The sequence below is a fragment of the Zea mays genome, chromosome 5, assembly GCF_902167145.1.
Source record: "Zea mays cultivar B73 chromosome 5, Zm-B73-REFERENCE-NAM-5.0, whole genome shotgun sequence".
Classification (NCBI taxonomy): domain Eukaryota; kingdom Viridiplantae; phylum Streptophyta; class Magnoliopsida; order Poales; family Poaceae; genus Zea; species Zea mays.
In genome coordinates, this window is record NC_050100.1 from 14,221,651 (window position 1) to 14,292,379 (window position 70,729).

The 70,729-nt window shown below is 49.9% G+C and overlaps 5 protein-coding genes across 5 annotated transcripts; 3 read left to right on the forward strand and 2 right to left on the reverse strand.

Annotated features, from left to right (window-relative positions):
• The first annotated feature begins 25,402 nt into the window (after positions 1–25,402).
• On the forward strand, positions 25,403–27,440 carry LOC100193211 (uncharacterized). Its single transcript, NM_001138364.1, has 2 exons — positions 25,403–25,506; positions 26,520–27,440. The coding sequence occupies exon 2, from the start codon at positions 26,540–26,542 to the stop codon at positions 27,242–27,244; it is 705 nt and encodes a 234-aa protein (NP_001131836.1). The 5' UTR covers positions 25,403–25,506; positions 26,520–26,539; the 3' UTR covers positions 27,245–27,440.
• Positions 27,441–28,809: 1,369 nt separating this feature from the next.
• Positions 28,810–29,826, forward strand: LOC103625990 (protein pygopus). The gene has a single exon (XM_008646383.4). The coding sequence runs from the start codon at positions 29,116–29,118 to the stop codon at positions 29,479–29,481; it is 366 nt and encodes a 121-aa protein (XP_008644605.1). The 5' UTR covers positions 28,810–29,115; the 3' UTR covers positions 29,482–29,826.
• A 2,016-nt stretch (positions 29,827–31,842) lies between these two features.
• LOC100283363 (cold shock protein-1) lies at positions 31,843–32,830 on the reverse strand. The gene has a single exon (NM_001174219.3). It carries the CDS (start codon positions 32,699–32,701, stop codon positions 32,204–32,206), a length of 498 nt encoding a protein of 165 aa, NP_001167690.2. The 5' UTR covers positions 32,702–32,830; the 3' UTR covers positions 31,843–32,203.
• A 1,941-nt stretch (positions 32,831–34,771) lies between these two features.
• Positions 34,772–37,660, reverse strand: LOC100502302 (uncharacterized). The gene is made up of 2 exons (NM_001354929.1): positions 37,447–37,660; positions 34,772–35,120 (listed from the first exon to the last, which is right to left on the reverse strand). Exons 1-2 carry the CDS (start codon positions 37,624–37,626, stop codon positions 34,956–34,958), a joined length of 345 nt encoding a protein of 114 aa, NP_001341858.1. The 5' UTR covers positions 37,627–37,660; the 3' UTR covers positions 34,772–34,955.
• A 1,343-nt stretch (positions 37,661–39,003) lies between these two features.
• On the forward strand, positions 39,004–39,810 carry LOC103625991 (uncharacterized). The gene has a single exon (XM_008646384.4). The coding sequence runs from the start codon at positions 39,070–39,072 to the stop codon at positions 39,493–39,495; it is 426 nt and encodes a 141-aa protein (XP_008644606.1). The 5' UTR covers positions 39,004–39,069; the 3' UTR covers positions 39,496–39,810.
• The last annotated feature ends 30,919 nt before the right edge of the window (positions 39,811–70,729 follow it).

A 70,729-nucleotide genomic window follows, 5' to 3' on the forward strand; every position in this document is an offset into this window, starting at 1 on the left:
ACGACAATTTAAGATAATTGCACTTAAGAATATAAATGTTACCATCCTTTGATTTTCCTCCATGTTGTAGGCTTTGATATTCCGCACATGATGATTCTTTATTTCCTACAACATTAATATCTTCCCGAGATGATATGAGTTTTGAATACAATAAATTGAAGTAACCTTGGGTCAATCTTGAATATGTAGATCATTTGAAGATTGATAGCTTGAGTTGATAAGAATTGAATTAACTCCCTCAAGCACCCCAAAGGTTCATACCATCTCCTTCTCCTACAAAGCTTGTCAAGCACATTTTGGTACCCATCGCTTGATGGGTCCGTTAAGGTTAGTGAACAAAGATCTAGGAACCCAAGTGTCCTTTGTGCTAGCGCTTGGTAAACTTGTTACCTTTCTAGCACAAGTTGCAATCTTGGGTTGCCTAGTTATATATGAATCTAATGACAAGTTAGGAGTGGGAATTTTACCAATGGGACAATCTTTGCATTGATGTCCCTTCTTTCGGCATGTGTAGCATAGGCGTTTTCCAAGTTTTGAAGATTTCTTCTTTCCTTGTTTGTTGCCTGCTACATGGTTAGTAAAAACCTTCTTTTCTAACCCTATGCCTTTTTGTTTTAAATGGGGACAAGATCTAAGCATGTGTCCCTTCTTGGAACATTTAAAACAAAGCCTATCATCCTTGTTAATAATCAAGCCATTTTTAATGTAAGGACATGACCTAATCAAGTGCCCCTCTTCAAAGCATTCACTACACCTCTTAATGTGAAGTGTGGCTTGATCATTACCTTGGATGTTACCTTTTGTGGAGGCGTGGTTGAGGCTTTTGGAGGAGGTGTTGAATTTCTTCTTTTGTTTATTCCTCTTGGCAGTCCTCAAATCCTTGACATTTTCTTCAAGGGATGTAGTGCATGCCACGGTTGTTTCCGTCTCAAGCTTCTTCACCATGTGATCACGGTTATCTTGAGAAGGTTGGGCAATGCATTTCCCTTTAAGTTGTGTCAAGCTCTTCTTTAGCCTCTCATTTTCTTCTTTGAGCTTTTGATATGAATCATCATTTTTTCCTGCAAATTTTAGCTCAAAGGAAGATTTGCTTGTCGACGAACAACAAGCATTAGCACATGGTAATATAGTATCAATTTGAATACATGTGCATGAGTGAGGTTGTTGGGATTTTAAATTTTCTATCACAACCTCATGAGCAATGTTTAATATGATATGATCATCTATAAGATTTTCATGAGAACATAGAAGCATATCATATTTATTTTGAAAAGCTAGATTTTCAATTTTTAGCTTTTCTATTTGGTCCTTAAGCAAGGTATTCCTATTTACTAATTGAGCGATACAATGTAAAGCGTTATCTTGCTCAATTGAAATAGTTTCATACCTTTGGACCAAATCAACATGAGAGCACTTTAGCTCCTCATGTTCTTTAGTCAACTCGTCAAAGTGTTGCATCTTTATGGAGAGAATATCTTCTAGCCTTTGACGAGCTTCGCTTTGTTCTCTCGCTCTTTCTAGAAGTTTGCGCATGACCGCCTTATCTTCTTGGCTTAGGCGAGCGTAGAGATGCACAAAGCTTCTTTCTTCCTCCTCATCCTCATTGGTGCTTCCGCTATCATTTTCATTCGCCACACAGCACATGTGGGAATCAAAATGGGAAGACAAACCTTTTGGAGAGGTGGATTCATCGTTTGGTCTCCATCGTTCATTTTCTCCTTCTTCCTTGCAAGGGTTAGTATCACAAAAACTAAAGGAAGTAGAGGCATCAAATGAATTATTATGTTTGGACTCATCAAACTTGATTTTAATTCTAGTCCAAATATCATGCGCATCGGGAATGGATTCGTCATAGTTTGATATGAAGGCACGATAATCTTCTTTGCTAAGAGATTTGTTTAAGATGTCAAAAGCTAGGTAGTTTAAGCGATAACATCTTTGATCCTCCTCGGAATTAATTTTTCCATTAAAACTAGAGGGAAAAATACTCTTGTCAATAATTTGTTCTAATTGAGGATGTATGGTTCTAAAGGCATTTATTACACTAGTAGACCATGAATCATAATTAGAACAATCATCAAGTAATATCTCAAGAGTTACCTCCTTTTGAGTTGCGTTCGTTGGAGGAGTCTTCTTGTTCTTTTGGGATCTTCTACGAGCCATCACTTCGAGTTGTTAGACTCAAGATGAAGAACCTGGCTCCGATACCAATTGAAAGTCGCCTAGAGGGGGGGGGTGGATAGGCGAAACCTGAAAATTAAAACTTTATCCCCCAACTAGATCCTTTGATTAGTGGTTAGAACAAGATGAACAATTATCGGAGTATAAAAACTAAGTTCTTGCTAGTAAAGAGTATAGCTTTCAAATAATGCGGAAGTGATAAATCAATACAACTAATAGTTCTATGATAACAAAGCAAGAAAGCTTAGATAAAAAAGAGCACTAACTCAAGTTCTTTTCTTGCGGAGTGTTGCTTCACTTAAATGAGATTTTAACTTGAAGCAACACCAAATGATATGAGCAAAGAATAGCGCAAGAGAACTTAGAGTAAGGGAAAGCAAACAAATCACAAGCAGAAGCACAATGAACACGGGTGATTTGTTTTACCGAGGTTCGGCCCTCGAAGGCCTAGTCCCCGTTGAGGAGTCCACTTAAGGACGGGTCTTTTTTAACCCTTTCCCTCTCTCCCGATCACACAAGGATCGGCGAGCTCTTCTTCTTCTCAAGGATCACTCTCGATCCCACAAGGACCACCACAATCTTTGGTGTCTCTTGCTAGCTTTTACAAGCCTCCAACACTTTGGAGGAAGTTCGAATGGGAGTCAAAAACTCCACGCGCAAATGAACACAAAGATGTAGAACACACTATCTCTCAATGAATCTCACAAGGCGCTAGGGCTAAACTCAATTGAGTAGCTCTTAATTGCTTGCTCTCTCTTTTGTGGCACTTGTGTTGGTTGTAGTGGACTAAATCTTGTGTATAGGATGGATCAATGAATATAGGTGGTTGGGAGGGCTTGAGTATGTCAACTAGATGACTTGGAATGTTGCTTGGACTCCCACACCTTGAAGTGGCCGGTTGGGGTGGTATTTATAGCCACCATCCAAAAACTAGCCGTTGATGAAGTGTGCTGGCGATGGGCGCACCGGACAGTCCGGTGCACACCGGACATGTCCGGTGCCCCAGCCACGTCATCCTATCCGTTGGGGTTGGAGCTGGTCGACCGTTGGAGGCTTTTGTCCTCATGTGGCACCGGACAGTCCGGTGCACACCGGACAGTCCGGTGCCTCTCTGATCCTCTGCTCTGACTTCTGCCGTGTGTACTGTTCTGCACTGTATACCGTCAGAGTCGACCGTTGGCGCGAAGATGACCGTTGCTCCGCTAGCACACCGGACAGTCCGGTGCACACCGGACAGTCCGGTGAATTTTAGCGGAGCAGCCTTCGTGAAATCCCGAGGCTGCCGAGTTCCTGAGGCCGCGTTCCGTTGGAGCACCGGACACTGTCCGGTGTACACCGGACAGTCCGGTGAATTATAGCGCGCCGGCTTCCGAGAATTCCCGAGAATGAAGAGTTGGAGTCAGCGTTCCCTGGTGCACCGGACAGGTACTGTTCACTGTCCGGTGGCACACCGGACAGTCCGGTGCGCCAGACTAGGGGTGCCCTCGGTTGCCCCTTTGCTCCTCTATTTTGACTCTTGTCTTGTTCTTTTTATTGGTTTTATGTTGAATCTTTGGCACCTGTAGAACATATAATCTAGAGCAAACTAATTAGTCCAATTGTTTGTGTTGGACATTCAATCACCAAAATCATTTAGGAAAAGGTTTAAAGCCTATTTCCCTTTCAGTGATACATAGAAATTTTTCTTCACGAAGCATGAAAAGAAGGGAAGGTGTTTTTTCGCCAAAGACTCAAAAAAGGTATGTATGAAAAGTTTCATGCATCGTAAAGAATTGAACCATAAAGAGAAATAAAACAAATATGTTACATACAGGATTACAAGATATTACACATGTTACATTTAAAATGTTTTTACAATAGCATCTAGTCTTCCCTAAGTACCACTTCTGCAGCTTCGTTCAACAGTCGATCGACAACTTCATCCATAATAGCTTCAGCCATCTTTTTAATCTCATCGTCACCCTTAGGCCGTGCACCCGGAGATACTTCAGTAGGATCTGAGGAAGGACAGGACACGGCTGCTTTGCTGTTACAAGTTGCAAACAAATCTTAAAGCCTAAGATTACAACACGATAAAAACTATTATTTAATACCTAATTGACCTTCGGCCTCTGCCCTCTTTTCAGCAGCCTCAGCTACTTCTCTAGCATCATGAATGCCCTTTTCACTTCTTCGAATAATTTCTCCGGCCATTTCCCGGCCACCATTATCCCAGATATCGGTAAAAAACTTTCCACCAATTATGCTAGCTTCGGCCGAGGGATCTCTTGTATCTTCATAGGACAAGGCAGCTTCGGACTGTGCTAAAATTTTTACATGTTCGCAGCCCTTCTTCTCTAAGATGGTGGCAATCCCTCTGGCGCCAGAGAAGGCACATATATCTCCTCGGCTATTTAAAATTTCTTCGAAGGCTTCAGCTTCATGGTCAATCCATTCAATGACACCTTCGGGATTGCCTCTCGAAAAGTTTTCTTCACTTGAGAATGCGCCGACCTTGGCGAAGCTAGCCTTCAATTTTTTAACACAATCTATAGATTTATTGTAGCATCTCTTTTTGGATGAACGAAGCTCTTCAACAGTCACTTCTAGGTGATCTGCCCATTGATCGCTGAGTTCACGCTTTGTTTCTTCAAGTATACGTTCTTCTTTGGCTCTGGCCAGTTGTTTCCGAAGGTTTTCAATTTCGCGTTTCTGAGCTTCAGCTTGACTTTTAAAAGCAGCTTCGCCCTCCTTTATTTTATCTATTAATGAGTATAATATTTTGTCTTTTTCGAGACCTTCGTTCCTCAGTTCAATTACTTCGGAACGAAGGTTGCTCAGGGCTATAGTACAACCTTCGTCTTCAGCATCTTTCTGTGCCCTGAGGGCATTGCTGAGCATCAGGCCCTGCAAACAGGAGCATGTCTGTGTCAATAGTTTTAAACAAACGAAAAATTTTGAACTCGACAAAAAATACAAGAATTCCATTTGTCGCACCTTTAAACTGTTGTAAGCTAGACTGTCAGCCAGATCGTTTTTTGACAGCACCGAAAGTCCGTCTTCTAAAGTTGGGAATCCGAAGCTTCTGCTCATCTCCCGACAGACAGAAATTTCTTTGCTGTCGGGGAGACAATACAAGAAATCTTCTTCTCCACTGCCATTAAATATCAACGCCCCCTTTGGATATTTCAACTTTTGGGCATAGTGTTGGGCCTCTTGTTCTTCTTTTTCTGATAATTTTTTCCCCGAAGCATGACGAAAAATATAATCACGAATTTTGGAGGATGCTTCAGGGGTAACAACACCAGTTTCTTCAGCAAAGGTTGGCTTTGTTATTTTTTCTGCCTCACTTTCCAAGGTTTTTGCCTTTGCGGACTCTGAGGGCCCAGCTTCGGCTTCAATTTCTTGCCCTGGAGCTGTAGAACCAGAAATTTCAGCTGTTGTTTCAGGAGTAACAACAGCCTTCTTCGGAGGTGTGCTTGAAGTCTTAATTGTTTCTAGTACATCTAGCACATTCGCCATTCTTCTTCTTTTTGGAGTCACTGCTGGCGCTTTTTGATTTTTTGTTGTCTCAACATTTGCTGCAGGACTCACAATTTCTGGTACTTTTTCTTCAGTTGGTTTTTCCACTTCTGCAATTTTTTCTGTGGATAGCGCTTCGTCCATTTCTTTGGTTTCTGGCAGCGAAACCTTCGGTTCTTCTAGTTCTATCTTTTTCGCCGTTTCGGTTATCCCTGTAGCTGCAGGTGGCATGACTGGTCTAGTTGGCTTTTCAGCCTCGGTAACCGAAGAAGATTTCTCGGTAAACTCCGGCACCGAAGCTGGTTCGATATAACGCGGCCGGTGAGTGAGGACTTTTATTTTCTTTCTTTCAGGCTCTGGCTCGCTAGGAGCAGTTGCAGCTTCTTTTGCAGAAGTTATGTTCTTCCTTTTCTGCCTTCGGACGGGGTAGCAATAGTCAGGGTAAACAAACCCAATTGCATCAAATACCCGATTCAGCCTCTTCTTTTTTCGGCCTCCGAAGGCTGCTGACATCGCCGTATCTTCGGCCTTCGAATAAGCACCAAGCAATTCGTCACTTAAATTTTCAATACTCTTTAGCCAGTCGTCATCTGGCTCAGTAAATTTATCTCCAAACTTGAAGGTGTACTTCAGTCTCACAAGCCCACCTTCGTCGGTCTCTTTTATAGTTTCTTGAGGCATTTCCCATTTCTCCGCAAGCGGCCACACCCGGAAGGCAATATGTTCTTGTACTAAATCTCTTGTTCCAATAAAAGAGCAGATGACGCCGAAGGCCCTCTGGCATTCTTCGGCAGCTTCATTCATTTCCACCTTCGGCCTCCGAAGGCCGAAGCTTTGCCAAATAGGACGCATGATTATACCTTTGATGTCTTCTCGTGCTGATAGGTCATTCTTCACATAAAACCATTCTGTCATCCAATCCCCGGGCCATCTCTTCCGAAAGGTTGGTACGGGACAGCTTGCCCCGGACCGAGAGACGAAACTGTAGCAGCCAAAGTTATTGTGGTACTGTTCTTTGCCCCAAGGCTTTGTTTCATATAATAATTCATGTATATTGCAGAAGCTTCTTGCGTCAGGCTTCAGACCTTGGCTTCTCGTGGCCCACACGAAGATATTTAGCCTTATAATCGCCTCTGGAGTAAGTTGATGAAGATAGACTTCGAAGATTTTCAACACCTCCACAACGAAGCTGCTCAAGGGGAATCGCAATCCAGCTTTCAAAAAGCTTCGGTACACCACAACTTCATTTTCTTCAGGGTGTGGACAAGTCTTTTCCCCTTCGTCAGCCCTCACAATGGACAGATCCCGGAAATACCTTCCCCTCAAATTGGCAAGATGGTTTTCTTTGATAGCTGATTTGCCGAAAACCGCATGACTTGGTCGCCAGGGGCGATCTTCGGAGTCTTCACCGCCACTATCTACATCAAAACTGTCACTGTCACCAGTATCTTTAGACAAGCCTTCCAGAATTTCCTTGGTGATTTTTTCCGTGTTTGTCTTCGACATCGCTATAAGAAACCCCAGGTTTTTTTCCTCATCAAGAGAAAGTTTCGCCTCAGTAACAGCTTTCTTGTCTCCAGACATCTTCGGAAACACTAAAAAACTATTTTCAATGCCGAAGCTTTAAAACTAAAGACACAGGGAATCTTAGCGCGCAAAAGCTAAAAATCGAGCGAGCGAGAGAAAGTGGCAAGAAAGCGTACCAAATGAGCTCGCGGTATGCTCTTATTTATATGCTTGATGCGGTAAAAATTGAAGGGTCCCGCCTGTCAGTGAATGTTGCTATTCTAGCAAAGGGAAGGTGTTTTTTCGGACCTTCGGCTTAAAGCCTTCGTCCATGTCGCAATCTAAATTTATTAACAAATTAATATTGCGAGGGGCTACTGTTGGGGGCCTTCGGCTTCCGAAGGTCCTCAAAAACATGATTTAACAATGTTTCTGGAGTATAATGTGTGAACAGGTATCTTCGGACTTGTATCAGAAAGGGAGAAGCTTAAAAGATATGAAGGTTGATACAGTGCCGAAGCTGTGAAGCAGGAAAGCTTCGGCATGTTCGCAGAAAAGGGAACCGACTTAAAGATGAAAAGGCCATTTGGACCTCGATAGAATGCTATAGAATTATCACCAAATGTAAAGGGCATGTATGTAATTTTGTATGGGTTGTACCCCGTGCCTATAAATAGGTGAACAGTACCCCCGTACTGTTCACGCTGACCTGGCATTTTGCTTTTGCGTCACACTTGTATTTTCATCTCCTTCCAAGCCGAAGGTACATTTATAATTCGATATTGTTTCTATTTCTTTATGATGATATAATAAAGTTAAATGAATAATGTTATATGATTATTCATGCTATCTTTTATGTTTCATATGCTTCGTTTTTCATTAATGTACACTGTGATGATGAAGGTTCGTCCTTCATGGCCTTCGTTCGAAGATCGTTATATCCTAAGGGGAATAATGCTTCGAAGGACGAAGGACTTTATCGTTTAACATTCTCTGTGTTGCCTTGTTCTTAACTTATAGCATTTGAGAACAAGCCCCCAACAGCACCTTCATTAGCCAAACGAAGTACACTCAAGACATTCTAACCAAGTTTGGGATGAAGGATGCCAAACCCATCAAGACACCTATGGGAACTAATGGGCATCTCGACCTCGACACGGGAGGTAAGTCCGTGGATCAAAAGGTATACCGGTCGATGATTGGTTCATTGCTTTATTTATGTGCATCTCGACCGGACATTATGCTTTCCGTATGCATGTGTGCAAGATTCCAATCCGACCCTAAGGAATCCCACCTTACGGCCGTAAAACGAATCTTGAGATATTTGGCTTACACACCTAAGTTTGGGCTTTGGTACCCTCGGGGATCCACGTTTGATTTGATTGGTTATTCGGATGCCGATTGGGCGGGGTGCAAAATTAATAGGAAGAGCACATCGGGGACTTGCCAGTTCTTGGGAAGATCCCTGGTGTCTTGGGCTTCAAAGAAGCAAAATTCGGTCGCTCTTTCCACCGCCGAAGCCGAGTACATTGCCGCAGGTCATTGTTGCGCGCAATTGCTTTGGATGAGGCAAACCCTGCGGGACTACGGTTACAAATTAACCAAAGTCCCTTTGCTATGTGATAATGAGAGTGCAATCAAAATGGCCGACAATCCCGTCGAGCATAGCCGCACTAAGCACATAGCCATTCGGTATCATTTTCTTAGGGATCACCAACAAAAGGGGGATATCGAGATTTCTTACATTAACACTAAAGATCAATTAGCCGATATCTTTACCAAGCCTCTTGATGAACAATCGTTTACCAGACTTAGGCATGAGCTCAATATTCTTGATTCTAGAAATTTCTTTTGCTAGCTTGCACACATAAGCTCATTTGAATACCTTTGATCATATCTCTTTTATATATGCTATGACTAATGCGTTTTCAAGTCTATTTCAAACCAAGTCACAGGTATATTGAAAGGGATTTGGAGTCTTCGGCGAAGACAAAGGCTTCCACTCCGTAACTCATCCTTCGCCATCGCTCCAAGAAAAGGACCTTGTCTTTGGGGGAGAAAGTAAAAGCCCAAAGCAAAAGGACCGGATTTCGTCTTTGGTATAATCTTAACTCATTTACTTATGACCAAAGGGGAAGAAATTACTTCGAGGGCTCTAATGATTCTGTTTTTGGCGATTCATGCCAAAAAGGGGGAGAAATGAGCCCAAAGCAAAAGGACCGCACCACCACCACCAAATTCAAAAACTTAGTGCTTTCCAAAAGTATTTATCATTTGGTATCCTATTGTGTTCAAAAGGGGGAGAAAGTAGTATTTCAAAAATGGTATATCAAAACCCTCTTGAACACTAAGAGGTGGATCTTTTTTAGGGGGAGTTTTGTTAAGTCAAAAGAAAAGCATTTGAAACAGGGGGAGAAAATTTCAAATCTTGAAAATGCTTTACAAACTCTTATTCATTTACCTTTGACTATTTGCAAAAGATCTTTGAAATGGATTTACAAAAAGAATTTGCAAAAACAAAACATGTGGTGCAAACGTGGTCCAAAATGTTACATAAGAAAGAAACATTCCATGCATATCTTGTAAGTAGTTATATTGGCTCAATTCCAAGCAACCTTTACACTTACATTATGCAAACTAGTTCAATTATGCACATCTATGTTTGCTTTGGTTTGTGTTGGCATCAATCACCAAAAAGGGGGAGATTGAAAGGGAATTAGGCTTACACCTAGTTCCTAAATAATTTTGGTGGTTGAATTGCCCAACACAAATAATTGGACTAACTAGTTTGCCCAAGTGTGTAGATTATACAGGTGTAAAAGGTTCACCCTCAGCCAATAAAAAGACCAAGTTTTGGATTCAATAAAGGAGCAAAGGGGCAACCGAAGGCACCCCTGGTCTGGCGCACCGGACTGTCCGGTGTGCCACCGGACAGTGAACAGTACCTGTCCGGTGCACCAGGGGACTCAGACTCAAACTCTTCACTCTCGGGATTTCTCGGAAGCCGGCGCGCTATAATTCACCGGACTGTCCGGTGTGCACCGGACATGTCCGGTGCTCCAAGGAAGCGCGGTCTCCGGAACTCGCCAGCCTCGGGTTCGCGTGGCAGCCGCTCCGCTAAAATTCACCGGACTGTCCGGTGTGCACCGGACTGTCCGGTGTACCAGCGGAGCAACGGCTCTTTTCGGCGCCAACGGCTCCCTGCGGTGCATTTAATGCGCGCACAGCGCGCAGACGTCAGACATGCCCATACCGGTGCACCGGACATCAAACAGTACATGTCCGGTGTGCACCGGACACCCAGGCGGGCCCACAAGTCAGAAGCTCCAACGGTCAGAATCCAACGGCAGTGATGACGTGGCAGGGGCACCGGACTGTCCGGTGTGCACCGGACTGTCCGGTGCGCCATCGGGCAGACGCCTCCAGCCAACGGTCATGTTTGGTGGTTGGGGCTATAAATACCCCAACCACCCCACCATTCATTGCATCCAAGTTTTCCACTTCTCGACTACTACAAGAGCTCTAGCATTCAATTCTAGACACACTAAAGAGATCAAATCCTCTCCAATTCCACACAAAGCCCTAGTGACTAGTGAGAGTGATTTGCCGTGTTCATTTGAGCTCTTGCGCTTGGATTGCTTCTTTTCTTTCTCACTTGTTCTTGAGATCACAACTCCATTGTAATCAAGGCAAGAGGCACCAATTGTGTGGTGGCCCTTGCGGGGAAGTTTTGTTCCCGGCTTTGATTTGAGAAGAGAAGCTCACTCGGTCCGGGGGACCGTTTGAGAGAGGGAAGGGTTGAAAGAGACCCGGCCTTTGTGGCCTCCTCAACGGGGAGTAGGTTTGCAAGAACCGAACCTCGGTAAAACAAATCTCCGTGTCTCACTTGCTTATTCGCTTGGGATTTGTTTTGCGCCCTCTCTCTCGGACTCGTTTATATTTCTAACGCTAACCCGGCTTGTAGTTGTGTTTATATTTGTAAATTTCAGTTTCGCCCTATTCACCCCCCTCTAGGCGACTATCACCAACCTTCTCTAAGAAGGCCCTGGTCCTTCCTTTTATAGTCGCAAGGAGAGGATCCAGGTGTACAATGGGGGGTAGCAGAGTGCTACGTGTCTAGCGGAGAGAGAGAGAGCTAGCGCCCTGGGTACATGCCAATGTGGCAGCCGGAGAGGTCTTGGCACCTTGCTGGCGTGATGTCGTGGCTGTCGGAGGAGCGACGGAGCCTGGCGGAGGGACAGCTGTTGGAGCGGTCGAGTCCTTGCTGACGTCGCTCTGCTGCCGTAAGAGAGCTAAGAGCCGCCGTCGTCACAGAGCTTGGGGGGCGCCATCATTGCCCATCCGGTGGAGCTGGCCAGATGGGACGCCGGTCTTGTCCTTCGTGTCCCAAGTCGGCTCGGGGTAGGTTGGTGATGGCGCTTCCTGTTGACGTGGCGGACCTGTGCCCTAGGCAGGGCGACGTGGGGGCTCCTCCGAAGTCAAGGTCGAGTCTGCCTTCCGTTGCCAAGGCCGAGCCCGAGCCATGGGGTCGGGCGAGGCGGAAGTCGTTCGGCCGAGGCCAGGGCGGAGTCCGAGCCCTGGGGTCGGGCGAGGCGGAGTTTCGTCGTCTTCCGGGTCTTAGCCCGAGTCCGAGCCCTGGGGTCGGGCGGAGCGGAGTTCGCCGTCTTCCGGGTCTTAGCCCGAGTCCGAGCCCTGGGGTCGGGCGGAGCGGAGTTCGCCGTCTTCCGGGTCTTAGCCCGAGTCCGAGCCCTGGGGTCGGGCGGAGCGGAGTTCGCCGTCTTCCGGATCTTAGCCCAAGTCCGAGCCCTGGGGTCGGGCGGAGCGGAGTTCGCCGTCTTCCGGGTCTTAGCCCGAGTCCGAGCCCTGGGGTCGGGTGGAGCGGAGTTCGCCGTCTTCCGGGTCTTAGCCCGAGTCCGAGCCCTGGGGTCGGGCGGAGCGGAGTTTCCCACGGCGCCTTTGGCAGGGCCCGACTGCCTGTCAGACTCACTCTGTCGAGTGGCACTGCAGTCGGAGTGGCGCAGGCGGCGCTGTCCTTCTGTCAGACTGGTCAGTGGAGCGGTGGAGTGACGGCGGTCACTTCGGCTCTGCCGGGGGGGGCGCGTGTCAGGATAAAGGTGTCAGGCCACCTTTGCGTTAAATGCTCCTGCAACTTGGTCAGTCGGTGTGGCGATTTAGTCAGGGTTACTTCTGAGCGAAGCCAAGGCCTTGGGCGAGCCGGTGATGTGTCCGCCGTAAAAAGGGGGGCCTCGGGCGAGACGGAAGTCTCTCGAGGTCGGCTGCCCTTTGCCGAGGCTAGGCTCGGGTGAAGCGTGATCGAGTCACTCGTGTGGACCGATCCCTGACTTAATCGTACCCATCAGGCCTTTGCAGTTTTATGCTGATGGGGGTTACTAGCTGAGAATTAGGCGTCTTGAGGGTACCCCTAATTATGGTCCCCGACAGTAGCCCCCGAGCCTCGAAGGGAGTGTTAGCACTCGCTTGGAGGCTTTCGTCGCACTTTTTTGCAAGGGGACCAGCCTTTCTCGGTTGCATTTCGTTCCGGTGGGTGCGCGCGAGCGCACCCGCCGGGTGTAGCCCCCGAGGCCTCGGAGGAGTGGTTACACTCCTTCGAGGTCTTAATACCTTGCGTAATGCTTCGGCTGGTCTGGTCGTTCCCTCATGCGAACTGGCCGTAGCCCGGGTGCACGGTCGGGGCCCAAGCTCTCGGGCTGGTATGTTGACGCTGTCAACGGTTCGGCCGGAGCCGGTTTTCGCGAGAGCAGCCCCCGAGCCTCTGCTCAGGGCGAGAGGACGATCAGGGACAGACTCGGCTTTTTACATACGCCCCTACGTCGCCTTTCCACAAGGAGGAGGGGGGAGTGCGCCATGTTACCCTCGATGGGCACCGAACATGGTGTCTCCGGTGAGCTGCAAGCGGGTAATCCGAGTGGACGTCCGTGCCCCGTTCGTTGGGGGTCGGCTAGGGGCCCAGAGGCACGCCCAAAAGTACCTGCGGGTGATTTGCCGGACCCGGTCCCCTGGCGACGGGGTCCGAGGGCTCGATGCCTCCCTCCGATGGGATTCCGTTACAAGATCGTTCCCGCTGGTCTCGGAAATGTCCTAGGGTACCTCGGGAGCGCAGCCCGAGCCTCGGTTATGTATCGAACGTACCCCTGGTCATCCCTCGCTCGGTGTCTGAGGCGACTGTGAACCCTTCGGGGGCCAGCCTTCGAACCCCTGATCAGTAATGGGCGCGGAGCCCGAGTAGCCTGAGGCGGCCATGGAACCCTTCGGGGGGCTGGCCTTCGAACCCCTGACCAGTAGTGGGTGTCGGGCCCACGCGATCTGAGGCGACTGTTGAACCCTTCGGAGGGCCAGTCTTCGAACCCCTGATCAGTAGGGGGGGCTCGGAGCCCGGTTCCTTCGCAGAGAAAGGGTCCTTTTCGGGGTATCCCCCTTTCCCGGTCCCTGTTGCAAGAGATAGAGAAAGAGGAAAAAGGAAAAGGATACGAAATCGAACGACGTGGCGTACCTCTTTTTAACGCGGTTATTACGGCGAAGGCGAAGCGTCGCGCGCTTCTCCCGCCAGAGGCGCCGCGTGTCCCGCCGCGGAGTTAATGCGACAGGGCGTGTAGTTGGCGGGGCGGCTGTTGCGCGTGCGCGATCCGTTCGAGGAACGGGTCACGGGTGCACCGTCTTCACGCCGTGAGAGGAGGCTCTCTTGTTGTCCCAGGATGAGACGTGAGCCTGGCTGACGACGTGACTGCTGCGCCCGCCCGCCTGCCACCGCCATTACTGCCGGCCCACTTTCGGTCGCTTTGACCGACGCGCCAGGCTGGCGCTGCTGGGTCGCCTCGAGTCACGGCATAGGCTCCGCAACCGAAGAGGCGCGACGGTGGCACGAATGGCGGTGCGGTTGCTTGCATGCAGCAACTGGCGCGCCGATTGCTTGACGCGTGGGCCTGGGCTTCCAAGCTGGCGTGTCAGAAGTCGGAGAAGCGCATCCACCTGGCGCGGTTGCATGCCGCCTGCATGGCTGCCCGCCCCCTCCGCCCGTTGGTCTGGGCAAAAGTGGGGGGTCACTTGTAACCGCTGGGCGGTCGTGCGCACCACGCGCGGCGGTTTGGCTTCTTCTGCCCCGAGCCGGTTTGCATGACATGCGGGACCCAGCCCCCGAGTCGCAGGGGAGGGCCTTGGAGCGTGTTGTAGAAGACTTAGCTCGCGGCGTCTGGGGGCGCACGTAGGGAGAGTTGCCTTTAAAAGGAGGGAGACTCCTTTCAGAAGGCAACCATGTCTTCTTCCTCCCTTATGCGTCGTGTCTTTCCATCTTCCAAGCCCCCGGATGGGGGGTATCCACCGCCTTTCCGCCTCCTCGTTGGAGGAACGCAACTCCATGGGAGTTGGTACCTCTCAGCCATCGTTCGGCTTCAAGGATTTTCATCAGGCAGCCTGGTTGTTCCCTTCCGCCGGTGGCCACCCTAGACGGTGACCTCCAGCTCCTGGATGGGGAGAGGCAAACCAGGCTGTGATCCCGCCCTCAGCATCGGGTGTGTTCATCATCCTCGCTGGGGCGGGGGTCGAGGCGAGCCGGGGCTCTACCTCGCGTGTGGGTCGGCGAACCACCTCCTCTTCCAGCTTCTGGTGGTGGCAATCGTCCTCCCGCGCTACGACGGAGTCGTCCTCCAGTCATGCCGGGGAAGGCGAACTGTTGCTGTCCAGCTAGGATGCAACATTCCGTCTTCCCCCTCGCGTTCGAGGCGAGGACGGCAGCGAGGATCTACCGGAGCGTTTGGGAGCGGCCCGCTCTTTGGCTTTGATGGCTTGTTCGCATCCCTTGAGCGGGACCGCGAACAAGAGCCTTCCGATGGCCGCGTTCACCTGGGGCCATGGCTGCCGCTGCCGAGGTCGCTGGCGAGCCTCCCGACGTTCGTCACCCCGCAGGCTCGAGGTCGCTCGTACCCTCGGGGACGGAACCGGAGTTCCGTTTGTGATGGCACCTTGAATGCCGGTGTTCTTTGTTCATTGTGGCTGTCGAGGCCTGAACATGTATGTAATTTCGGTACGGAGCCGTGTTTTTTCCTCATTTTCGAGCACTAAGTCTCGCCTGTTGATTATCTGAACCGCTTTGCCAGGCATGAGTCGCCCCGTGTCAAGGTGACGAGTGAGGTATCCGTATCCCGGAGGTGTAGGAATCCCTCGGCCCGTTCGGCCTTGTTGTCTGGGGCTCCTCTAGCTTAGTTAAAGAGACCCCTCGGCCGCCCTTCGATGAGCCGAGGCCAGGGGTAGCGATATCAGTATGAACAGAGGCGGAGTTGGCTCGAGAATGGGAACCTGGTTGGCCGGAGCCTAGCCGTGTCGTCCGTCAGCAGAGCCGACGCCAAAGTCGATCAGCCGAGGCCTCGGGTCGGGCTGGCGCCCTTGGAAGCCGGCTGGCCGAGGCCCCAGGGGTAACCGGCCGAGCCGCCTGCTCGGGCCGGATTCCCGGAGGAGTCCCTGGACCGCGTCGCCGTCCGAGGCTGGGTTGGGCTTTGCTGAAGACGCCGTCGATGCCGAGGGTGCTACGGCTCCCTTCAGCGTGGAGACCCGAGCCTGCAGGATCAGATCGTCTTGTAGCGTGTGCCTTCTGCGGCCGCCGAGGCCAGAAAACACACCCTCGCCGTGCTTGCGAAGCTGCGTCTTTTTTCCTCTTGTTTCGAGCATCTGGACTTTCTGTCGGTAATAGGGATGTTTGTGCGAGCGAGAGTTGCTTCTCACGGAAGGGACGAGTGAGGTATCCGTATCCCAGAGGCATGTGAATCCCTCGGCTCGGTCGGCCTTGCCGCTTACGCGTACTTTCACCCGTCCATGAGGCCCTGTCCCCGACTTAGTCGAGAAAGCTTGAAGGACTGCTTCGGCAGGAGAGCTTCCGAACGTGAAGACTTGTTCGGTCCACGGAGTCGCTTTATCCGAGCGCGAGTTACTTATCGCAGAAGGTGATGAGTGAGGTATCCGTATCCCGGAGGCGTAGGAGTCCCTCGGCTCGGTCAGCCTTGGCTGCTTACGTGTACTCCGTCGTTTCCAGGATCCGCTTTCCGAAGTAGTCAAGAGGCACGAAAGAAATCCTGCTAAAAAGAGATCCTTTTTCGAGGAAAAATTCGACGCAGAGGGGGTCTCCCCCCTTTTAGCCCCCGAGGGAGGGTCGGGCTTTGCCGAGGCTAGGCCGACCCTTCCTTGACGACTAAACTTTGCGCAGGTGCGAGGTATATGGACAACTTGGAAACATCTTAAGGGTAGAAGCGACGTAGCTGTTTGATGTTCCAAGCGTTGTCGTAGATCTCGCCTTGATTGTTGGCCAGCTTGTACGTTCCGGGCTTCAGAACTTTGGCGATGACGAATGGCCCTTCCCAGGGGGGCGTGAGCTTGTGCCTCCCTCGGGCGTCTTGCCGCAGCCGAAGCACCAGATCGCCCACCTGGAGGTCTCGGGACCGGACCCCTCGGGCGTGGTAGCGTCGCAGGGACTGCTGGTACCGCGCCGAGTGTAGTAAGGCCCTGTCCCGAGCCTCCTCCAGCTGGTCCAGCGATTCTTCTCGGCTAGCTTGGTTGCTTTGACCGGTGTAGGCCCTCGTCCTCGGGGAGCCGTATTCCAGGTCAGTGGGCAAGATAGCTTCAGCCCCGTAGACCAGGAAAAACGGCGTGAAACCCGTGGCACGACTCGGCGTCGTCCTTAGGCTCCAGACCACCGAGGGGAGTTCCTTCATCCACCGCTTGCCGAACTTGTTGAGGTCGTTGTAGATCCGAGGCTTGAGCCCTTGTAGAATCATGCCGTTGGCACGCTCTACTTGCCCATTCGACATGGGATGAGCCACGGCGGCCCAGTCCACCCGGATATGGTGATCTTCGCAAAAATCCAAGAATTTTTTGCCGGTGAACTGGGTACCGTTGTCGGTGATGATGGAGTTCGGGACCCCGAAGCGATGGATGATGTTGGTGAAGAACGCCACCGCCTGCTCGGACCTGATGCTGTTCAGAGGTCGGACCTCGATCCACTTGGAGAATTTGTCGATGGCGACCAGCAGGTGCGTGTAGCCCCCGGGCGCCTTCTGCAAGGGACCGACGAGGTCCAGACCCCATACAGCGAAGGGCCAGGTGATGGGTATTGTCTGCAGAGCCTGAGCGGGCAGGTGGGTCTGCTTCGCATAGAATTGGCACCCTTCGCAGGTGCGGACAATTCTAGTGGCGTCAGCCACCGCCGTTGGCCAGTAGAAGCCTTGTCGGAAAGCATTCCCGACAAGGGCTCGGGGTGCTGCGTGATGGCCGCAAGCCCCCGAGTGTATTTCTTGCAGCAGTTCCCGACCTTCGGCGATGGAGATGCATCACTGGAGGATGCCCGAGGGGCTGCGATGGTAGAGCTCCTCTTCATCGCCCAGCAAGACGAACGACTTGGCGCGTCGCGCTACCCGCCGAGCCTCGACTTGGTCGGGGGGTAGCTCTCCTCGGCGAAGATACTGCATGTACGGGGCCTGCCAATCTCGATCTGGCGTGGCCCCGCTCTGCTCTTCCTCGACGTCCAGTGCCTCGCCCTCGGGGGCCGAGGGTACCTCGAGCTGTGCCGAGGGTGCCTCGGGCTGAGCCGAGGGTACCTCGGGCTCGGGCGCGTCGTCGAGCTTGACAGAGGGTTGATGCAGATCCCAGGAGAAGACGTCCGGGGGGACCGTCGTTCGCCCCGAGGCTATTTTAGCCAGCTCGTCTGCGGTTTCGTTGTAGCGCCGAGCGATGTGGTTGAGCTCGAGCCCGAAGAACTTGTCTTCCAGGCGCCGAACCTCGTCGCAGTAGGCCTCCATCTTCGGGTCGCGGCAGTGGGAGTTCTTCATGACTTGGTCGATGATGAGCTGCGAATCACCGCGGGCGTCGAGGCGTCTGACCCCTAGCTCGATGGCGATCCGCAACCTGTTGACAAGAGCTTCGTACTCGGCCACATTGTTGGACGCCGGGAAATGGAGGCGCAGCACGTAGCGCAAGTGCTTCCCGAGGGGCGAGATGAAGAGCAGGCCCGCGCCGGCTCCTGTCTTCATCAGCGACCCGTCGAAAAACATGGTCCAGAGCTCCGGTTGGATTGGAGCCGTCGGCAACTGGGTGTCGACCCATTCGGCCACGAAGTCCGCCAACACCTGGGACTTGATGGCCTTCCGAGGGGCGAACGAGATCGTTTCGCCCATGATTTCCACCGCCCACTTTGCGATCCTGCCTGAGGCTTCTCGGCACTGGATGATCTCCCCCAGGGGGAAGGATGACACCACAGTTACCGGGTGAGACTCGAAGTAGTGTCGCAGCTTCCGCCTTGTCAGGATCACTGCATACAGCAGCTTTTGAACTTGTGGGTAGCGGATCTTGGTCTCGGACAACACTTCGCTGACGAAGTAAACCGGCCTCTGAACGGGCAATGCATGCCCTTCCTCTTGCCTCTCGACCACGATCGCGGCGCTAACCACCTGAGTGGTCGCGGCGACGTAGACCAAGAGGGCTTCTCCATCCGCCGGGGGCACCAAGACAGGCGCCTTTGTAAGGAGCGCCTTCAGGTTGCCGAGGGCTTCCTCGGCCTCAGGGGTCCAAGCGAAACACTCGGCCTTCCTTAAGAGGCGGTACAGAGGCAGACCTCTTTCGCCGAGGCGCGAGATGAAGCGGCTCAGGGCCGCGAGGCATCCCATGACCCTCTGTACACCTTTTAAGTCCTTGATGGGTCCCATGCTGGTGATGGCCGCGATCTTCTCCGGGTTGGCTTCGATGCCTCGCTCGGAGACGATGAACCCTAGGAGCATGCCTCGGGGCACCCCGAAGACACACTTCTCAGGATTGAGCTTGACTCCTTTCGCCTTGAGACATCGGAATGTCACTTCAAGGTCGGAGAGGAGGTCGGATGCCTTCCTTGTCTTGACTACGATGTCATCGACGTAGGCCTCGACTGTGCGACCGATGTGTTCGCCGAACACATGGTTCATGCACCGCTGGTACGTCGCGCCCGCATTCCTCAAACCGAACGGCATGGTGACGTAGCAGTACATGCCGAACGGCGTGATGAAGGAAGTCGCAAGCTGGTCGGACTCCTTCATCCGGATCTGGTGATACCTTGAGTAGGCATCGAGGAAGGACAGGGTTTCGCACCCAGCGGTGGAATCCACGATTTGATCGATGCGAGGCAGAGGGTAGGGAACCTTCGGACATGCTTTGTTGAGACCAGTGTAGTCTACACACATCCGCCATTTCCCCCCTTTCTTCCTCACAAGCACAGGGTTGGCAAGCCATTCGGGATGGAATACCTCTTTGATGAACCCTGCTGCCATTAGCTTGTGGATCTCTTCGCCAATCACTCTGCGCTTCTCCTCGTCGAATCGGCGCAGAGGCTGCCTGACGGGTCGGGCTCCGGCCCGAATATCCAGCGAGTGCTCGGCGACATCCCTCGGTATGCCGGGCATGTCCGAGGGACTCCACGCAAAGACGTCGGCGTTTGCGCGGAGAAAGTCGACGAGCACTGCTTCCTATTTGGGGTCGAGCCCGGAACCGATCCGGATCTGCTTGGTGGTGTCGCCACTGGGGTCAAGAGGGACGGCCTTAACCGTCTCCGCTGGCTCGAAGTTGCCGGCATGGCGCTTCACGTCTGGCACCTCCTTGGAGAGGTTCTCCAGGTCGGCGATGAGGGTCTCGGACTCGGCGAGGGCCTCGGCGTACTCCACGCACTCCACGTCGCATTCGAACGCGTGTTTGTACGTGGGGCTGACGGTGATGACCCCGTTGGGGCCCGACATCTTGAGCTTCAGGTAGGTGTAGTTGGGGACGGCCATGAACTTCGCGTAGCATGGCCTCCCTAGTACGGCGTGGTAGGTTCCTCGGAACCCGACCACCTCGAACGTCAGGGTCTCCCTTCGGAAGTTGGAGGGCATCCCGAAGCAGACGGGGAGGTCGAGTCGCCCGAGGGGCTGGACGCGCTTCCCAGGGATGATCCCGTGGAAGGGCGCAGCGCCTGCTCGGACGGAGGATAGATCGACGCGCAGGAGCTTGAGGGTCTCGGCGTAGATGATGTTGAGGCAGCTGCCCCCATCCATCAGGACCTTGGTGAGCCTGACATTGCCGACAACGGGGTCGACGACGAGCGGGTATTTCCCCGGGCTCGGCACATGGTCGGGGTGGTCGGCCTGGTCGAAGGTGATGGGCTTGTCGGACCAGTCTAGGTAGACTGGCGCCGCCACCTTCACCGAGCAGACCTCCCGGCGCTCTTGCTTGCGATGCCGAGCCGAGGCATTCGCCGCATGCCCTCCATAGATCATGAAGCAGTCGCGGACCTCGGGGAACTCTCCTGCTTGGTGATCTTCGTTCTTGTCGTCGTCGCGGGCCCTGCCACCCTCGGCGGGTGGCCCGGCCCTGTGGAAGTGACGCCGAAGCATAACGCACTCCTCGAGGGTGTGCTTGACGGGCCCCTGATGGTAAGGGCACGGCTCCTTGAGCATCTTGTCGAAGAGGTTTGCACCTCCGGGGGGCTTCCGAGGGTTCTTGTACTCGGCGGCGGCGACAAGGTCCACGTCAGCAGCGTCGCGTTTCGATTGCGACTTCTTCTTGCCTTTCTTCTTGGCGCCGCGCGGAGCAGACGCCTCGGGAGCCTCTTCCGATGGGCGGCCCTGGGGCTGCTTGTCCTTTCGGAAGATAGCCTTGACCGCCTCCTGGCCAGAGGCGAACTTGGTGGCGATGTCCATCAGCTCGCTCGCCCTGGTGGGGGTCTTGCGACCCAGCTTGCTCACCAGGTCGCGGCAAGTGGTGCCGGCGAGGAACGCGCCGATGACATCCGAGTCGGTGATGTTGGGCAGCTCGGTGCGCTGCTTCGAGAATCGCCGGATGTAGTCCCGGAGCGACTCCCCCGGCTGTTGCCGGCAGCTTCGAAGGTCCCAGGAATTCCCGGGGCGCACGTATGTGCCCTGGAAATTGCCAGCGAAGGCCTGGACCAAGTCGTCCCAGTTGGAGATCTGCCCCGGAGGCAGGTGCTCCAACCAGGCGCGGGCAGTGTCGGAGAGGAACAGGGGGAGGTTACGGATGATGAGGTTGTCGTCGTCCGTCCCACCCAGTTGGCAGGCAAGGCGGTAGTCCGCGAGCCACAGTTCCGGTCTCGTTTCCCCCGAGTACTTCGTGATAGTAGTCGGGGGTCGGAACCGGGTCGGGAATGGCGCCCGTCGGATGGCCCGACTGAAGGCCTACGGACCGGGTGGTTCGGGCGAGGGACTCTGATCCTCCCCGCTGTCGTAGCGCCCCCCACGCCTGGGGTGGTAGCCTCGGCGCACCCTTTCGTCGAGGTGAGCCCGACGGTCGCGTCGATGGTGCTCGTTGCCGAGGTGGCCCGGGGCCGCAGGCGCGGTGTTGCGCGTGCGCCCGGTGTAGACCGAGGCTTCCCGCATGAATCGGGAAGTCGCGGCGTGAGGTTCCGAGGGGTATCCTTGCCTTCGGGAGGCAGTGCTCTCGGCCCGTCGGGCCGCAGCGCCTTCCAGGAGATTCTTGAGCTCTCCCTGGATTCGCCGACCCTCGGTGGTTGATGGTTCCGGCATCGCGCGGAGGAGCATCGCTGCGGCTGCCAGGTTCTGACCAACCCCGCTGGATGCGGGCGGCGACCTGACCCTGACATCGTTGGCGACGCGGTGCTGGAGACCTTGGGGCAGGTGACGTATTTCTCCGGCCAGGGGTTGGCCCGCCCATGCCTGTCCGACGTCCCGACGGATCGGCTCAAGCGCTCCTGTTCCCTCGTTGAGCCTGGCCTGCGCCTCGCGGACTTGCTCGAGTTGTGGGTCGTAACCCCCCGCCGGAGCGGGGACCACAGCTAGCTCCCGTGGGATGTCGGCGTGAGGCACCGGCCTAGGAAGATCACCGTCCTCCGGCATGCCGAGATGGTTGCCTTCGGAGGGATCCCCTAGCTCGACGTGGAAACATTCGCGGCTTGGGCCGCAGCTCTCGTCGCCAAGGCTGCGGCTTCCGTCGGAACAGTCGGAGAGGCAGTAGTCACATGCGGTCATGAAGTCCCGCACGGCACTGGGGTTGCCAAGTCCGGAGAAATCCCAACAGATGCTGGGATCGTCATCTTCCTCGGACCCAGAGGGCCCGTAGGTCGAGACGTCCGTCAGCCGGTCCCAAGGCGACCGCATACGAAACCCCAGTGGGGTTGCACTCGCCTCAATGAGAGCGCCCGCCAAAACGAGGTCGTTTGGCGGGTTGAGGCCGAGTCGAAATGACGCAAGATGGGAGTTAGTTGGTACCTTTTGGTCGACAAGGAGCGACGTAGTCACATCGGGGACTGGTTGCACCGTCACCTCAGGTACGAGGGCGACGTCCTGCAGGCTTTCCGCGAGCGCGCTGGCGTCGTCTTCTTGTTCGGGGTCGGCGTGTCGCGGGGGGACGGCGCTTGCCTCCGTCTCGAACGCGAGGTCGACGTCCGGCGTGCCTTCCGTCGGGGCGTCGGGGGCGTCGATTCGCTCGACGGCCAACGAAGCGCGGCCTCCCGCCTGGCCTTGACGGCCCCGCCTCCTCCTCCGTTGGCGGGGGAGAGAACGGAGCGAGCTCGAATGTTGCTCTTCCACCACGCGGGGAAGATGTCGTCGATTCCGCCGCCGGCGGGCGGGCTGTCGGCCGCCATTGTCGTCGTCGCGCGGCGGTGGAAGAAGTATCATGTCGTAGCTGCCGTCGAAGGACATGAACTCAAGAGTCCCGAAACGAAGCACCGCCCCGGGCCGGAGAGGTTGCTGGAGACTGCCCATCTGGAGCTTGACGGGGAGCTGTTCGTCAGCACGCAGCAGGCCCCTACCTGGCGCGCCAACTGTCGGCGTTTCGAGACAGGGGGGTCCCTAAGCCGACGAGTGAGTGTGCTGCGTGCCCCAGCCTAGATGGGTCGAGCGCGTGGGTGAGCACGAAGGGGGGAGAGGCGAGGTGGCCGGAGTCGAGCGTGAGAGAGGTGGAAGTCCCGCGGCCTTCGTGTTCGTCCCGCGCCCAGGTCAGGTGCGCTTGCAGTAGGGGGGTTACAAGCGTCCACGCGGGTGAGGGAAGCGAGCGGCCCCAAGAGAGCGCCTGTCCCGTCCTCGGTCCCGTGCGGCCAACCTTCTCTAAGAAGGCCCTGGTCCTTCCTTTTATAGTCGCAAGGAGAGGATCCAGGTGTACAATGGGGGGTAGCAGAGTGCTACGTGTCTAGCGGAGAGAGAGAGAGCTAGCGCCCTGGGTACATGCCAATGTGGCAGCCGGAGAGGTCTTGGCACCTTGCTGGCGTGATGTCGTGGCTGTCGGAGGAGCGACGGAGCCTGGCGGAGGGACAGCTGTTGGAGCGGTCGAGTCCTTGCTGACGTCGCTCTGCTGCCGTAAGAGAGCTAAGAGCCGCCGTTGTCACAGAGCTTGGGGGGCGCCATCATTGCCCATCCGGCGGAGCTGGCCAGATGGGACGCCGGTCTTGTCCTTCGTGTCCCAAGTCGGCTCGGGGTAGGTTGGTGATGGCGCTTCCTGTTGACGTGGCGGACCTGTGCCCTAGGCAGGGCGACGTGGGGGCTCCTCCGAAGTCGAGGTCGAGTCTGCCTTCCGTTGCCGAGGCCGAGCCCGAGCCATGGGGTCGGGCGAGGCGGAAGTCGTTCGGCCGAGGCCAGGGCGGAGTCCGAGCCCTGGGGTCGGGCGAGGCGGAGTTTCGTCGTCTTCCGGGTCTTAGCCCGAGTCCGAGCCCTGGGGTCGGGCGGAGCGGAGTTCGCCGTCTTCCGGGTCTTAGCCCGAGTCCGAGCCCTGGGGTCGGGCGGAGCGGAGTTCGCCGTCTTCCGGGTCTTAGCCCGAGTCCGAGCCCTGGGGTCGGGCGGAGCGGAGTTCGCCGTCTTCCGGGTCTTAGCCCGAGTCCGAGCCCTGGGGTCGGGCGGAGCGGAGTTCGCCGTCTTCCGGGTCTTAGCCCGAGTCCGAGCCCTGGGGTCGGGCGGAGCGGAGTTCGCCGTCTTCCGGGTCTTAGCCCGAGTCCGAGCCCTGGGGTCGGGCGGAGCGGAGTTTCCCATGGCGCCTTTGGCAGGGCCCGACTGCCTGTCAGACTCACTCTGTCGAGTGGCACTGCAGTCGGAGTGGCGCAGGCGGCGCTGTCCTTCTGTCAGACTGGTCAGTGGAGCGGTGGAGTGACGGCGGTCACTTCGGCTCTGCCGGGGGGGCGCGTGTCAGGATAAAGGTGTCAGGCCACCTTTGCGTTAAATGCTCCTGCAACTTGGTCAGTCGGTGTGGCGATTTAGTCAGGGTTACTTCTGAGCGAAGCCAAGGCTTGGGCGAGCCGGTGATGTGTCCGCCGTAAAAAGGGGGGCCTCGGGCGAGACGGAAGTCTCTCGAGGTCGGCTGCCCTTGGCCGAGGCTAGGCTCGGGTGAAGCGTGATCGAGTCACTCGTGTGGACCGATCCCTGACTTAATCGTACCCATCAGGCCTTTGCAGTTTTATGCTGATGGGGGTTACTAGCTGAGAATTAGGCGTCTTGAGGGTACCCCTAATTATGGTCCCCGACAGTTAGCTAATTAATTCTACTAACAATTTTAGTCAACTAACTATTAATTTTAGTGCATTCAAACATCATAAACTACAGATGTATTTATATCATCTGCTGCAGCTCACCTACTCGATCGTGATCCTGTCATAATTGCATCTTTTTTACCCTGGTTATTTGTAAGATTGTCTCCAATTTACTTATATGGTCATCTAAAATGATGTTTTATACATCTTTGCGCTGTAGACTGTATAATTCGTAGAGTATAGATTGAATATGAATATGAGGATAAAAAAAACTGCCGAAGGTAGCATAAGGAGGATGAAGACGATGGAAGTAGAAGAAATCGACAAGATTAATAGGGAAGAATAAACAAAAGAGAAAACATAAATGAGTCCTACCCACTTTATATGGTTTTGTTTGTTATGTTCTCAATCTATATAGATTTAGTAGGATTGAGTGAATTTAAATTCTAAATAAGTCAAAATTTTCATATTTTTTAAATTTCATCCAATTTATATGAGATAAGAATAACAGAATAAGGTCTTAATTTGTTTCTATAAAATATTCATACACACATTCTACCGTATGTTTTTTTAAAGATGCTACATATGGTCCGTTAAAATAATTAAAAATTTATATACGAGACAGAGAATTAAACCCGAATCCATGCAAATTTATTCGTGGCCAGCGTCGCTGTCTTTTTTCTTCTTCCGTTACCTCTCCAGGCAGCTCCTCTCCCTCTCTGTCGCCGACGACTACGCCAGGTCTTCTTCGGGGCCCAGGTCGCTGCCGCCTACATCAGGGGCCCCAAGTTTTCCTAGGACCCCTCGCTGGCGACGAGCACCACCAGGTACGCCTACCCCTTAGTCTTCCGTTTCTGCATCACGGCATCGAGCACCCAAACCTAACTATTCGTATTCGGATCTGATCTAATTACATGTGTATATGCATGTACCATCCCTACTAACTTCGACTGTTTTGCAAAAAATAACTTACTATCTGTATTCGGATCTGATCTAATTATATGTGTTCATACATGCATCATGCCTACTAACTTCGATTGTTTTGCAAAAATTAACTTACTATCTGTATTCGGATCTGATCTAATTACATGTGATACATACATGTATCATGCCTACTAACTTTCGATTGTTTTCCAAAAAAAAACGGCCGCACATGTGTACACCCATGTCGGTCCGCCCCTGCGCCGATAGAATTGGATTGGCTTCCGTTGGTATCATGTTCTTCTAGAGTTTGGCGTAAAGCTTAAAAAAATTTTCTGAGAGTTTAGAAATCCCCCTTGATTGAGCTATCGAACTCTTTTCTAGGAAATTACTTTCCAGGGCTTGTTTCTGCAGATAAAATGGTTTTGCTGGAGTTGTCGTTTTTATTCAGAACTAATTGGGGAATCAAGGGGGATTTCTAAAACTCTGTTTTAGTTTCCGTATTTAGTAATTTAGGGACTAAAAATGAAATAAAACGGAGAGACTAAAAACTAGTCCATAGAAACCAAAGACACCCTAACAAACTATACAAAATCACTGTTTAGATCACATTGAGTAGGGATGGCTGTGGCCCAGCTTGGCCTTAACCAAGCTCCACCCCTTTGGGGAACCTTTCTTGTTACAATATTTGTTGGTTTATGGTTTGATTCAAGTCTAAGTCCATTGAAATTTTGCTCTTCCCCTAAACATGGACCCTTTTTGTGGCTTTCATTATGCTGAGTAGAGGAAAATTGGGATTCCCTTTCTAGTTATGTAATTTCCTACTTGTTGGATGCTGGTTTTCACCAGCATCAGTATTTGCAGCCATTCAAATTTCTATCAGTGTTGGTGATGGTGTTTTTTTTTTTGGCAATTGCAGTTTGGTTCACTCCCAACAAAATGTCAGCCAATGTGGGTGAATCAACTAGCGGTGTCAGCAGCAGCGATGCAGCTGGGGGGAGCTTTGAGTGCAACATATGCTTCGAGCTGCCTCAGGAGCCAATAGTGACTCTCTGTGGCCACCTCTTCTGCTGGCCGTGCCTTTACCGGTGGCTGCACATTCACGCACACTCGCCAGAGTGCCCAGTGTGCAAGGCCCTCGTGGAGGAGGACAAGCTCGTCCCCCTTTATGGGCGTGGCAAGGATCGCGTCGACCCGAGGTCGAAGAACATGCCCGAGGGCGAGATTCCTCACCGCCCAACTGGCCAGAGGCCCGCCACAGCCCCCCGGGCCGATGCTAACAGCAACTTTGCCAATGCCAATGCCAATCCATGGTTCCCGGGCCCAGGAGTCCCTCTGGCAAATGCGCGATGGGGGAACTACGCATTCTCAGCTGCCTTCGGGGGACTGTTCCCTATGCTTAGCTTCCAAGTCCATGGGTTTCCAGATGCCGCCGCTTACGCGCAGCCTGCTGGGTTCCACTATGGATACGGGCATGGGCATGGGCATGGGTTCCACCATGGCGGGCATATGGGACAAGCACAAGCCCATGGCGTCCACCGACAGGCACCGTTGGGGCAACAACAGCAGCAGGCAGATATTTATCTGAAGGCCCTGCTCTTCATGATTGTAATTCTAGTGCTCGCAAGCCTCCTCGCGTTTTAAAGCTTGTTTGGCAACGTCTCCTCGTCATGGTTTGGAAATTGTAATTCTGGGGAGTGCTCCTCCTGGCATTTCAGTGCTGTTGGCATGGCAGTTTGACATTGTGATGGCGTATTGGCCTATGAGAATCGCCAGAATATTTCACTGTTGGATCTGTACTATAGCCTGGTGCTGAATGTCGTATAAGGGCTAGTTTTGCAACACCATTTTCTAAGAGATCTCTATTTTCTCAAAGAAAATTGAACTGGTTTTCTTTTAGAAAAATGGAAATCACTTGACAAACTAGTCCTAAGTATTGTATTTGCATGGACTGTCCATAGAATATGCATCTGCGTCTAGCTAAGTATCTGAGTTTCACAACACAATAAAAAAGTGTGAATAGAATCCCGTCTAAACAAGGCTAGGCTCTATTGGGTCGTATTATACAAACACATAATCAATTAAATACACTATTTCTCATCGAGATCTGTAGAATCTACTGGAATGTAAACAACATCTTAGGCCTTGTTTGGGAACACAGTTTTTCCGAACTACAGTTTTTTAAATACTGAAGTATACTTTAGTCATGATATTACTATAGTTTACAATGCTTCAGTTTTCGAATACAACAGTATCCAATACATCAAGGTGTTTGAGAAAAACTTTGGTTGAGACCAATCAGCCAGAGCGGAACCCAGCTGGCGCTCTCTTTACAGAGAAAAACTTTGGTTGAGGCCAAAGTTTCCAAAACTGCAAAACAAGTGCAGTATTTACAATACTACAGTTTAGTATACAAAGATTTCAAATGAGTTAACAAACACCTCAAAGTATATAATATCACAGTATTACTCAATACTACAATATTGCTTCAATACTGCAGAAAAACTTTGTTACCAAACACCCCCTTAGCTCTTAGGTTTATATTATATCTAGATACACGGTTAAAACAAAAATCAAGATGTACAAGGGACGAAGTGTATAGCTGCAACAATATTAGCGGACAAGGAACAAGTAGTAGGGCCATCTGCCGCGTTTATCTCAATCTACTTACGAAGCGAAGCGTGGAACCTTGTGCGTGCTGGTGGGACTGCATTGACATCTTCATGAGGGGTTGTGAGTGCAGCACAGGGCCTGAAACGTTGACGAGAGGCGACGCGCTTGGACTCGAAGAAGCATCGTCAGCGCGGAGTGCCTCGTGCGAAATAGCTGAACGGGTAGGCGGGCCTGCTTCGGCGGTGGCCATGGCCGCCTGGGCCCGTTCACGCAGTGGGTTGGGCGCGATCCGACGGTAGAGTCGAACCAGGAAACGAGTGTCTTTCTCGATCCGGATGGGATGGAAGGGATTTGCACTTGCACTTGCTTGCGAGGGAAGGAATACGGGCAGCCAGAGTGTCTTAACAGCTCCCGGCACACAAACAATCCTGCACTCTCACGGCATGTGCATGTCCTCCTAGTAGATTCTAGAACATGTTTGCTTCTCGGGAGGTTGTCTTCCGCACGCGGACACGTCGTCAGGGCAGGCAGGCAGGCAGGCAGCCCTGCCCCAAGGTTAGGCCAACCGGCCGTCCCGTCCCGTCCCGTTCGGCGGTCCGGACGTCCGGTTCCACTTCCACCATTCCGCGCCACGTTGAACACTGTGCCCACGTGTTCCATTCCGCTGCACCCGGTCGCGGAGCCGCCGCCCCCCTTCTCTCTTTCGCTGAAAGCAGAGTAGCAGACTAGTCTCGCCGCCGAGTGACCGCAACGAGCCCCGCACCGCACACGGCGACCGAGTGGGAAACCTCCCCCCGCCTATATCTATCTATCTACACAGCGCGGGCTGGGCTCTCGTGTTGTGTCTCGTCCCGGCATCGGCGAGGACGGAGCACGAAGCACGGAGCTTCTACTTCCACAGCATGGACCACGGCGGCAGGAGGAGGAGCGGCGCCGGCGCGGCGGGGGGCGGCCAGCCGCCGCCGCCGCCTCCCAAGGTGTACCGCGTGGAGCCCAGGGACTTCCGGGAGCTGGTGCAGAGGCTCACGGGCGCCGGCACGCCCGCCGCCGCCGCCGCCGCGACGGGGCCGGCGACCCTGGCCGCGCACCAGAGGGTGCCGGTGACGCCGGCCATGGCCGCGGCGCCGCCCGCGCCCGGGACGGCAGAGCAGTTCGACTACGCGCCCTGGTTCTCCGCGCCGCTGCTCAGCCCGGCGTCGTACGGCGCGCCGGGCTTCGGCGCCGCCGCCGGCTACCCGCACCACGGGAGCGGTGGCCCTTTGCTCTAGGGCCGCCTATGTAGAAAACAGAGCCCTCGTGTCGTGTAGATCTCGTTTTTGCCTTGCGTTTCGAGCATGAATGAATGACTACAACTACTAGTTCACTACACAACCACAACGCAGCCAGCCGCCTTCTTTACTATACCGTGAATGAAATTCGACCAACAAACAGGCTACACGGTTATTGTTTGCTTGCTTGCTTGCTTGCTTCTGGTATTTTCTGATAGAAAGGGGGGAAAATAAACTTGCGTTTATCCTATTTGTTGATTTTGTTGTGCATCTACCATTCTAATGGTGACAATATACATGGAGAATTGGAGACCTCATATACATGCTCGCCTTCATGTTTCAATATATCGAGCATCTAAACAAAATCTGCTGCCGCGTTAATTCATTTCATATTCTTTTTTATCGAACAACCTGTAGTACATGGCCACAACCGAACTCAGTTTTATTTATGTGTCATCTCGTCTTTCTTTAGTGTTTTGTTTGTAATCGAGCTACCGCCGACGGAACTAAAAAAACGGACAATTGCCACTGTGTCTAGTTTGAAAAACAAGGCAGCATGAATGGTCGTGTTGTGGTGCTGATTTGTCCTAGTTTTTTTTCTTTCTTTTCTCGAGGACGGGGTAAAAACCCCACAAGATGTATTGAGCTTTTTAAACCTAAGATTACAATCGTAAGAGGACGAGGGAGAGAGATCATGCCAAGGAGAGTTTGGGTGGACTCAGTAGTTTTCGGTCTACAAGCCTACAAGCGGGCATAGGGTTACAGTTAGGGAGGGACTCATGCCTCAAGATATAGTTGTTACATCTCTTCCACAAGTGCCAGTAGCAGCAGAGCACAGCGAAGGTGGGGGAAGTCACCTGGGAGAAGGCCACGGGATCGAGAAAGGTGGTGGGGTGCGGGTTAAAGAAGTTGAGGTCCTCGTTGATTTGGATCCCCACATCGTGCCAGAAAACACGAGCGATGGGGCAGTGCAGGAGGATATGCGACGTCGTTTTTCGACCGACGGAGCTCATCTGAGACGATGTCTTTCCTCAGCAGGTTCGCAAGTTTATCCCTCGAGGGGCACTGCTATACCATACGAAGGCAGGGGTGGGAGAGTCTTCATGATGCCCTAGAGACAAGACAGACAGGAGTAGAGATCTTTGGTGTGTAGGCGTCCGGTGGAGTCAACAGCGAAGTAGTGGCGCTCGTCGGGGGAGGTATTGAGCTGAACCACATCAAGAGCATTATGGAGGGAAGCTAGCTCCGAGGCTACGTGGGAAGGCAGGTGGACATTCAAAGAAGCAGCCAGACCCCATCGAGGAGATCAACTACCGTGATAGTTGGGTAGAATGGCAAAAACCTCGCTGCCATGCGAGACATCAAACCAGAAGGCAGTGTTGCGGCCATCTCCCACCACACAGATTGTGATGGCCCGTTAGAGGGGGAGCACCTTCCTGAAACTGCTCCAGTGATGTCCCTAGATAGGCTCATTATATTCGCCGTGCAAGTAAAACCCCGGACCCAAGTTGCCCTTGATGAAGTCATCGAGGTGTATAATCTATGCAGCATCTTCAACAGCAAGCATGTGTTTTGAGCCTCGATATTTTTGACTCCCATACCACCCTCATGACGCTGGCTACAGACAGTGAACAAAGGGACAGGACAAGGCATTTGGCACCACTCGTCTGAGCTGAGCCAGCCCAGAGGAAGCCTCTTCGCTTCTTATTAATTTTGGCAATCGTCGCGCGGAGTTTCACAGCTCCCATGATGTAGTTAAATTGGTCATCCATGACTGAGTTTAGGAGAACTAGCCGCCCCATCGGGGTCAGGAAGTGGGTTTGCGAGCCGACGAGGTGTTTATCTGTTTTGTTGATGAAGGGCATGAATGAGCACGGATGGAGCTTGCGGTTTGAAAGAGGCAGACCCAGGTAGCTTTGGGGGAAACCTTGACGTCGACAACCAAAACAAGAGACACAATTTATAACCAGCTGATCATCTAGGTGCATAGGGACCATGACACTTTTGCAGTAATTGATGTGGAGGCCTGTGGCAAGAGTGAATTGATCAAGGGAGTCCTTGAGAGATATGAGAAACTGTTTTGACAAACGAATTATAAAACAACTTCGGCTCCTATAGAGAAATCAAAGAGTCAGAGAAGCTAGAGCCGAAACTGTTTTCAGATGAACCAGAGCCCCGCTAAAGAAGGGCCTTAGAGTACCGTTTAGAGAACGCTGACTCTAAAATTTAAGTTAGAGGAGGATTTTTAGAGGACCTACTAGAGAGAGTTCTAACTTTACACAACTGCCGAATCCACGGCCCACATCTAATCACAGTACGTCGGTACAAATAGCAAAAGGAAAAGGAAACTGAGATGTATACTTACAATATAGCTCTTTATTTATGCATACTGGATTTCACAAGCACGTCTTATCACTTAACCAAAGCAGGAACACAACTTTGATGATTATAACACTAATAAACACCATAAACAGAGCATCTTATATTCTTATCTTAGAAATAAACCGCCCCTACGCATATCGTGGTCTACGTATAAATAGTCCCCAGAACGAGAAGTACGCTAGTATACTATTGGGGATGATAACACAAGTTAACCACCCGGTACTCAGCTCACCGACACGCACACGCGCCATCACACCAACAGCAGCTAGCAGGCCGCCACCGCCAGCCACTAGCACCGCCCACTGCCAAACCGCTACGCGCCAGCAGCGGACGAGTCGAATCAACAGTAGGCCGTGCACTTGACCTTGCAGTCGACGGTGCAGCTGCCGCCGCCGCCGCCGCCGCCGTACCCCTTGCCGGCGCCGCTGTACGAGGAGAAGCACTTCTTGGGGCAGGTGACCTTCTTCCTGTAGCAGGGCCCCTTCTCGGAGCACGTCACGGTGGGCGCCACCACGCCGCCGCGGGCGTACCCGCCGGCGGGCCCGCCGTAGCCGCCGCCCCACCCGCCGGCGCCCATCCCGGGGATGCCGAACCCGCCCATCCCGGGGATGCCGAAGCCCGGGAAGGTCGGGCTCGCGGCGCCGGGGCCGGGCGGCTTCACGCTGGGCTTCTTCGGGACCGGGGACGGCTTGGTGGACGTGAGCTCGGCGTCCACGGCGACGCCCGCGCGCGCGGCGGCGGCGGACGTGGCGTGGAGGCCGAGCAGGAGCAGCAGCAGGGGCAGGAAGAGCGCCGCGTGGCGAGGAGCTGCCGTGGCCGTGGCCGTCGCCGTCGGCATGGCTGCGGGCTTCGTTGCTCCGATCAGCGTTTTCCCTTTTGCTCGCCGAGGTAGGTGTACGTTTACGTGTGCGCTTGCTGCTTGCCTAGGGCGTTGTCGGTCTGTGAGATGGCCTTGTGAGTTTAGGGCGGCTATTAAGTAGGGGTGGGGGCGCATTTAAAAGAGGCGCGTGAGGAGAGGGAGAGGCTGGGGGTTGGGGATCTCGCAGGCAGGCTAGGGGGCCACCGGTCAGAAAGGGAGGCAGCGGAGAGAGATGCTGTAGAAAACAGCAAAGCTGAGCTCAGTATAATTTGACGCTCCGGAGCTGTGCTTTGGTAGCCAGCGCGTTTGTCCTTCTCCAGCGTCCATCCACCTGTTACTGCGAGGAATTCAAAGAAAGATGATGACGGTGCCCGCAGGACTTGGGAGTGCCGGCACTTCAATGCTCCGCCCAGATCTGGTGGGATTGGCTCGTGTCGTGGCAGTGGCAGAAAGAAAAAGTAGTCACGACCCCAAGCAAGTCGCCGACAGGCAACATGGGACGAATTGAAGACGAAACAGATAAAACGCAGAGCTTGCGCCACAGCTCACTACCGGCTGCCGCTGCTCCAAGTCCCAGCACAGCCCAGCCCAGCCCTCTGCGTCAGGGTCCGGGTCACATTCATTGGGTCCTATCCTATCTGAATCTGGATGGCTGTATAGCCGACGTGTGTGTGTGCAAAACTGCCGCAGCATGCAACAGCTCGAGTACCTTCATAGATATCCAAGCTACTTGGCTACATGAACCACTGAACTTACATAGGAGTAGATCAAATAGTAAATACATTTTTTTCTTGGGCACTTCGGCGCCGAGACGGCGAACACTGAAGAAACAGGAGTGCCTTGTCAAAGCTAGCAAAACACTTGCAGGCCAAAAGGACTCCCACACAACGCCGCCTTGCAAGTTGCAACTGCTCATGTCACCAGCAGGAGCAACTTGGTTCTACAAGAAGACGTCAGAATAAGCAGATAACTTACAGATTTACTATAGAGATGTAGCAACACTGATCAAGTTCTCTGTTGCACAGCAAAATCAGGGCCGTGTACCTTCTTCACATTTGCTGGTCTGCGGAATCAAGCCTCTTCTTCCTCTTCCTCGTCCTCACCCTCGCCGTCTTGCACGAGGCCGCCTCCCGCGTCGCAAACCCAGTCCCAGATCTTCGCCGGCACGGGCATCACCGACAGCCGCGCCTGCCGGAGCAGCGCGAAGTCCTTCATCCCCTCCACCTCGCCCGCCGCCTTCTTGATGACACCCAGAGGGACGGGGTTCCGGAACTCCCCGACCGCCCGCACGTCCACGGCGCCACCGGCCACCGCCTCCTCGCCCTCGCCCTCGTACCAGGGCCTGGCGACCTCGACGACGCCGACGACGCGGCGGGAGGCGGCGCCGGCGCCGGAGTGGTAGAACAGGCAGCGGTCGCCCGGCCGCATGGCGCGCAGGCTGCTCATGGCCTGCCGGTTCCGGACGCCGTCCCACGGCGCGACGCCGCCCGGGGCGCGCGCCTGGTCGGACCACGACCACTCGCCCGGCTCCGTCTTCAAGAGCCAGTACTGGACGCCGGTGGCGGCAGCCACGACCGCGGTGCCTTGGGCGGCGGGTTTCGCTTTCCTCGCCATCCTGTGCGGGGTTCACTCCAGGATTCAGACGTTCAGGGATCCGGCGGTTGCCGCCTCGCCGGAGGACGCAAAGGTTCTTGTGATTGGTGAAAAATGGGGAAAATGGGCGGCTAGGGCTGGTGATTGGTGAAAAATGGGCGGGAGCTTCTGCAATATCGCGTCCTTTTCTAATTCGTGTTCAGAAAGCGGTGGAGGTTGTACTGGAGAGGGCCGAGCCGTATTCCGGAAAAGCCAATTTGGGCCAGAACTCAGACGAACGGTCGGCCCAGCAAGATCCGGAAGCCACGAAAAAGAGGCTAGGATAGTAGGATATACAGCGCTGTGATCCTGACTTCTAGCTATTTCAGAAATCAACCTGCACTCGGAGATATGCAAACTACAATACCGTGTCTTGCACGGTGTCTTCTTCAAAGGTATTTCAAAGGAGGCTTGAAATCATTCGAAGGTGTCTCCACCGTGTCTTGCACGGTGCATTCATCAAAGGTACTGTATTTCAGAATGAGATCAACCAGCATTTAAACGTTTTTCAAATCTTTCTGTGCATTGCACGGTGTCTTCTTCCAGCGCCGAAAACTTGGGCAACTAAATGTAACCAATGCTAACAAAAGCCGATGCTAGTTCAGGACCGAGGAGTACACATTTCTCCGTGTAACTGCAGAAGGGGAGGACATTTTGTCAGGTTGAACCAGCTTGGCCTTCTTTTGCTGCCTCTTGCTGCTGCTTCTCTGCCCAGTACTTCTGAAGCGGTGGCCCAAATATAACATTCCCAGAAATCACTCCGATCCTGTAACAATTGTATATGAAAGAATAACTAACAACATCAACACAAGATTATGCTGCCAACATAATAAGTAGATATGCAACTGCGACTGTAGCCAGCGAGCACATAAGAAACAGGACTTCCTTTGACAAAGACAACTCAGGAAATAAAACAGAAATGGGCAGTGGGCACAAAACAATAATTTCCATGTACAATCAGCACAAGGAAACACCACTTGCAAGATAAATTATATATTTATGTGGATGCAAAAGCCAAAAAAAAATCTTCATGTTATTGTCGCAGGAGTACAAATGTTACTGCAAGCTGGGTGCTGGACTTCATGAGTTGCCAACTCCCAAATTTATATATGATGGCGACTCTGTTACCCTTAGTTTCAGATTCCAAGAGAAGTTTTCATCAAATGATCTACTGAAAAAACCCGTGTCCACACTACACGCTTAGTCTTTATAATCAATAACAACTACATGAAGTAATCGAAGGACCATGCACTGTTCGATCATGTTGCAGTCCACAAAGTTCTTTAATGTCGAAAGGCTCTCAACTTTTACAATATCTAGATTGAAATCAAATATAAATGATGCATCTGCAGTTATGCACATAAAAGCTATCATGAATGCACACACCACACCTACTCCAAAACAATAATTGCCATGTACAATCAGCACAAGGAAACACCACTTGCAAGATAAATTATATATTTATGTGGATGCAAAAGCCAAAAAAAATCTTCATGCTATTGTCGCAGAAGTACAAATGATACTGCACGCTGGGTGCTGGACTTCATGAGTTGCCAACTCCCAAATTTATATATGATGGCGACTCTGTTACCCTTAGTTTCAGATTCCAAGAGAAGTTTTCATCAAATGATCTACTGAAAAAACTCGTGTCCACACTACACGCTTAGTCTTTATAATCAATAACAACTACATGAAGTAATCGAAGGACCATGCACTGTTCGATCATGTTGCAGTCCACAAAGTTCTTTAATGTTGAAAGGCTCTCAACTTTTACAATATCTAGATTGAAATCAAATATAAATGATGCATCTGCAGTTATCCACATAAAAGCTATCATGAATGCACACACACACCTACTCCAAAGAAAAATTCCTAAAGCTAAAGTTGTGCCAAGGCCAAAGGTTAGAAACTCATGCTGTAGCCTTGTGGGATATCAGAAACTCAGCCATGCACAGAAGATGTCGTATCATTTCAACCGTTCCTAGAATCTGTTCGATTCAGTTATTCAGTTGCTACATGGAAAACAGGAAAGGTGTTATTGTTCAGCGACCAACATTTGAGATGGCATCTCCATATATGCACAGCCAGGTAGTTATGTGATCACAGTAACATCGACATTTAATAATTTTATCAAACTAAAAGTAAATATATTAAACTTTTCTTACAGAAAATCCTAGGTTAACACACTTCATTCAGCTGTGCAGATTTCACAATCCTAGCAACACAGATTCACAACAGCCATTTTCTAACAGTGTTCTTTCTCATATAAGAATTAGTTCCCAATCGAATAGAATATGCATAAACAATTCTTGAGTTGATAGTATCGCATAGCTCATCTCTAAATCACAAATTTATTGAAACTGAAACCCATAAGGCAGTTTCCTCCATTTACCTATCTGTCCTATTTTGCTTTATTATTAGGATCCTGGTGAGGTTTGTTAATTTGGCATCAAGTTACCAAACAGAAACTGCTAGGGGAGCAATTTGATATGTTGAAAATGGATAGATCACACACATCCTTCACACACTATCTTGAATCCACATCGAATTACTAGTTGAATCATTGAATTTATACAGTTCTGCTAAATATTCACTGGCTGATGAATAAGTTAACCAAAAAAAAACAATTGACCACAATGAATTAGATGGTGTCCCACGCAATACGCAATCCTTCATAACCTGAGAAGAGAGAACAGATATTCTTGTTCATTACACGCGACTACGCAATGCTTCTAACCCACCACGAGAATGGGTCAGGTACTACCTAACACAACACGAGCAACCTGCTGCCACGCCGAAGATGTGTGTCCGGCGAAGCTTTCCGTTCACCTAATCAGAGCTGACTGACACCCACAACCCTTTCGCGCTAAACACAGGGACTACAGGAGCTACAACGGCAGTAAGCAAGGTCAGAGTTCCATCTACGCTAGAGACAGAGGACACCGGGGCTACAAGGGCACCCGAAATCGGATGTCGCAGTGGAGCATCAACTCGATAGGCGCGTCTAGATCGGCATCGGGCAGGCGAGAGACGCTGCGTGACATCCATGGAGAGGATGGTGCAGGTGAGAGATGGGGAACCGAGGGACTTACACGACGGCGCCGGCGACAAGGGGGAAGGAGAGCCGCATCCTGATTCCTGAATTCCCAATTCTCCTTGCGTCGAAGACGACTGACGCAAAGGAAAGACAGGATGGGCTTCGAGTTTCCAAGTGGACGGTTTGGGCCTGTGCTTAGCGGATTCGAGCAAGGGAGTGTTTTGTAGTGGTCCATCAGTTGTGCTTAGAGCAAGGGAGTGTTTTGTAGAACTCCCAGACAACTTCTAGGATGAATTCAGTGATGCTTTATCAAATAGCTTTTTATTAGAGATAATTCTATGGTGGTTCTTTAAAATGATGACATGTAAAGTGATCATATAAAATGAACCGAAGGATTGTGGGCGGAGAAAAGTAGAAGCTCCTTCTAATTCACTTCACGCACATAGGGATAACTTCAACACACAGCCTGTCATGGGTTTTCGCGATCAACAGTAATTCAGAAGTTTACTTTTATTTGCGTCGTATTCTCACAGTATCACTTTGGTTTCACCGTATGCCAAAATTTCACAGCACGCAATTTTCATACAAGAAAAAATGTAGCAAAATGCCCCGCCATGATAGATGATGGTGAGAGCAACTTCCACTCTGGACGTCATCATGCTAGTCCAGCGCTATATCCGTTTATTTATTTACGACCGTAGCATTAATTTACGCTCACCAAATATAATGTGACCCCATGCCATCATCCCGCGAGGAAAGAGGAAAGAAAAAAAAATGAGGCATGCTAGCTCTACAAGTTAAGTTGTTCGATTGACTTTAATCTAAAACGGTTTTTATTATTTCTCATTATTTTATCTTCATGGATTGTAACCTAATTTTTTTGTTACTCACATTGTTCGCTTCATATTAAAGCCAGTTGTTCGGACTGATGAGGTTACAATCCATAGAGATAAAACAATAAGAAACAATAAAAGTTGTTTTAGATTAAAGCCAAACAAACAACTTAACGCTAGTCACGTTTAATTCTACACTTTTAGCTAAGTTTAGCACTTAAAGATTCAAACATAAATGCTACAAGATGTTAAAAGTAAAGTGCTAAACTACACATTAGCATCTTAGCTCCTTTAAAATGTGCTAAATTGAGCTAAAAGTGATCCTGAGTCACAGAAAGACTTCTACATCACCCCACTCTCTATATCCGGCCAGTATTAATTAACTATCTTTCTATATCCATATACTAAACTTTAGCGCTTGCATACAAACATTACCCATGTGCTAAACATTTGAGAGGACTAAATTGTAGCACCTGGCTAAAGTTTAGCTCATTAGATCTAAACATACGGTTATACTCTTTGGAGCTCCCCAGATGTGAGCTGTTCGTCTTGGTGTTCACCCCACTGGCCCCTCCACGTGGACAAAATCAAAACAATATTACATGAGTAGGTTTATGGCTAGCTTATGAGTAGAGTGGCAATGGATTAGCATCCACGACGATTGCCGTTTGTTCGCCATCCGTGTACATGATACAGCTTTAAAAAAATTGCAAGGGCAAAATCGGAAAGTGCCAGTGGCTTTAACCATTCGGCGCCCTACCCACCTTCCTTTTTGCCTTCTTTATTTACAACACAGCCTAAAAAGGTGGCCGGGCTAGTTGGTCTTTCTGGCTTGCTCGCATTTCATGCCATCACGGCATCGCCATTGCAGCGCTCACTTTAATTTACACAGCCAGCGGATGCCGACCCTCACCTCCGATGCCATCATCGCGTCCCCGAGGTGGGGCGTCCTCCCCTTATGCGGCGGCGGCCGCTCGGGCGGACCGCGCACTCGCCGCCCGTCGTCGTCCGGCGGCCACGGCTGCGGGTGGCCGCCGCTGGACCGCGTGGCCGTCTGGGTCGGCGGCGGCATCGCCGCGGTGTTCTTCGCGTCCCTGGAGCGGTGCTCGTGCGTCAACGTGCGCACGCACGACGACCTCCTCGACGACGAGCGGAGGGACTCGGAGGCGCCGCTGATGATGTTCGACGACGGCAACGGTAACTCCTGCGTGCAGAGGCGCGGAGCCAGGTGGTGCGGCAAGGGCAAGGGTACTGGTAGTGGAGATTGTTAGTGTACGATATTAATATGTATATTTGTTCAGAAAACGTCGTTCGCCCGGTTTAATTTTGGCTGTCGTCGCCGTCTTAAGGCTTAAGCTCCTGCGTTGGTCCTATTTCGAGTAAGTTTTGCCCTTGTAATGCTATTTCCTGCTGCGTTTCTGTTTAAATTATCAGTGTATGGATGTTTCACTGCATCTAAGTTAATTCAGAGTTACATACCTCTAAACTTGGTTCTCTTGTGAGTTCATTTTTTTCCTTCAGATGTAATACCTGATCTTACTATGGCCATCAGTTACACTTCGGCCCAGACTGGGGTTATGTGTTTTTATCTGTATTTTTTCTCGGTCACCAATGAAGGCAAAGAATTTCATGAAATATTCGACCACCCCTCTCCTACCCTCCAGCGCCGTCCTGCGTAATATATTAGTAATTTTAACTATACTGTGTACTTAGTTTATCATCATGCACACAACAATTTCTTTTGTTTGGGTGTTGGATATGCGTATGATGTAGCAGTATTCCAAGCTTGTCCAAATTCAGTATGAAACATCTGCATTTTTTTTAAAAAAAAAGTTATAACAGACTTTTCAACTAAAACACTGTGATTGATAAACGACTATGTCAATTATTAGCTACTAACCGAATTTAAACATCATAGGCCATCAAGTTGATTAGATGGCGTTGTGGTGCTAGTGATCATAACTTCGGTACTATATCTTTTTTATACTGAAAAGCAGACAAATAATGTTAGTACGTGGGTGGCTTATTAAAATTTTAAACATATATTGTACACTGGTCTTAGTCACCTATCAGCTTGTATGCAGCTTTTCTAAAGGAGTCTACTAACTAATAAATCAAGCATTCTTATATTTAACTAGATTTATTAAAATGTGCCTCCACTTAGATTAATTACTAAAATATATCCTATAGCTTATTCGATAATACCGATTAGATATCATAACCTTTTTATATAATTAGTTAAATTTATGATTTATTGGGTCCTAAAAAACCAAAAAAAAAAACATTCCTACGAAGACTACACATTTTTCTACCGTTTGGTTGCTTGAATTAATTGCAACACTAGCATGAATGTTTATAGTTGTGCAAGAGAAATTGTATTGGCTATAGTATATGTTTACATAAAATATTTTAGCATGTTCAAATTATCTAGACATGTAGGATATCTCCATAGTTGCTAAAAGAAACCAAATTTGACATTTTCTTTGTTATTTAGCGCTTTTTTGTGGGGTTACATCCAGAAGTAGAACGTCTCAAACTTTTATTGTAATATAATGTACATCTAGGTGTAGTAATGTACATCTAGATGTACTATATAAAAATTATATAAAATTTTATCATCATTTTTATAATATCTTAACAACATAACTAAAGATTAACACTAAATTCTATGCCTATATATTTTAGATTATTAAATTAATCCTATATTTGGATGTCTAGGAAACGTATGTTCCGTCGCCATGTCAAAAGCAAGAATTGTGTGCGAGCGCGATAAACCGCCGCCCTCACGGGGTTCTGTTTGGCATACCTTATTTCACAGTTTCTTCATAGATTTAAACAGAAGCTAATACCAAACAAGTTGCCTCTGCAGCAGCTTATCAGTTTAACTATTCATCAGAATGAACTAACAACAGACAGAAGTTGCATTTCACTAGGTTCTCAAATAAGCTGTTTTTTCACCAGCACTAGGTGTCTAGGTGTGTCACAGTAGTACAGTACCTGGACCGGTTCAGGGTTTGGATCATAAGGCATAGTTCTCGCTTGCCCTTTCCGCAGCAAATGGCGCCGACCGACCTTTCATGGGGCGACATGCTTGGGCCGCTCACGAGTTCATTTAGCAACTTGGTCCAACTCACATGGCCTGATGTGGACTGGCCCAAAGAAGGGGTACCACGACTGCCATCAGCGTCGTCGATCGTCGCATGACTGGGCGGCGTTTCATTTCCGGTTCCGCCGCGCGTCTGATGATGGTCTCCTTTGAGCAATCGTCTTTCTGCGCAAGTTGAAGGACACTCCACTCCACCCAAATCAAGCATTGAAAAACAATTGCATCTAGCGTATGGTCATGGCCTCTTTTTTGTGTATGCTGCCGTGCCGTGCTGTGATGATGATCATGGCCTGCAGTTCCTCTTCCCGAAGGACACTGGAACGGCTATGCTTCTTGGTTTCAGTGGCGAGCTAGGACACTTGACATGAACGAACGAAAAGATGGAGAGAAACGACGCAGGAGGCCTGGTCTCTACTGCGGCGGCCCGGACGGTGGAGACGAGACGACTACTGTACTCCCTCCGTCCCAGAGCAAGCAACAGGTGCCATTCTCGTTTTTAGGGATGGCAACGAGTCGGATTCAGATCGGATATTGGAAATATCCGCCCGCAGTCATATCCACGGTCATAGATAATATCCGCCCGCGACTATATCCGTGGATAGAAATTCACATCCATATCCATGCCCATCGGGTTTCGGATATCCATTGGATATCCATAATATATGACAAAGAACCATTTTCAGCAATTGAATAACATAAATAATCAAATTTCTTCCCAATTCAACATCATACATAACTTAAAATTTAACAAAAATTTAAACAAATATACATGTCCTTCAACAAGCAACATTCTCGACATGACAAAAATACATGTCTACATGTCTCAACATGAAAACAAATACATGACAACAAATACATGTCTACTTTTAACCTTAAGCCTTTTGCCTAATGATTCTGATCCGATCTGAGTGTAGTGTTGAGCACTTGAGCTAACGCTATAGTAGCTGTGTTTGAATTTTTCTAGTCAATGATACATGTCTTCATCCTCCAAACAAGTCATTGGTGCATTTATAAAACAGGATTGGTTGCCTAACATGTCAGCTCGGGCCCAAGCTTGCATACACATCAACCCCGCTACTGTTTTTGGAGCAAGTCTACTACGATGTGGGCTAATTACTCTCCCCTAGTACTAAAGACGGACTTAGATGCCACTGTTGTAACAGGAATTGCCATTACATCTCGAGCAATTTTTCTCAAAGTTGGATACTTGATCCCTGCATATTGCCACCAATTGACCAGATGAGGGATTGAGGATTAAGGGGATGGAGATTAGGGTTTTCCCTTTGCTGGTTTGGGTGTTTGGCATTTGGCTGAACCGCTGAATGGTGCTTTGGTGGGCTGGCGCCTGGCGGTTGGGCTCAATGGACAAAGGTGGGTTGGCGATTTGTTCATTGGTGTCTATGTGTGGGCCGACAATAATGGACTAATGGTTAATTTCGGATATCCAACGGATTATCCGCGGATGAGATTTAATACTCAAATCCATGTCCACTTTATCTCGGATCGGATACGGGTCTAACCCGCGGGTCAAAAAACATATCCATATCCTGATCCGTCGGGTCGGATATCCGACGGATATCCAAATCCACGGATTAAATTGCCATCCCTACTCGTTTTGCAAACATTTAAATTTTAACTGAATATATACATGAAAATTATATTTTGACCTGCCAACAGCTGTCAGATCTGCCAAGCTGTGCTAAAAATGACGTATATTTTGAGATGGCACGGAATTCATTTTAAGTACCGCTTAAAAAGGAATATCAATTATGCCTGCCTATTATAGGCAAAATCCATGCCTCTCACGCATCAGATCGCAAAGCAACCAATCACCTCCGGGCCCCACCTCGGTTATGAATTCTGATGCAGCCCACTGCCCCCAGTCCACCCATTGAGCTGTGTGTCTCCATCATGCATCTATCATCGTCTGCGGCTCCTCGGAACTTCAGCTAGGACTAGGAGGCTGCTGCTATAAATTTTCGCCAGCGGAAAAAGGCCCCCCAACGAACGCCCGGAAGGCAGCAGCGAAGCGAAGCAGAGACGCTGGCACAGTGCCACTGGTAGCTCACAGTCACAGGTTTCGTTTCATGGCCTTCGTCTCGCAAAAGTTCGCTGCAGGGAGCGCTGCGCTATCATTTGCAAAGAGCTAATGGAGCAGGCTGCAGTAGCCAACTAGCCGTGGAGCCCCTCCAGTCCTCGTCGTCCCGCGTCCTGGACTGCGCGTGCTGTGCTGTGCTGTGCTGTGCTGTGCTGTGCCGTGCAAGAAAAAAGATGCTAGGCGGCTGCTGCTGGCTGCTGCTGCTAGGGAGCCGGTGCTCGTGGGCACTGCTGCCTGTGCTGAAGCTTAACTGTGGGAGGCTGACCGTGACCGTGAGCTCCTCCGGACATGCATGCCCTGCGCTGCGCCTGCAGCAAAAAGCCGGCAGGGGCGTGCATGCGAGTGCAGCACTGTTAGCACTAGTAGTTTGTCTGCAAACACACTGACGAGCATATATGGGCCTCATCCTCCTCGCTCGAATTAAACTCCGGGCATTAGAAAATGTTGACCTGGGGTTTGAATTCCTGGACTTCCACTGCCTCACTCACTAGACGGCACCCACCACCAAAAGCTTGCGCGGAACCGGCAGTGGCAGCCGCCCATATATGCATTTTCGACGGGCAAAAAAGCCTGGCGTCCGGCGGCGATTCACTGAGGGCGCCCGCTGCCCAAGTGCCAAGGCAGTGAAGGCACCCACCCAGCCGAGCCCAGCCTTGCCATTGCCATTTGCCAACCTGTGGCTGTGCCTGTGCCTGTGCGCGTTTCGTTGGAGCTAGGTAGGGATGGCGATGGCGCCTGTCTGTCGCTGGACTCTGGCCACGTCTCTAGGTTTTCTGAATTCCTGATGCATCTTCAGGTGGCATGTAATGATCCACAGTTGACTTCGCTGCTTCAGGTCGAGGCAGGCAGCGATAGTAACTGCGAGACTGGGCGCACCAAGCTGTAGTTGCGGCATCCTGCTTCCTTCCACAGCCACCGGTCGGTTTCGTTCGTATGCTAACGAGTTTCTCCTAGTAAATTGTAAAAAAAAAAAATTGCACCAACTGTGTCTTTTAAAAATTAAAATATTCAACATGGTCTACACACCCGTTGAAAATAAAGAATTGCTTTTAGACAGAGATATTCAGTTGCCCCTCCCACACCACAACTCACCTGAATTTTATTAACATGACTGGCACTCTTGCTTGACGAATCCTGTATTTTGACTGGCACTCTTGCTTGACACTCTTCGGAATCCTGTATTTTGTAGCGACGTGGTGATCTAGGGCTTGGGTGTGTTGCATCCCAATTTGAACCCATAAAATGTGCTCCTTCCGTCCTTTTTTTTTTATTTGTCGTGGTTTAGTTTAAAAATAAACTAGTGAGCACAATAAACTTTACCTCATATTTATGTATATCACTCATACTTTTTTGGGATACCTTTGGACATGCCAAGTAGCTTTATCTCATAGTTATGTACATTATTAAGGTCTCATTTCTTGAGCTGGTTCCAAATGGCTCTAAGTCCTTTCTATAATGTGCGGAGGTGACAGGGTTAATAAATATAGTAAGTTTTTTTGATAAGAAGAAAGATAAAAATAGCTCATTGTTATAGGCATGAAGGAGCTGGAGCAATCGGAGCTCCACCCATTTTGAATCTATACATGTCCAACGAGATACAACCGATGCCCCGCACGGTTATTCTTACATGGATCGTGCCGGTTTGAAGGCACGAAGGATCTATCGTGTCGGGTTAGATCCGGATCCGTAAACAAAAAACACTCCAAATTTTAGAATTTAAAAATAATATTTAAATTTATTTTAGATTCAATTGATTATATTTATAATTTCAGATACATACTTAGATAATAAATTTCATATACACATATAAACACAAATCACAATTCTAAAATCCTCTCGTATAATAACAGAATCATCAATATTGTAGCTAAAAATAAACTGGCTGTTACAAAACCAGTTCCTCAAATGGGCCGGCCCCATACCTGCACAGCGGGCCAGACGACTGACCTAAGCCCGACCCAGCTACCAGGTCGGACCGGCCTGGGCACGCTTCTAGTCGAGTCATGTCGTGCTCGTGCCAGATCACGGGCTCACTGTCGGAGTGCCGGTCTGGCCTATTTGAACATGTGTAGTTGAATCTGACACCTTGTTTAATAGAAGGTACTCTCTCTACCTTCTGTGGCCTCGTATAATATAAGGGACTCTCTCTAGCTCATGTGGAGAAGCACTATCGATTGTAGAAAAAAGTCATACGGTGTTTGAGCTATTTTAACATAAATTGTGACTCATTCGAAAAAAAACCTTGAGAAACAGCCCTACCACATGTTGAGCTCCATTTTGAGCGGGCGGACTGTCCGGCCCTGAGGCCGGACGGTCCGCGGTCCGGACAGTCCGCGCCTGTGGGCCGGACGGTCCGCGCATGCGCAGAGCAGTTTAGGGTTCCGAGTTTTGTGCTATGTTTGTTGGCTAGATTTGCGGAATTAGCTCGGAATCCAGTCGTGTAAAGGGTCCAGCCCCCCTCCTCTATAAAAAGAGAGGTCTACGGCCGATTTCGGATAAACAATCGAACCTTCAATCAATACAATTTACATTTTATCCTAGGAGTAGTTCTAGTCTAGTTTAGGTTTAGCTATCCAATCCCCAAATTCTTCGTCTCTCTTCGGCTCTACGTCGATTAGAGGAGTCTAGGTCGGCCGGCCCGAGCCTAGACACCACCTAGGATCTCTCCTCCCCGACGGGGTCCCTCCCGGGAGCGAGATCCAGGCGCCGTCGGCGACTCCCGTCGCCTCTGCGTACGCGCGGACCGTCCGGCCCACAGGGCGCAGACCGTCCGGCCGTCAGGCAGAGAAGCCCTAGACGCGCACCAGGCCGCGGACAGTCCGCCCCTACGCAGAGAGTACCACCGCGCCTCGCACCAGGCCGCGGACCGTCCGGCCCCGCGCGCGGACCGTCCGCCCCTGTGCAGAGGGCACCGCCACGGTTCTTGTTGAGTGTTTGACGCTCCGGAAAGGCGTCAACATACTTTTTGGCGACTCCGCTGGGGAAACACACATCTAAGCTCATCAAATCGGTCCTCAATGGCCGGTTCAAGGGATAGCTGTTGGGGACCTTCGGCTTCCGAAGGTCCTCAAAAACGTGATTTGACAATATTTTCTAAGTATGCGAGCAGGTATCTTCGGAATCAGGAATCAGGTTGCGGGTATACAGAAGCATGGTCAAGACGAAGCTTGACTAGGATGGTGATCACGACGAAGGATAAGATGATCACGAAGCTATATGCAGAAGAGCTTCGGCATCACGGCGGAAAGGGGAAACCGACTTAAAGATGAAAAGCCAAACTAGACCTCGAAGAATTACCATAGAGTTATTGATAAATGTAAAGGGCATTAATGTAATCTTGCATGGGCTGCGACCCGTGCCTATAAATAGGTGAACAGTATTCCCGTACTGTTCACGCTGACTTGGTATTCGCTTTTGGCGTCACACTTGTACTTTCACTTCTTCAAACCGAAGGTACATTTGTAATTTAATATAGTCTGTACAAATAAGATAAATGGAAATAGATTAATAATAATGTTTACAAAAGATTATGTTACTTTCTGTATTTTGTATGAATGTTCTTCATCCCTCATCATAGTCATGAAGGCATGTTTTTCATAACCTTCGTCCTAGATTCGTTATATCCGAAGGGAAATAACGACCCAAAGGACAAAGGGCTTTGACATTTAACATTTTATGTTGCCTTGTTCTTGATTAATAGCATTTGAGAACAAGTCCCCAACAATAGCTCTGATATTTCTCCAAGCAACATCATAGAGCCGACTTGGGAAACCTTGCCGGCTGACGAGCAGCTCCAATTCGAGGAGCACAAGGAGCGGATGATCCAGGAGGCGAAAGCAAAGTTCTTGGCCAACTTCAAAGTGGACAGGAACAACAAGGTCGTCCGACATCGGGCGACGGATCCGGCTTCGCTCCAACCCATGCCAGATATCCCCAATGTAAGTAATACCAACGATCTGCAATCTCTTAGAAATTATGTAGAAGATCAGTGTGAACAAATGCAGAACATCATAGGGGGTATGCAAAGCGATCTTAAGAGACTAGTACGTGCATTTGATAAATCTAGTATCACAAATTTTCCTTCGCACGAGGTTGAGTTAGGAGGTAACACGCGTAACACATCGGCTGCAGGTTGTCACGACGAGACACAACCCCTTTATGGGATGCCGATGGACACATACCCTGAGCAACCGCAAATCGGCAGCAAATCAGCCGATCTGCACATGCCTGGACCGTCCGCACGTGAGCGCGGACCGTTTGGACCAACAACAGTCGGGCCAATTTGAAAGGGAATTAGGCTTACACCTAGTTCCTAAATAATTTTGGTGGTTGAATTGCCCAACACAAACATTTGGACTAACTAAGTTTGCCCGAGTGTATAGATTACACAGGTGAAAAAGGTTCACACTCAGCCAATAAAAAGACCAAGCTTTGGATTCAACAATGGAGCTAAGTAGGAACCGAAGGCCCTCTGGTCTGGGAGCACCGGACTGTCCGGTGCACACCGGACAGTGTCCGGTGCACCACCGGACAGTGTCCGGTGCACCAGAGGACTCCAGCTCAAACTCGCCACCTTCGGGAATTTCCAGAGGCGACTCCGCTATAATTCACCGGACTGTCCGGTGTACACCGGACAGTGTCCGGTGCGCCAAGGGAGGTCGGCCTCAGGAACTCGCCTGCTTCGGGAAACTCCAACGGCTAGTCCACTATAATTCACCGGACTGTCCGGTGTGCACCGGACTGTCCGGTGCGACTCCGGGGCAACGGCTATCTCCGCGCCAACGGCTCTCTGCAGAGCAATAAATGCGCGCGCAGCGCGCACAGGAGTCAGAATCGCCCATGCTGACACACCGGACAGCAAACAGTGCATGTCCGGTGTGCACCGGACACCCAGGCGGGCCCACAAGTCAGAAGCTCCAACGGTCAGAATCCAACGGCAGTGATGACGTGGCAGGGGGCACCGGACTGTCCGGTGTGCACCGGACTGTCCGGTGCGCCATCGAACAGACAGCCTTCCAACGGCCACTTTTGGTGGTTGGGGCTATAAATACCCCAACCACCCCACCATTCATTGCATCCAAGTTTTCCACTTCCCAACTACTACAAGAGCTCTAGCATTCAATTCAAGACACACCAAAGAGATCAAATCCTCTCCAAACTCCACACAACGACATAGTGATTAGAGAGAGTGATTTGCTTGTGTTCTTTCGAGCTCTTGCGCTTGGATTGCTTTCTTCTTTCTTGATCCTTTCTTTGCAATCAAACTCACTTGTAATTGAGGCGAGAGACACCAATCTTGTGGTGGTCCTTGTGGGAACCTTGTGTTCCAAGTGATTAAGAAGAGAAAGCTCACTCGATCCGCGGGATCGTTTGAGAGAGGGAAGGGTTGAAAGAGACCCGGCCTTTGTGGCCTCCTCAACGGGGAGTAGGTTTGCAAGAACCGAACCTCAGTAAAACAAATCTCCGTGTCTCACTTGTTTATTCGCTTGGGATTTGTTTTGCGCCCTCTCTCGCGGACTCGTTTATATTTCTAACGCTAACCCGGCTTGTAGTTGTGTTTATATTTGTAAATTTCAGTTTCGCCCTATTCACCCCCCCTCTAGGCGACTATCAATTGGTATCAGAGCCCGGTGCTTCATTAGAGCCTAACCGCTCGAAGTGATGTCGGGAGATCACGCCAAGAAGGAGATGGAGACCGGCGAAAAGCCCACTACAAGCCACGGGAGCACTTCATCGGAAGAGTCCCGCACCAAGAGGAAGGAGAAGAAGAAGAGCTCCTCCAACAAAGGGAAGGAGAAGAAATCTTCTTCTCAACACAAAGAGAAGAAGGAAAAGTCTTCTTCCCACAAGCCGCATCGGAAAGGCGACAAGCACAAAAGGATGAGGAAAGTGGTCTACTACGAGACCGACACTTCATCAACATCGACCTCTGACTCCGATGCGCCCTCCGTCACTTCTAAGCGCCAAGAGCGCAAGAAGTATAGTAAGATCCCCCTACACTACCCTCGCATTTCCAAACACACACCTTTACTTTCCGTCCCATTAGGCAAACCACCAACTTTTGATGGTGAAGATTATGCTAGGTGGAGTGATTTAATGCGATTTCATCTAACCTCGCTCCACAAAAGTATATGGGATGTTGTTGAGTTTGGTGCACAGGTACCGTCGGTAGGGGATGAGAACTATGATGAGGATGAGGTGGCCCAAATCGAGCACTTCAACTCTCAAGCAACAACAATACTCCTAGCCTCTCTAAGTAGAGAGGAGTATAACAAAGTACAAGGGTTGAAGAGCGCCAAGGAGATTTGGGATGTGCTCAAAACCGCGCACGAGGGAGACGAGCTCACCAAGATCACCAAGCGGGAAACGATCGAGGGGGAGCTCGGTCGGTTCCGGCTTCGCAAAGGGGAGGAGCCTCAACACATGTACAACCGGCTCAAGACCTTGGTGAATCAAGTGCGCAACCTCGGGAGCGTAAAATGGGATGACCACGAGATGGTTAAGGTTATTCTAAGATCTCTTATTTTCCTTAACCCTACTCAAGTTCAATTAATCCGTGGTAATCCTAGATATACTAAAATGACCCCCGAGGAAGTTATCGGGAATTTTGTAAGTTTTGAATGCATGATCGAAGGCTCGAGGAAGATCAACGAGCTTGACGATGCCACCACATCCGAAGCCCAACCCGTTGCATTCAAGGCAACGGAGGAGAAGAAGGAGGAGTCTACACCAAGTCGACAACCAATAGACGCCTCCAAGCTCGACAATGAGGAAATGGCGCTCGTCATCAAGAGCTTCCGCCAAATCCTCAAGCAAAGGAAGGGAAAGGATTACAAATCCCGCTCCAAGAAGGTTTGCTACAAGTGTGGTAAGCCCGGTCATTTTATTGCTAAATGTCCTATATCCAGTGACAGTGACCGAGGTGACGACAAGAAGGGGAGGCGAAAGGAGAAGAAGAGATACTACAAGAAGAAGGGCGGCGATGCCCATGTTTGTCGGGAGTGGGACTCCGACGAAAGCTCAAGCGACTCCTCCGACGACGAGGACGCCGCCAACATCGCCGTCACCAAGGGACTCCTCTTCCCAAACGTCGGCCACAAGTGCCTCATGGCAAAGGACGGCAAAAAGAAGGTTAAATCTAAAACCTCCACTAAATATGAATCCTCTAGTGATGACAATGCTAGTGATGAGGAAGATAATTTGCGTTCCCTTTTTGCCAACCTTAACATAGCTCAAAAGGAAAAATTAAATGAATTAGTCAGTGCTATTCATGAAAAGGATGATCTTTTGGATTCTCAAGAGGATTGTCTAATTAAAGAAAACAAGAAACATGTTAAGGTTAAAAAGGCTTATGCTCTTGAGATAGAGAAATGTGAAAAATTATCTAGTGAGCTAAGCACTTGCCGTGAGATGATTGACAACCTTAGACATGAAAATGCTAGTTTAAATGCTAAGGTTGATTCACATGTTTGTAATGTTTCAATTCCCAATTCTAGAGATAATAATGATGATTTGCTTGCTAGGATTGAAGAATTGAACATTTCTCTTACTAGCCTTAGAATTGAGAATGAAAAATTGCTTGCTAAGGCTAAGGATTTTGATGTTTGCAATACTACCATTTCTGACCTTAGAACTAAGAATGATATCTTGCATGCTAAGGTTGTAGAATTAAAATCTTGCAAACCCTCTACATCTACCATTGAGCATGTTTCCATTTGTACTAGATGTAGAGATATTGATATTAATGCTATTCATGATCACATGGCTTTAATTAAAAAACAAAATGATCATATAGCAATATTAGATGCTAAAATTACCGAGCATGACTTAGAGAATGAAAAATTTAAATTTGCTAGAAGCATGCTTTATAATGGGAGACACCCTGGCATTAAGGATGGCATTGGCTACCAAAGGGGAGACAATGTCAAACTTAGTGCCCCTCCTAAAAGATTGTCAAATTTTGTTAAGGGCAAGGCTCCCATGCCTCAGGATAACGAGGGTTACATTTTATACCCTGTCGGTTATCCCGAGGACAAAATTAGGAAAATTCATTCTAAGAAGTCTCACTCTGGCCCTAATCATGCTTTTATGTATAAGGGTGAGACATCTAGTTCTAGGCAATCAACTCGTGCTAAGTTGCCTAAGAAGAAAATTTCTAATGCATCAAATGATCATGCTATTTCATTTAAAACTTTTGATGCTTCTTATGTGTTGACTAACAAATCCGGCAAAATAGTTGCCAAATATGTTGGGGGCAAGCACAAGGGGTCAAGGACTTGTGTTTGGGTACCCAAAGTTCTTGTGTCTAATGCCAAAGGACCCAAAACCATTTGGGTACCTAAAGTCAAGAACTAAAATTGTTTTGTAGGTTTATGCATCCAGGGGCTCAAGTTGGATACTCGACAGCGGGTGCACAAACCACATGACTGGGGAGAAAAGGATGTTCTCCTCCTACGAGAAAAACCAAGATCCCCAACGAGCTATCACATTCGGGGATGGAAATCAAGGTTTGGTCAAAGGACTTGGTAAAATTGCTATATCTCCTGACCATTCTATTTCCAATGTTTTTCTTGTTGATTCTTTAGATTACAATTTGCTTTCCGTATCTCAATTATGCCAAATGGACTACAACTGTCTATTTACTGATGTAGGTGTTACTGTCTTTAGAAGAAGTGATGATTCAATAGCATTCAAGGGAGTGTTAGAGGGTCAGCTATACCTGGTGGATTTTGATAGAGCTGAACTCGACACTTGCTTGATTGCTAAGACTAACATGGGTTGGCTCTGGCACCGCCGACTAGCCCATGTTGGGATGAAGAATCTTCATAAGCTTCTAAAGGGAGAGCACATTTTAGGATTAACAAATGTTTATTTTGAGAAAGACAGGATTTGTAGCGCATGCCAAGCCGGGAAGCAAGTTGGCACCCATCATCCACACAAGAACATCATGACGACCGACAGGCCGCTTGAGCTACTCCACATGGATCTATTCGGCCCGATTGCTTACATAAGCATCGGCGGGAGTAAGTATTGTCTTGTAATAGTGGATGATTATTCTCGCTTCACTTGGGTATTCTTTTTACAGGAAAAATCTCAAACCCAAGAGACCTTAAAGGGATTCTTGAGACGGGCTCAAAATGAGTTCGGCTTAAGGATCAAGAAAATAAGAAGCGACAACGGGACGGAGTTCAAGAACTCTCAAATTGAAGGCTTTCTTGAGGAGGAGGGCATCAAGCATGAGTTCTCCTCTCCCTACACGCCACAACAAAATGGTGTAGTGGAGAGGAAGAATCGAACTCTATTGGACATGGCTAGGACCATGCTTGATGAGTACAAGACACCGGACCGGTTTTGGGCCGAAGCGGTCAACACCGCCTGCTACGCCATCAACCGGTTATATCTTCACCGAATCCTCAAGAAGACATCATATGAACTCCTAACCGGTAAAAAGCCCAACATTTCATACTTTAGAGTTTTTGGTAGCAAATGCTTTATTCTTGTTAAAAGAGGTAGAAAATCTAAATTTGCTCCTAAAACTGTAGAAGGCTTTTTGCTTGGTTATGACTCAACCACAAGGGCATATAGGGTCTTTAACAAGTCCACTGGACTAGTTGAAGTCTCATGTGACGTTGTGTTTGATGAAACTAACGGCTCTCAAATAGAGCAAGTTGATCTTGATGAGATAGGTGATGAAGAGGCTCCATGCATAGCGCTAAGGAACATGTCCATTGGGGATGTGTGTCCTAAGGAATCCGAAGAGCCTCCAAGTACACAAGATCAACCGGCCTCCTCCATGCAAGCATCTCCACCAACTCAAAATGAGGATGAGGCTCAAGTTGATGAAGGGCAAAATCAAGAAGATGAGCCACCTCAAGATAATGGCAATGATCAAGGGGGAGATGCAAATGATCAAGAAAAGGAGGATGAGGAAGAACCAAGGCCGCCACACCCAAGAGTCCACCAAGCAATCCAACGAGATCACCCCGTCGACACCATCCTCGGCGACATTCATAAGGGGGTAACTACTAGATCTCGAGTTGCTCATTTTTGTGAACATTACTCTTTTGTTTCCTCTATTGAGCCACACAGGGTAGAGGAAGCTCTCCAAGATTCGGATTGGGTAGTGGCGATGCAAGAGGAGCTCAACAACTTCACTAGAAATGAGGTATGACATTTGGTTCCACGTCCTAACCAAAATGTTGTAGGAACCAAATGGGTCTTCCGCAACAAGCAAGATGAGCATGGTGTGGTGACAAGGAACAAAGCACGACTTGTGGCCAAGGGATACTCCCAAGTCGAAGGTTTGGATTTCGGTGAAACCTATGCACCCGTAGCTAGGCTTGAGTCAATACGCATATTATTGGCCTATGCTACTTACCATGGCTTTAAGCTTTATCAAATGGACGTGAAAAGTGCCTTCCTCAACGGACCAATCAAGGAAGAGGTCTATGTTGAGCAACCTCCCGGCTTTGAAGATAGTAAGTACCCTAACCATGTCTATAGGCTCTCTAAGGCGCTTTATGGGCTCAAGCAAGCCCCAAGAGCATGGTATGAATGCCTTAGAGATTTCCTTATTGCTAATGGCTTCAAAGTCGGCAAGGCCGATCCTACCCTCTTTACTAAAACTCTTGAAAATGACTTGTTTGTATGCCAAATTTATGTTGATGATATTATATTTGGGTCTACTAACGAGTCTACATGTGAAGAGTTTAGCAGGATCATGACACAGAAATTCGAGATGTCGATGATGGGGGAGTTGAAGTATTTTCTAGGATTCCAAGTCAAGCAACTCCAAGAGGGCACCTTCATTAGCCAAACGAAGTACACTCAAGACATTCTAACCAAGTTTGGAATGAAGGATGCCAAGCCCATCAAGACACCCATGGGAACTAATGGGCATCTCGACCTCGACACGGGAGGTAAGTCCGTGGATCAAAAGGTATACCGGTCGATGATTGGTTCGTTGCTTTATTTATGTGCATCTCGACTGGACATTATGCTTTCCGTTTGCATGTGTGCAAGATTCCAATCCGACCCTAAGGAATCACACCTTACGGCCGTAAAACGAATCTTGAGATATTTGGCTTATACACCTAAGTTTGGGCTTTGGTATCCTCGGGGATCCACATTTGATTTGATTGGTTATTCGGATGCCGATTGGGCGGGGTGCAAAATTAATAGGAAGAGCACATCGGGGACTTGCCAGTTCTTGGGAAGATCCTTGGTGTCTTGGGCTTCAAAGAAGCAAAATTCGGTCGCTCTTTCCACCGCCGAAGCCGAGTACATTGCCGCAGGACATTGTTGCGCGCAATTGCTTTGGATGAGGCAAACCCTGCGGGACTACGGTTACAAATTAACCAAAGTCCCTTTGCTATGTGATAATGAGAGTGCAATCAAAATGGCCGACAATCCCGTCGAGCATAGCCGCACTAAGCACATAGCCATTCGGTATCATTTTCTTAGGGATCACCAACAAAAGGGAGATATCGAGATTTCTTACATTAACACTAAAGATCAATTAGCCGATATCTTTACCAAGCCTCTTGATGAACAATCTTTTACCAGACTTAGGCATGAGCTCAATATTCTTGATTCTAGAAATTTCTTTTGCTAGCTTGCACACATAGCTCATTTGAATACCTTTGATCATATCTCTTTTATATGCTATGACTAATGTGTTTTCAAGTCTATTTCAAACCAAGTCATAGGTATATTGAAAGGGAATTGGAGTCTTCGGCGAAAACAAAGGCTTCCACTCCGTAACTCATACTTCGCCATCACTCCAAGCAACTCTCTATTCTTTGGGGGAGAAATGAGCATCAAAGAAAAGGACTTCGTCTTTGGGAGAGAGTAAGGGCCCAAAGATAAAGACCGGACTTCGCCTTTGGTATAATCTTAACTCATTTCTTTATGACCAAAAAGGAAGACATTACTTCGAGGGCTCTAATAATTCCGTTTTTGGCGATTCATGCCAAAAAGGGGGAGAAATGAGCCCAAAGCAAAAAGGACCGCACCACCACCAATTTCAAAAAAAAAACTTAGTATTTTCCAAGAGTATTTCTCAATTGGCATCCTACTGTGTCCAAAAAGGGGGAGAAAGTAGTATTTCAAAAATGATATCTCAAAACCCTCTTGAACACTAAGAGGAGGATCTCTTTAAGGGGGAGTTTTGTTTAGTCAAAGGAAAAGCATTTGAAACAGGGGGAGAAAATTTCAAATCTTGAAAATGCTTTGCAAAACTCTTATTCATTTACCTTTGATTATTTACAAAGGATCTTTGAAATGGATTTACAAAAAGAATTTGCTAAAACAAAACATGTGGTGCAAACGTGGTCCAAAATGTTATATAAGAAAGAAACATTCCATGCATATCTTGTAAGTAGGTATATTGGCTCAATTCTAAGCAACCTTTACACTTACATTATGCAAACTAGTTCAATTATGCACTTCTATATTTGCTTTGGTTTGTGTTGGCATCAATCACCAAAAAGGGGGAGATTGAAAGGGAATTAGGCTTACACCTAGTTCCTAAATAATTTTGGTGGTTGAATTGCCCAACACAAACATTTGGACTAACTAAGTTTGCCCGAGTGTATAGATTACACAGGTGAAAAAGGTTCACACTCAGCCAATAAAAAGACCAAGCTTTGGATTCAACAATGGAGCTAAGTAGGAACCGAAGGCCCTCTGGTCTGGGAGCACCGGACTGTCCGGTGCACCACCGGACAGTGTCCGGTGCACCAGAGGACTCCAGCTCAAACTCGCCACCTTCGGGAATTTCCAGAGGCGACTCCGCTATAATTCACCGGACTGTCCGGTGTACACCGGACAGTGTCCGGTGCGCCAAGGGAGGTCGGCCTCAGGAACTCGCCTGCTTCGGGAAACTCCAACGGCTAGTCCACTATAATTCACCGGACTGTCCGGTGTGCACCGGACTGTCCGGTGCGACTCCGGGGCAATGGCTATCTCCGCGCCAACGGCTCTCTGCAGAGCAATAAATGCGCGCGCAGCGCGCACAGGAGTCAGAATCGCCCATGCTGGCACACCGGACAGCAAACAGTGCATGTCCGGTGTGCACCGGACACCCAGGCGGGCCCACAAGTCAGAAGCTCCAACGGTCAGAATCCAACGGCAGTGATGACGTGGCAGGGGGCACCGGACTATCCGGTGTGCACCGGACTGTCCGGTGCGCCATCGAACAGACAGCCTTCCAACGGCCACTTTTGGTGGTTGGGGCTATAAATACCCCAACCACCCCACCATTCATTGCATCCAAGTTTTCCACTTCCCAACTACTACAAGAGCTCTAGCATTCAATTCAAGACACACCAAAGAGATCAAATCCTCTCCAAACTCCACACAACGACATAGTGATTAGAGAGAGTGATTTGCTTGTGTTCTTTCGAGCTCTTGCGCTTGGATTGCTTTCTTCTTTCTTGATCCTTTCTTTGCAATCAAACTCACTTGTAATTGAGGCGAGAGACACCAATCTTGTGGTGGTCCTTGTGGGAACCTTGTGTTCCAAGTGATTAAGAAGAGAAAGCTCACTCGATCCGCGGGATCGTTTGAGAGAGGGAAGGGTTGAAAGAGACCCGGCCTTTGTGGCCTCCTCAACGGGGAGTAGGTTTGCAAGAACCGAACCTCGGTAAAACAAATCTCCGTGTCTCACTTGTTTATTCGCTTGGGATTTGTTTTGCGCCCTCTCTCGCGGACTCGTTTATATTTCTAACGCTAACCCGGCTTGTAGTTGTGTTTATATTTGTAAATTTCAGTTTCGCCCTATTCACCCCCCCTCTAGGCGACTATCACAATTTTTAATGAGTTACCTAGATATGCGCCCGAACCACCACACACGACACAGAATCTAAACTACCCAGTCGGACCGTCCGCATACAACGACGGACGGTCCGCACATAATCACGGACGGTCCGGGCCAATGTCCGGACAGTCCGCACATGACCTTTTTGAGGAGGATTGTTACCTGAATCCTCACCCGTCCCAGCAGCACTTCCCATCGCACTATACAATGCATCAACCCATTAATTCGAGATCTAGAGCCCAGGAAAACTTTCCGGTCCCACCTAGAAGGCCGGAAAGAAACGATCAAACCTATGAGCCATATAGGGCAAATGGAAATGCACCACGTAGCTCAAACCAATGGGGGGAACGACAACATACTAACATGCAACCAACCCCACCTATGTTTGACCAGAGAGCCGGTGGTCTTGCACTGACTGCCATTGATATAGTGAGGGAAGAAATAGCCGGGGCGTTCCGAGATAAGCTCGGAGTAAGCATGATCCCTGGGGGCAATCATATCGGAAACCTTATGACAACCGATTTGATCACCACCCATACCCACAGGGAACTAGAATACCCGAATTCGCAAATTTTTCGGGTGATCAAGGAAAAAACACGCGCGAACATATAGGCCAGTTCTTAGCACAATTGGGAGAATTGGCCGACACAGAGGCATTTCGCGTACGTTTATTTTCATTATCACTAACAGGAACCGCGTTTGCATGGTATGCTACTTTACCTCCTAATTCCATTTCATCATGGGGGGATCTAGAACAAAAAATTCATGATCATTTTTTCTCCGGTGACTATGTGTTGGATTTGGTAGATTTAGTGTCATTGCGACAGACAAAAGATGAATCGGTTAATGATTACATCCGGAGATTCCGAGATACAAGAAACCGATGCTTTCAAATTCATTTAGCAGAAAAACAGCTAGTAGGATTAGCCTTTAATGGTCTACGATATTATTTAAAAGAAAGATTAGAAGGCATCCAATTTTTTACACTAGCGCAGTTACACCAGAGAGCTTTGGCTTGCGAAAGCCGGAGCAAAGAAACTGCTAAAACAATGCGTCGCAACGTACATATAGTAGAATGCGACCAAAGTAGCTCAGATGACGAATCAGCAGAAGTGTACGCTGCTGAAATGGTTTGGCCAAAACAGGCCAAATCTTCGGCTTGTTCCTCCTTACAGCCGGTTCAAAAGAAACAGCAAGAGGAGGTTAAGTTTACGTTTAATGTTGGTAAGTGTGATAAAATATTTGACGAATTACTCAAAAATGGCAATATTAAAATAAATCACACTGTTCCATCCGCCGACGAGCTAAAACGTCGTGCGTACAGCAAGTGGCATAACTCATTTTCTCATGCCACTAATGATTGTAATGTATTTCGACGACAGATTCAATCGGCCATTAACGAAGGACGATTGAAATTTCAGGAAATGCAGGTGGATACAGAGCCCTTTCCGATGAACATGATTGACTTCGAGGGCAAGAAAGTCCTGATTCGGCCAAATACAGCCGATAAAGGCAAAGACAAGGAAACAATCATCGGCAATGCTAAAAAGGCCGATGGGGATTGTAAAGCTTCTTGCAGGAAAGTGGTGGCCGAGAAGACTCCCGATGGAGGGGAGACCCTAAAGGTGACCATCACAGCCTCTAGCACTGGGGGGCAAGCGCAGACAGGGAGACAGTTACGGGAGCCCGTGCTGCGCATCACGGACAGTCCGTCGTCCCGACGCGGACGGTCCGACGCTTCTCCGGACGGTCCGGAGGACTCCAGCGGACGGTCCGGCAATGCTCAAGACTCGCAGCGACCACGTACCTTCAAACCACGACGACCAGAGATAGGTACGTGGAAAACAAATACATTTAAAACAGCTGGTCGGCTGATCAAGCCTGGCCCGACTTTCGATCAATTGTTGTCTAAATATGTGAAAAAGAAGGCCGACCCCAGTGACCGGCCACCAAAGCGACCCCGTTCACCCATTAATGAGCAACGTCAGGTGAGGCCGATTAGACCACCTCACCAATCGGAAGAAATGAAAGGTCCTATTGTACAATTGAGACCTAACATGCCGATATGGACACCTCCACCCCCTTATCCATCTATGCCATATCCATACACATACTTACCTCCACCATATGTCCCAAATCAAATGTGGGTGTCACACCCGGTTTTAGAAGGCAAACCGAATGCGAACCATGTACGTGCCAGGATCAGTTATTCACGTACACAGCAGTTACATAATATGGACATCATCACACAGTGCTCAAAATAGTATTAAAAGGGAATAATAGTTGATTACATCATACGTCTGAGACGTCCATATAGTTCTTACAATAAATCAAAGTGCGGAAAAGAAACGTAGATAACGCGGCCTTCACAGGCAGCCGACTGGGGGTTGCCGCTAACCCACACCTAGAACTCGTCGTAATCTTGGAACTCCTGGAAGTCTCCTTCCACAGCTTCATCTTCGCCTGAGCAGTGGTTGCAATGCTGACAACCTGGGGGGGGGTTTGGTGTGTAGAGCAAGGGTGAGTACACATCAACATACTCAGCAAGTATCCTGTTTGGCTGTAGTGGACTAGCTTTATGTGGGGATAAGTCAAGCGGTTGCTTTTAGTTGGTCAGATTATTATTTACTAGTAGAAAGCCAAGTTTTAGCATTAACCCAAGTTATTAATCCGATGTACCCTTTCCAAACGGAAAGAATACCACTTACCAGCACCATAGTCATAACCAAAACCATCAATCTCATAACCACCTGTACCACAATGTCTCTGATCAAGTACCACTAATCACTGGAGCTCCCTTGGCCGCTCATAACCGTGAGCACGGCTGATATATCAGTTTCATAACACTCTGCAGAGGTTGTGCACTTTACCCACAAGCCGTGATTCCCTCTTGCCTCGGGCCGATCAAACCCTTAAACACTACCAAGGTGAATAGGCAGGGTTTCACTACGTAGCCTTTACAAAGATTCCCCGGGGCTGTAGCCACCCGTTAGGTTTCCTAAATGCACCGCACTCCTCCCCAAGGGGCGAACCCAAACTTGGCAGAGCGAGCCGCATACACCGAGCCCCATTGACGGCACGACGGCTAAGTGAACTACACCCCGGATCCTCTAATTATTCAGCTAAGGGCACCCCATTCCACCCTCATGGTTGCACTGTTTTCCCGGGCGGTCATCCATAGAACAGGTCCTTACGGAGAGGCACTCGAGAAACCGCTCGAGCCCCCTTGAATACCACAAGTACAACATCATAATAAGAGAAGGGAAAACAGCGTATCATAGATAACCACATCATGTTCATTGATTAAAGTTGAGCAATAGCATCAAACTAAGCAGTAATAATCCGACCCAAATAGGTAAACAAGGACATGGATAACAAAAGCTAGTCAATCCTTAGGTATAAATATGTAAGCGGGAGGTGAATTAAATAATGAATAGGACAGAGATAGGTCAAAGGACACTTGCCTCCACCAAACGACTGCTGCTCAGGGGCTTCTCCTGCGAATTCCTCGGGCTCTTCGACCGGATCGTTCTCTATGCGAGCGCAAACATACATACATCCACATATTTAATACAAAAGAACAGCACACCATACAAGGAAACAAATAAAGCGAATATGCATCAAGTATGACATTTGACATTGCATTTGTTATGGTTAGAAAGAAACGGGAAAGGGTCTCGCAGGGGGGGGTTAAATCTTATGCACTAACGATCAATTACAATTGGTTCTTAACAAAAGAATTCTGTTATATGCACTAGTGGGAACCTAATCATTTTAAGTTGATCAACATCGCACGAGATAAACAATTAACTACATGAATCAATTAGCATAACGGAATTTTAAATTAAACTTCCTATTTCAATAACGTGAACGATGATTAGCCTACCTAAAATAAAATAGCTATGATCACAGAAAGTAAATAAAATAAAATAAAAAAAATAAAAAAAAAACAGAGGGGGGGGGCGGTTGAACCGGCCCTAGGGGCGGTTGAACCGGCCGGGGGCAGGGCGCGCAGGGGCGGCCGAGCCGGGGCGGCTGAGCCGGCCGAGCGGCCAGGGGGCGCGGCCAGGGCGGCTGGGGGGCGCGGCCGGGGCGGCGGGGGCGCGGCCGGGGCCGGCTGGGGGGCGCGGCCGGGGCGGCGGGGGCGCGGCCGGGCGGGCGGCCGAGCGGGCGGCCAGGCGGGCGGCCAGGCGGGCGGCCATGGCGGGCGGCCGAGCGGCGAGGGGAAAGGGGAGGGGGAATGGGAGAGGGAGGAGAGGGGGAGGGGGCTCACCGGCGACGGGGACGGGGCGGGGCGGGGCGGCCGAGCGGGGCGGCCGATCGGCGACGGGGAGGGGCGGCGCTAGGGCAGGGGGTAGGGGCGGCGGCGGCTTAGGGTGAGGGAGAGAAAATGAGAGAAAATGAGAGGGAGGGAGAAAGAATTTGGGGAAAAAGGGGAGGGGGGGCGGCATGGGCCAATTGGGCCCAAGGGGGGGGGCGCCAGGGGCGGCTGGGCCGGCCGGGGTCGGCCCACGGCGCGGGAGAGAGAGAAAAAGAGGAGAGAGAAAGAGAGAGAAAAAGAAAGAAAAGATCTTCTCCTTATTTTCGAAATCCGATCTTCCTACATGAATGCATTTGCACTTTCAAAGCAATCAAAAGAAATGCAAGGTTCGGCATGGTGCATCAAACAACATAAAGTATTTAGGGTTTTTCTTACACGGGAAATCCAAACCGAATCCCGCTAGAACTTTGGAAAAGGTCAAGGTGTAGCGAGGGCAAAAAGAAAAAGAAAAGGTAACGCCCGAATTTTGGCGAGTAAAGAAAAGAAAAAATTCAACTGCAAAATTCGGGGCGTTACAAACCTATCCCCCTTAAAAGAATCTCGCCCTCGAGATTCAGGGCTGGCTAGCAAAGAGCTCTGGGTACTTAGCCATCAGATCATCTTCACGCTCCCAGGTTGCTTCTTCCTCAGAGTGGTGATTCCATCTGACTTTGCACATTCTGATGGTCTTCCTTCGGGTGACTCTGTCTGCAATCTCAAGGATCTGAGCTGGCTTCTCAACATAGGTCAAGTCCTCCTGGACCTCAAGACCTTCCACTGGCAACTGCTCTTCTGGCACACGCAAGCACTTCTTCAACTGAGACACATGAAAGACATCATGCACAGCAGACAAATTCTCTGGCAGACTGAGCTGATAGGCCACTTCTCCTCGCTTTGAGAGGATCTGGTACGGACCAATGTAACGGGGTGCTAGCTTGCCTTTCACTCCGAATCTTCTGACTCCTCTGATCGGTGACACTTTCAGATAGACAAAGTCTCCGACTTCAAAACTAAGCTCTCTTCTTCTTGTGTCTGCATAGCTTCGCTGCCTCGATTGCGCTATCTTCAGATTCTCTCGGACCATCTTGATGTTCTCTTCGGCTTCAAGCAGAATGTCTGGCCCAAACACTTGCTTTTCTCCAGGCTGATCCCATTGCAACGGAGTTCTACAACTCCTTCCATAAAGCGCTTGAAACGGTGACATCTTCAAACTGGCCTGATAACTGTTGTTATAGGAAAACTCTGCATAAGGCAATCGCTTATCCCATCCGGACTGATCTTGCAACGCACAGGCTCTCAACATGTCTTCAAGAATTTGATTGGTTCTTTCAGTCTGGCCATCTGTCTGCGGATGATAAGCTGAACTGAAATTCAGATGCGTGCCCAAAGCTTCATGCAACTGCTGCCAGAAATGAGAGGTGAACTGCGTTCCTCTGTCTGACACTATCTTCTTTGGCACACCATGAAGACAAACGATCCGAGACATATACAACTCTGCCAATACTGCACTGTTGTAGCTGGTCTTGACAGGTATGAAGTGGGCTGACTTGGTCAAACGGTCCACTACTACCCAAATGGAATCGTAGCCGGCTCGAGTGCGAGGCAATCCGACTATGAAATCCATACCAATTTCATCCCATTTCCACTGAGGGATCTGCAACGGTTGCAACAATCCAGCAGGTCTCTGGTGTTCTGCCTTAATTCTTCGGCAACTATCGCACATAGCCACATGCTCTGCGATCTCTCTTTTCATTCCGTACCACCAGAATTTCTTCTTCAGATCCTGATACATCTTCTCACTACCAGGGTGAATCGAATAAGCTGTCTCATGAGCTTCCTTAAGGATCAACTCCCGAATAGACTGGACATTGGGAACACACAAGCGGTCTTTGAACCATATCACGCCTTCTGCATCTTCTCGAAAATCTTTGCCTTTACCATCTAGAATCAGTCGCCGGATCTCACTGATTTTCTCATCATTCTTCTGCGCTTCTTTGATCTCGCGCTCCAAGGTAGGTTCCAACTCAACTGTGACTCCTCGCGAATTGTTCAGAAATCCGAGACTCAACCTGTCAAACTCTTTGGCCAACTCATAAGGCATCGGACGAGCGACCATCAGATTGACTTGACTCTTTCTGCTCAAAGCATCTGCCACTACGTTTGCTTTGCCTGGATGGTAATGAATCTCCAACTCATAGTCTTTGATCAACTCTAACCATCTTCGTTGCCTCATGTTCAACTCTGACTGAGTGAATATGTACTTCAGACTCTTGTGGTCTGTGTAAACATCGCATTTCTGTCCATACAGATAGTGCCTCCATGACTTCAGTGCGTGAACCACTGCTGCCAACTCTAGGTCATGGATGGGGTAGTTCTTCTCATGAACCTTCAACTGTCGGGACGAGTAAGCCACAACTCTTCCCTCTTGCATCAACACACATCCCAAACCTGTGTAACAAGCATCACAATACACCGAGAAGGGCTTGTGCACATCAGGCAAGACTAGGACAGGCGCTGTAGTCAACTTCTCTTTCAGCGCTTCAAAGGCCTCTTGGCATTTCTGGGTCCACTTGAACTCAACTTTGTTGCCTAGCAACGCTGTCATTGGTTTCGCAATCTTCGAAAACCCTTCAATGAATCGCCGATAATATCCGGCCATTCCAATGAAGCTCTTGATTCCTCTAGCATCTGTTGGCGCTTTCCAGTTCAAAATGTCTGCCACTTTCTTCGGATCCACAGCCAATCCTTCTTTGTTGATTATGTGACCCAAGAACAGGACTTCACTGATCCAGAACTCACACTTGCTCAACTTTGCATACAACTGGTGCTCTCGCAATCTCTGCAACACCATCCTCAAATGATCTGCGTGCTCTTCTTCGCTTTGAGAATAAACCAGAATGTCATCAATGAATACCACCACAAACTTATCAAGGTAATCCATGAATACACTGTTCATCAAGTTCATGAAAAAGGCTGGCGCATTGGTCAAACCAAAAGACATCACGGTGAACTCATACAAACCATACTTGGAAATGAATGCCGTCTTCGGAATGTCCGAAGGTCGGATCCTGAGCTGATGATAACCTGACCTCAGATCAATCTTAGAGAACACACTGGCTCCTCTCAACTGGTCGAACAGATCTTCTATTCTGGGCAAGGGATACTTGTTCTTGATCGTGACCTCATTCAAAGCTCGGTAATCGATACACATCCTCTTGGTACCATCTTTCTTTTCCACGAACAAGACGGGGGCGGCCCAAGGCGAGGTGCTTGGCCGAATGTAACCTTTCGCTGACAGCTCATCAATCTGCTTCTTAAGCTCAACCAACTCTGGTCCAGATATTCTGTAAGCTCTCTTAAAGATAGGGGCGGTTCCAGGAAGAAGCTCTATAGCAAACTCAACTTTCCGCTCTGGTGGCATACCCGGTAAGTCCTTTGGAAACACATCCGGGAACTCAGACACTACCTTGATACTCTCAATTGGGTCTGCTTCACTGCTATCGACAGCCATCTGATAACAACTTCCTTTCTTTGGCTCAGGTGGGACTAACTCGGTCACCACTTCCTCTCCTAGTGGGGACACCAACTTGATGGTCCTTTTATCACAACTGATAACTGTCTGATACTTATCTAGCCAATTCATCCCTAGGATGACATCTATTCCCTGAGTACCCATTACTATAAGGTTGGCGGGAAACGCTATCCCCCTTATTTCCACACTTATATTCAAACAAATGCTATCGGCTCGAATTCTACCACCGGCTGAGTCAATTTGAATGGGGGTTGACATGGTAGTAATCGGAAGATTATGTGCTTCTACCCATGATGCAGTAATGAAAGAATGCGTTGCTCCAGTATCAAATAACACTTCTGCAATATGGGAGTCGACTGGGAACATACCTACTATCATGTCGGGGGTCTCCTGAACTGCTTCTGCCTCCAAGTGGTTCAATCTTCCATGATTATAGCGCTGTTGAGGGCGATTGCCTGCTCCAGGCTGAGGCACATTCTGCTTTGCTGGGGCATTGGGGCCTGACTGCTGCTGGGCTGCCTTCTTCGGACATTGCATCACCCAATGGCCTTGCTCTCCACAGTGGAAACACGCCCTGTTTCCAACCTGAGCTGGTGCTGCCTGACTGTTCTGCTGATTTGCTGGGGCAGGAAGACGAGGTGCTTGCTGATTCTGCTTCTGAAACTGACCTCCTGACTGATTGCTCTGACGGTTCTGGTACTGATTCTGAGGGTACTGCCTTTGAAACTGCTGATGCTGCTGAGGTGGACGCTGGTTCTGCCTGAACTGCTGAGGTTGATTGCCTGAGAAACGAGGGCGGCTGCTGCTTCCAGGCTGCGGTCCACTGATCTTGCGCTTACGATCCTCCATCTCCTTACGCTTTCTCTCTGTCATGATTGCTCTATCAATCAGGTGCTGGAATGTCGGGAAGGTGTGATTCATCAGTTGGTACTGCAGAGGGTCAACCAAGCCTCTCAGGAAACGGTATTGTCGCTTGGCATCGGTGTTGACATCTTCAGGAGCATAGCGAGACAATTGCAGAAACTTGTCCCGGTACTCACTGACAGACAACGGCCCTTGCTTGAGAGCCAGGAACTCCTCCTTTTCACTGTCATCAGACCTGCAGGCACGTGGTACTGACGAAAGCTACCTCTGAATTCTTCCCAGGTGATGGTGTCGGGGTTGGCATGGGTGGCGAGGTAAGACTCCCACCATGATTGGGCTGCTCCTCTCAACAGACGGGGACCATACAAGACTTTCTCCCTGTCATCGCACTGAGCGGTATGCAACTCCCGCTCCACAGTGCGCAGCCAATCTTCAGCATCCATGGGGTCAGAAGAGTGAGCGAACGTTGGTGGATGACCTCTCATGAATTCAGCACGCTTGTCTCTGGGCATCTGAGGCATCTGAGGCTGAGGTGGTGCTTGCTGCTGCTGCTGCTGCTGCTGAATGGCGGCCAAAGTCTGACCGATGGCTTGAACTGCCTGAGTCTGCATCAGAAACATCTGCTCGATCGACATCGGGGGCGGGGGCGGCAGGTGCTGCTGCTGAGGCACCTCATCTTGCTGACCGGCTCGCTCCTGCTGAGCACGCCTTCCTCCTCTGCGCCTGTTCTCTGACATCTGCAGAATGCGACCACACATCAGAACTGATCTGGCAAATCTTGCAGCATAAGAAAAGAGTATAGAATTCTTCAACAGCACTGAACAGATGAGCATCTTCACTGATCTCCAACACAGACCACACAGCTTCTCAGATAAAGAGGAAAGTGGAATAAAAGGTTTCCCAACTATATAACTAACTTTATTAACATAGTAGGTAAACCAAAATGCAGGGGATACCCACACTCTGGTAACAATCATTACAAAGATCCAAACCAAACATAGTTCATCATGACAAACATAAATGCACAGGATATAGCAAACTACCCTGTCTAACTAAGACTAACTAAGACTGAGACTAACGCTAAGACTGAAGCCTCTATGTATATATATTTCGTATTAATTACAAGATCCAACTCTAATGATCTATGGCTCTAGAGCTATCTTGGTCTTGCAGTCGGGATTGCCATAAGACTGGTGTCCACGCTGAGGTGAGCGGTACGGGTGCTGAGTCCCGACGGGAGCGGGGGAACCACCATCCAAATAATGACGTTCCGCGCGCTCAGCCCGCAGCCGGGCGATCTCAGCACGAGCCCTACTCAGCTCGTCTAATGCATGGTCCAGTTCCGTGTTTAGCACGGCGGCTAGGTTGACTGTGCTGCTCAACCTAGGATTGCCCTCACCGACAGGTGAGACAATCACGCCTCCTGTGCTGCCAGATGGACGGCGGGGGTAATACTTCAGGTCAAGACCGTAAGCTGCCCCACCGAAAACCGAGCAGTAGTGCGAAAGCGCACGCCGTGCAGCATCTTGCATGGCTGCCTCAGCTGAGTCCCGTTCAGAGATAGAATAGTGCTCTGAGCAGGCCTCTGCACCCTGGAGACTGTTCTCCGGGCAGCGCACCAAGCAAGTTGCCTCCCAACGGTCCGGGTAGACCCCGCGACTATGCTGGTAGACCACACAGCGATACTCGACGGACCAAGTATGCCGGTCAAATGCCCGACGTAGCAGGGTGTCGAGCGCATCGTGGAAGTGGCACCCGCGAGCAGCGTCGCGAGTGATGGGTCGAGCAACCCATCCTTCCGGCTCAGGGTTAGCAGAGAAGTCGGTGTCGTGGCTCGAGCTGTCGTCGCCATCTCCGTCGTCTGGGTCTCCTCCAGCAGCTACTCCAGAAGCTGGGGCGCCCAGTGGTGGTGCAGGGGGCGGCTCTAGAGGAAGCACAGGGGAGCAGCTCCTCACAGACTCTATCTCCTGGTGGAGCGAGAAGGAAGAGCTCTGCTGCTCCTGTCGTCGACGCTCCTGCTCCTCACGCAGGCGGTGGTGTAGTCTCTCCAAGTGGCTGGACTGTCCAGCCACGGGACGGCGAAGCGGACGCTCAGCAAGGCGGGAGGGTAAGAAGGGGATGACTGACTTTCGTGCAGTGTGTCTAAGTCGAGCCATCTACAAAAGACATCGCAAGCAAAAGGGTGAGAACAGAATTAATATGACCAGCAAGTAATAAGTAAATGAAGGATCAGAATGAAACACAATTTTTTAGCAAGGTATAATATATAGTAGAACATAGGTTTGGTCGGTATGACCCACTTTTGAAGGGATATCAAAGTCAAGGTAGGGACAGAGGTCTATAATCCTTAGAACGACCATTCTACTCTAGGTTAGCGGTCCTACAGTCAGCACGGCTTTGATACCACTTATGTCACACCCGGTTTTAGAAGGCAAACCGAATGCGAACCATGTACGTGCCAGGATCAGTTATTCACGTACACAGCAGTTACATAATATGGACATCATCACACAGTGCTCAAAATAGTATTAAAAGGGAATAATAGTTGATTACATCATACGTCTGAGACGTCCATATAGTTCTTACAATAAATCAAAGTGCGGAAAAGAAACGTAGATAACGCGGCCTTCACAGGCAGCCGACTGGGGGTTGCCGCTAACCCACACCTAGAACTCGTCGTAATCTTGGAACTCCTGGAAGTCTCCTTCCACAGCTTCATCTTCGCCTGAGCAGTGGTTGCAATGCTGACAACCTGGGGGGGTTTGGTGTGTAGAGCAAGGGTGAGTACACATCAACATACTCAGCAAGTATCCTGTTTGGCTGTAGTGGACTAGCTTTATGTGGGGATAAGTCAAGCGGTTGCTTTTAGTTGGTCAGATTATTATTTACTAGTAGAAAGCCAAGTTTTAGCATTAACCCAAGTTATTAACCCGATGTACCCTTTCCAAACGGAAAGAATACCACTTACCAGCACCATAGTCATAACCAAAACCATCAATCTCATAACCACCTGTACCACAATGTCTCTGATCAAGTACCACTAATCACTGGAGCTCCCTTGGCCGCTCATAACCGTGAGCACGGCTGATATATCAGTTTCATAACACTCTGCAGAGGTTGTGCACTTTACCCACAAGCCGTGATTCCCTCTTGCCTCGGGCCGATCAAACCCTTAAACACTACCAAGGTGAATAGGCAGGGTTTCACTACGTAGCCTTTACAAAGATTCCCCGGGGCTGTAGCCACCCGTTAGGTTTCCTAAATGCACCGCACTCCTCCCCAAGGGGCGAACCCAAACTTGGCAGAGCGAGCCGCATACACCGAGCCCCATTGACGGCACGACGGCTAAGTGAACTACACCCCGGATCCTCTAATTATTCAGCTAAGGGCACCCCATTCCACCCTCATGGTTGCACTGTTTTCCCGGGCGGTCATCCATAGAACAGGTCCTTACGGAGAGGCACTCGAGAAACCGCTCGAGCCCCCTTGAATACCACAAGTACAACATCATAATAAGAGAAGGGAAAACAGCGTATCATAGATAACCACATCATGTTCATTGATTAAAGTTGAGCAATAGCATCAAACTAAGCAGTAATAATCCGACCCAAATAGGTAAACAAGGACATGGATAACAAAAGCTAGTCAATCCTTAGGTATAAATATGTAAGCGGGAGGTGAATTAAATAATGAATAGGACAGAGATAGGTCAAAGGACACTTGCCTCCACCAAACGACTGCTGCTCAGGGGCTTCTCCTGCGAATTCCTCGGGCTCTTCGACCGGATCGTTCTCTATGCGAGCGCAAACATACATACATCCACATATTTAATACAAAAGAACAGTACACCATACAAGGAAACAAATAAAGCGAATATGCATCAAGTATGACATTTGACATTGCATTTGTTATGGTTAGAAAGAAACGGGAAAGGGTCTCGCAGGGGGGGTTAAATCTTATGCACTAACGATCAATTACAATTGGTTCTTAACAAAAGAATTCTGTTATATGCACTAGTGGGAACCTAATCATTTTAAGTTGATCAACATCGCACGAGATAAACAATTAACTACATGAATCAATTAGCATAACGGAATTTTAAATTAAACTTCCTATTTCAATAACGTGAACGATGATTAGCCTACCTAAAATAAAATAGCTATGATCACAGAAAGTAAATAAAATAAAATAAAAAAAAATAAAAAAAACAGAGGGGGGGGGGGTTGAACCGGCCCTAGGGGCGGTTGAACCGGCCGGGGGCAGGGCGCGCAGGGGCGGCCGAGCCGGGGCGGCTGAGCCGGCCGAGCGGCCAGGGGGCGCGGCCAGAGCGGCTGGGGGGCGCGGCCGGGGCGGCGGGGGCGCGACCGGGGCGGCTGGGGGGCGCGGCCGGGGCGGCGGGGGCGCGGCCGGGGCCGGCTGGGGGGCGCGGCCGGGGCGGCGGGGGCGCGGCCGGGGCGGCGGGGGCGCGGCCGGGCGGGCGGCCGAGCGGGCGGCCAGGCGGGCGGCCATGGCGGGCGGCCGAGCGGCGAGGGGAAAGGGGAGGGGGAATGGGAGAGGGAGGAGAGGGGGAGGGGGCTCACCGGCGACGGGGACGGGGCGGGGCGGGGCGGCCGAGCGGGGCGGCCGATCGGCGACGGGGAGGGGCGGCGCTAGGGCAGGGGGTAGGGGCGGCGGCGGCTTAGGGTGAGGGAGAGAAAATGAGAGAAAATGAGAGGGAGGGAGAAAGAATTTGGGGAAAAAGGGGAGGGGGGCGGCATGGGCCAATTGGGCCCAAGGGGGGGGGCGC

Excerpts from the sequence above, each read along its gene's own strand:
- LOC100193211 (NM_001138364.1), top strand. The coding sequence starts at position 26,540 with ATGTCAGCCAATGTGGGTGAATCAACTAGCGGTGTCAGCAGCAGCGAT.
- LOC100283363 (NM_001174219.3), bottom strand. The coding sequence starts at position 32,701 with ATGCCGACGGCGACGGCCACGGCCACGGCAGCTCCTCGCCACGCGGCG.
- LOC103625990 (XM_008646383.4), top strand. The coding sequence starts at position 29,116 with ATGGACCACGGCGGCAGGAGGAGGAGCGGCGCCGGCGCGGCGGGGGGC.
- LOC100502302 (NM_001354929.1), bottom strand. The coding sequence starts at position 37,626 with ATGGACCACTACAAAACACTCCCTTGCTCGAATCCGCTAAGCACAGGC. Across the intron at positions 35,121-37,446 it reads CTTGTCGCCGGCGCCGTCGT|GATCGGAGTGATTTCTGGGA; the intron begins GTAAGTCCCTCG and ends CAATTGTTACAG.
- LOC103625991 (XM_008646384.4), top strand. The coding sequence starts at position 39,070 with ATGCCATCACGGCATCGCCATTGCAGCGCTCACTTTAATTTACACAGC.